Source organism: Lacerta agilis, chromosome 13 (genome assembly GCF_009819535.1).
Source record: "Lacerta agilis isolate rLacAgi1 chromosome 13, rLacAgi1.pri, whole genome shotgun sequence".
Taxonomy (NCBI): Eukaryota; Metazoa; Chordata; class Lepidosauria; order Squamata; family Lacertidae; genus Lacerta; species Lacerta agilis.
This window is the reverse complement of record NC_046324.1, coordinates 20,662,608-20,734,696: the sequence shown is the minus strand read 5'-3', so window position 1 is coordinate 20,734,696 and position 72,089 is coordinate 20,662,608. Positions and strand designations below refer to the sequence as shown.

Below are 72,089 nucleotides of genomic sequence, written 5' to 3'. Positions count from 1 at the left end.
AGGGAAAAGAAGGGGGTGGAATGAAGAAAAAAATAAGGAAAAAAGGAAACAATATAATAAAGGAACAGATACAAAGAAGAAAGAAAGAAAAAGGATTGCTGATCTTCTGTCTGTCAGTTACAAAAAAAAGAAATCATTCAAAACATTCACTCTAGTATGGCATCCAACTGTTCTACTTTCTCATAAGCAATTTCCCCCCAGTCTTCAGACCTAAATGTCTAAAATTCGTTCATTTGGGGAAAATAAAACGTTATGAGAGGTGGTGTATAATAACCAAAACAAACCACACTTGCTTTTTACAGTGAAAAGGTCTCTAGGCAACTTACAACATATTTAAGAGCATACATGCAGGTAAAGCTACGTCATCATAAAAATAAATGGAATCCATTAAAATCCAAAACGGACACCCCCACCCACCCACAATAGCAGCAGCAAAAAGCTTCCCCCTTTATAGCCCATGCCGGATATAAACTCAAATAACAGAAGTGAAATGCATCGCTTCCATTTCTCCAGGCAAATATTGAGTGTGCTCCAGATTTGTTTTCAATTACTGTGCATATCCAGTTCAGGTAAAATTGGGTGCCAAATTATTTGCGCTAATGCAACCCTGGAGGAAAGAGGCACTGCTTTTTGTGATAGATCCAAGTAGCCACTGGATGGCATCGTGTTGCACTTTTGTACCTGAGAGAAAGTTTTAGATGAGAGGAAACACCATCCGCTTCACTCGCCAGATTAATTCAACCTCGCTGAGATTTGGGTCAGTGTGAACTCACCCTTCCTTTAAATAATGTACAGACCTTTCTTAACTTCCTACTTATAACTGCAGCTTGCCACGCACACAATTTTGGCAAGATGGGTTTTTTTATGGATTTACTGAAGCAAACCTATTACTAATCTGAGTGGATTCCTGCTCCTTAACACACACACACACACACACACACACACACTACCCGCCCATGCACATCTGATTTTATTTTATTTTTTAACACTAGACTGAATTGTCATCATACTATTCTGATAAAATTCACTTTCTCCACCCCGTCTGTCTTGGCACTTTCAGATGATGTATTTGTTGAGTATTCTTCCTGATTTGTTTGCACAGAGATTAGATGATGTTGTCTGTTTACAGAGCACTGCTGCTTAAAAATAACAACAGTCTGGAAGTGCCCCTTCTTCCTCGCTCAAAAGTTTGGGCTAGGAAGACTTTCTGGTGCTCAAAATGTTATCTTCTGAAAGTGCTAAAATCCCCTTCATGCCTGCTTTGATCCTGCTAATTCTCAATCTCTCCCCCCCCACCCCCTTTTGCTCTCACACACACTCTTAAATGAAGAAAGACGGGGACTAGTAAAGCAAGTAGGAAAAAAACCCATCATCTGATGGATAAACTGGGTGATTTTAAAACTACTAAATATGGAGAAAAGGAGCCCTGGTGCTTTTCATAAATAGCCCTTTGTAGTTCTGGCACCTTTGGGAAAGCAAAAGTATTGTTACTGTTGTTGTTATTATTATTCTTTGCCACTTGTTAACTCGCTTGATGCCCGCTCGGGGGGCTCCTGCATCAGAGTTATTGTTTGAAATAGGTTGCTGGGAGTCATTTCAGTCCTGTCTGCTGATGGTGCAGCCTTAAAGAATGCCATGGAAACAGAATCCTGAGAGGCTCACAGGGACCTATAGAGATGCTGTCTTTGAGTGCCTGGTGAAGAATTCACAGACCAAACAGAACAAGAAAAACAACATTGGCTGGGTTTTCGTTTTCTCCCCCTGCCCCACAATCAATTAGAATGCAAATATCTTTGTTCTTCCTCAGCCTTTCATTCTCCTTGCAGAGGAATCCACAAGATCATCTAGGAGGTCTTCACCAGACTTCCTCCAGACTTCCTTTCCATCATTCCAGATGTCACTGCAGGAAAGCACCGATGAGAAGAAGGTAATCCTTTTCATCGGCACATGGGAAACTGCAAACTTGCTACTCTCATTTCAACTTGCACCTAAAAAATATCAGTCTTACAGCACAGATGGAGCTTATTTATTTATATGGAATTTTATAAGCTGCTTATTCATAAAAGTTTGCAAGCAGTGAAGAAAACATGCAAACACATACCAAGTCCATTAAAATCTTCATAAAAGCAATATTAGGCAGCATGCTAAATACCCTCATATCAGAGGCATAGCAGGGGCGGGGGGGGCTGTGGCCCCGTGTGTACATTGTGCCCCCACGACAGCCCTGGCATCTAAGATGTGGTGGCAGGAAGCTTGGTCTAGTGGACAGGTGGAGAGAGGCAGCGGGCAAGGAGCCTGTTGGAGGCTGCCCACAGCTCGGCTCTCTTCATCTACTCTCCAGGCTACCAGAGATTGTGCTTGATGAGTCTCCTGGGGGGTCCAAAGGATGGCAAATAGGGCACCCTTCCACTCAGAGTTCTTCCTCTGGCCTCTGCTCACTTCTTCCCTTCCAGCTTTTTTACATGGCAGGGCCTGTTTCTAATAGGCTTGGTGAAGAGCAATCGAATTGTGAAAAACCCATCCTTTTGCTCCCCCCCCCTCAAAAAAAATCACATCATTATCATGCCACCTGGTCAGGTGGGATCCTGGCACATCGAACCTATTTGCCCACCCATTTAGCAGCAGGTTGCAGCCACGCATCCAAGCAGGCGGCGCTCACATCCTGGTTGCATGCCGAGAGTTGCCCAACTGTTGCAGTGCTGAGAACGTGGCAGTAAACAGAGCCTGCGTCAAGTTCTCCTAGGACACGCTGTACCAGCTGGGCATATGCTGCTTCTTGCTGAAGCTCCTCTTGGCAGGCCATGGAGCGTGAGAGCAATGAAAAGTGTGATAAGAACAGATGAGGCCTGCCTTACAGGGACAGGGGTGCAGGCTAGGGAAGGGGGAGAGGAATTCGATCCAGTTCATGTCCATAGGCAAAGCTGCCTAATCTGTCCTCTCGGAAACAATATGTGGACCAAAACACAGTCTTCTTTCGAAATTTGCACATCTCTGAATTTTGCAAGGCAGTTCTCCTGGCATGTCATGTATACAAAATTGCATATACTGTGGCATGGTTTGCATTAAAATGCATTTATTGATGAATCTGGCACACAAAATGCATAATGTATGGGAAAATCTCTATGCAAAAATGTGCGTATTAGGCGAAATTGCATACGGACATGTGTATAGTACAAGGGTTGGGGACCTCCGGCCTATGGGCTAAATCTGGCCCAGCACATGTCCCAATTTGGCCCAGAAGACTGTTTTCATGTTTGATGTCAAGTGCTGGGCAAGTAGAGATGTGGATCAGGTGGACTCAACTGTACAGCTGATGGCTGCAGAACGCAATTTTGCCAGTGTGGTACTCTGCCAAGGATCAGGCTAGCAATGCCCCTTGCACTGTGATTCCCAAGTGCCTAACGACCAGCTATTTGCTTCTTTCTGCTCCTGGCACTATATCCTCTTCAGTCTGCAGAACATGCAGCTTTAGAAGTGGCCAGATAAACATTTGTTCCACATCTATTAGAATTCAGTGATGCAACACTTTGGAACTCCCTGCTTATTGACATTGGGCAGTCACCCTTGCTAATGTGTCTGCCCATTTCCAATAGGCAGAGAGTGTCGGTATGTTGTAGTGGTTAGAGTGTCAGACTAGGACCTGGGAGACCAGGGTTCAAATCCCCACCTTGCCATAGAGCTCACTGGGTGACCTTGAGCTGGTCACTGCCTCTCAGCCTAACCTACTTCACAGGGTTGTGGTGGGTGTTAAATGGGGATGTGGAGAACCATGTATTCCACTTTGAGCTCCTTGGAGGAAAAAAGGTGGGATATCCATGCAATGAATATGTATATTCTGTTTTAGACAAGTGCTTTTAAAAAAATGCATGAAAAGCATGTGAGTTCAGCTCCTATATTTGTAGACAAGTGACTCCAACCTCAGCAGCAAAGTCCTGACAACAGCCCCACACAGAACCCTCTGGGTCAGAGGGTCCTCACCCCCGACTTCCAGAGCAGGTGCATATAAGCGGTTGGTGAAGCTTCTGCAAATATGTCCCACTGAATCCATTTGACATTTTCTGTTCTCCAAGACTCGCAACATGATCAAACCAGCAAGATTTCTTCAGGAAAGAGACTAAAAGCTTAGGCAGGTAGGGAAGGGGAGGAGGGGGTAGAAGATGCCGGCAAGATCTGGCATTTCTTTGGGGTTTTGTTTTCACGATGAAAAATTGGCTAGATCTCCTTGGAATAGGGCGATGGCTCCATAAGAACACTAGATGGCGCTTCCTTGCCAGGAAGGTTGGTCCAGTTTACATAAGACGATTCAGCCATCACTTTTCCAGGATTGTTCAGAAGACAAGTGTGGATCTTGTTGCCCTGAGCACATGCAACCCCTCTCTCTCTCTCTCTCTCTCTCTCTCTCTCTGTGTGTGTGTGTGTGTGTGTGTGAGAGAGAGAGAGAGAGAGAGAGAGAGAGAGAGAGAGAGAGAGAGAGAGAGAGAGAAACACATGCCACCTTCGGTTATGCCACAAACAACCACAAAATAACCATACTTGGGTATTCCACACTTGTTTCCAGTACATTCCAATAGAATACCTGAATTATTGCTTTAAGGCTGGCTGTTCAAAAAAGCTTCTTTGAAAAAAAAAAAATGACTTCCCTTTTTCTGAACTGCTGCATCAGAAGAAAGAAAAATATTGCGCTTCAAGCATATATATATGTGTGTGTGTGTGTGGTGTGTGTGGTATTCCCCTCTCCCTCCTGCCTCTCAAAGAGGCCTGGTAACTTGGATAATTTCAAAAATGCCATCTGTGCCCTCAATCCATGCACAGATTTTCCTCAGCAATGTTGTGGGACTGTACGTACAGATCAAAGCCAAGCTACTGTTCTGAGTGCCTCAGCAGTTTAAGAAGTGAAAGGCATTAAAGCCAGGGAATCTGGAGTCTTTTTTTTAATCCTGCTGTGTGTGTTTTTTAACTATATGTGGATATTTAAACGTATAATAATAACAATGACTCTCTACAACCCTTAGAAATGTGTGGAGCTGTGTCAACTTCTTGCTCACAGAAAATCAATGAGACAAATTGAGAAAATGAGATTAAGGCCCTCCGATGAATTAAAATGTGTGCGGGCACACACACACACACCATACTGTATGCTGTGGAGCATAGGAACACCCCATAAAACATCACATGCCTCATGGCAGCTGGTGCCCAATGTGACCAGTAGGGTGAAAAGCAGGGAGACTAACAGTAGGTGGCGCCAGAGCCAATGATAAAGCTAATTCTGATTCTGTCCCCATCCTCCTCCCTGCTGAATTCTACAAGGGCAACACTGAGACTAAAAAGTGGGAAGCTGACAAGAAGTGCTCACCCCTAGACTGGTATAGCTGGTGGGGGCTAGCTAAGGGCAAACAGGTTCATGGGGCAGCACCCTATTCTCTCTGATGTAGTTGCCTCCATTGCATGTACCTTCCAACTGTCTTGATTCAGCTGGGACAGCCACTGTTTTCAGACCCCCAACTCTCTGTATTCTGTAGCTGTAAAATGGAGTCAATGTCATCCAAACGGAATAAATGCAATATGGTGAAGATACGTTTAATATACAATTGGCTTGTCATTTTGTGTATGGCTTGCCTCGCTGATTTAGTCATCCATAACCAGGGGTGTTCTTAGGAATTGAGTCCAGTGGTAGTCCTACTCAGTGTACACCTATTGAAAATAATGGACCTGGGGAACTTAGGTCCATTAATTTTAATGGGTTTTGTCTACTCTGAGTATAACTTCGCTGGCTACAATTCTTTCATGTATATATATTCTATACCACTCTTACCCAAAGATCACAGGGTGGTTTACAATATAAAAATACAAACATACATAATATAGTAACAAACAAAACCAACAGCAACCCCACCTCCCCAGCCCAGAGGATCTCAATTATATGTCTTTTAGATGCCTTCAGATCTCCTTCCCCTTTCATTTTTCAGCCTGTGACACATTTTCGCCTGAATTGCAATAGCCCACATGGCATAGACCCAGACCATAACTCCTTGGAGGCAGAGCCCTCCATCATCTGCAGCTTCCAGGAGATGGTTCCATTCCCTTGTCCATCCTATGTGGGTCTATGGACACAAGAGCCTGTTTTCCTAAGCATCAAGGAGAGACCTATACCACCAGACTCTGTTGGCTACTCCACAGACTCCTCAGGCAAGAGCTCAGAGGTGAGATTTCTACAGCTAGAAGCCCCATTATTGCAAAGAAGCCAACAGCACCAGCTCAGTAACTGGCAAGGATTCAGGACTCAGGCAGTGGGGCTGTTGGACCTCCAGTTAAAAACTACCTAGCATTCCTATAAAACAGCCAGTTGCTCCAGGAACTTGCTGAGACAACTTGGATGCCTGGACTCAGCTGCAAGTGTGCTATCCATGGTGCTGAACTCACACCTCTAACTCTTGCCTTGCCTCGCTGTCTACCCTGCCACCCAACCAGGAATTTCTGACCTCCTCTTGCTGGGTCTGTCGCCACACCTTGGCGGTGGACATACCTGCAGATCCTATTGCCAGCATCAACTGCCAACCTGCCAGACTCTGCTCCTAGTCACACATCGGTGCCTTCCTCTCTGAAGTCCATAAACAGGACCCAAGCACAACAGCACTCTTCTCACCTGTACCCTGTTTCTCCTAAAATAAGACATAGCCATAAAATAAGCCATAGCAGGATTTCTATGCATTTGTGAAATATAAGCCGTTCCCCAAAAATAAGCCATACCCCGAAAATAAGCCATAGTGACGTGGTACCTCCCATTAAAACAGCCTGGGGAGGCGTGGCTATGCAGCGTACCGATGCGACACCGTTAAATAAGACATCCCCTGAAGATAAGCCATACTGTGTTTTTTTGAGCGAAAAAAAATATAAGACGGTGTCTATTTTAGGAGAAACACGGTAGTTCCTGGCAACTGGCATTCTGCCTCCAACAGTGGGTGTAAAATGTAACCATTGCGGCTAGTAGTCATTGACAGACTTACCCTCCATCAGTTTGCCTGCTGTGACAAGGATATACTGGATTGCAATCCTAAATACTGGATGCAGAAACTGCCAACTTACTGCCCCTGCTCCTGTGCTTTTTAACCACAGACTTGTACAAAGAAAATTTGCAAACCAAGAATTCCTGGCATGGAGCTGAATTGATGGGGGAGGAAAGGTCTACCTTCTTTGTCACTGTGCACTAGACTGTTGTTAAGAGCACTAGAGCACAGCTAGGAAGGAAAGGTGGCAACCTCTCTTCAGCACATCCAATATGTGGTCATGAGGCACACTGAGCTTTGGAGAGTTGCCGATCCCAGCTGGGGAAGAGGGATGATTTGTTCCCCTTTTGCTCCCCTCCTGAGTTCAATCTTTTTAGAGTACCCTACTGATCTAGTGTCATTTAGGAGTGAAGAGGAACCATCGTCGCGGAGCACATAGAAAAGACGGATGGTGTGTAATGTGCCATCAGACGCTAAGAATGCCGGCATGCCGAAATTGCTTTCAGCAAGATTGTGTGTGTGTCAGCGGGGCCGCCACATGCAATGGAAATGCAGGGTCATACCCTATTAAAAATAAAAGCAGAGAAGTTATTATTTTATTTAATGGAATGGCAACGCTCGCCTCGTCTTCCTAACGGGCTGGGGGAGTTGATTAAAATGCGGGAGAGGAAAGAGAGTGGAACAATTGGGCCATTAAAATGGAGGAAGAGCAAAAAGCCTCCAATTTTCATTAATCCCTTTGGTGACAAATTGTCGAAATTTATTCCTTTGCGAGGGCAAGAACAAAAAGTGTTGTGCAATTTCTGGTTTCACACACACATGCACACACAGAGAGACACAGAGAGAGAAACAACAGTGAGTAACCAGTATCTAATAGTAACAGGTATTAAAACATAAGAGAAGCCGTGTTGGTTTGAAAACACCAAGGTTGCAGGTTCAATCCCCGTGTGAGACGGTTGCCTATTCCCGCATTGCAGGGAGTTGGACTAGATGACACTTGGGGTCCCTTCCAACTCTACAATTCTGTGGTTCTATGAAATGTGGCTTGGTACTCTTGCCTGATCCACCTTCCAGAATATCTCATTTAAGTGGGAGCAGAACTGAGCCCTGGGGGCGTTCCGCCTCATCTAGAAGATGTAAATTCCCAAAGACAGAAGAAGTGCACCCCCTCGCTCAATTCCTCCTGGAGGAGCATCTTTATCATACGAAATGACTCCAGGATTGAGGCTTCTCTGAGAAGCTGCTCTTAGACTGCAGATGGAAAACTGGGATTTGCACAGAGTCGCAGATGGCACGCTCTCCCCCCCCCCCCGCCTCCACTATAATTCACAAATCGGTGCCATTTCTGCCATTTCCCTGTGCCTTCTATTCATAGATTGTACTTAGGATAACAGCAGAGATGTGCGTATTGAGAGGGGAGGATCGCAAACTAAAACCGTCCCCTAATGCAGAGTTCCCACCTGAGGAAACTTCTGGGATACCTGCCAAGGGCCACATGGCAGTGCTGGGTGGGGCCAGAAGCAAAGGTGGACAGACCATTGAATGCAAATGTTGCCTTTGAACACCAGGCTAGTTTCTACATGCACTTGCCCAGGCCTCTCTGTCCTCTGTCCAGGCGAGCATGAGGTCAAGGACACCTTCCTGCCTGGCGAATGCACACAAGGAGAGGGTGAAGTGGGGCAGTTGAGGGGTGTGGCCTGCAGGGAAGGGGTGTGGCTGGAAAGAGGTGTGGGCAGTGACCCAAAAGTCAGACAGACAGAACTGGAGGGTGGCATTCAGCCGCTGGGTCTCAGGTTCCCCACTCCTCTCCTAATGGGAGCCTGGTTTTCCCTGAGTTCCTTGGGAAGAGGGACTGAGAACTGAAGCTCTGTGAGGGGATCAGGCAACTCCTAACCACTCTCATCGGCCTTAACAAACTACTGTTTCCAGGATTCTTGGGCAGAAGCCACGACTCTGTTAAAGTGGGATGCTGATGCTTTGGTTACTGTGTTTTATACTTGATCAGAAACTACCTTTGGGAAGCTTCCGACAGCTTGTGGGCTGTATTCAACCATTTTTCATTTATATCCTGCCTTCGCCCAACTCCCAAGGAGTTCAAGGCGGCAAACAGAGTTCTCCTTTTCATTTTACCCCCACAACAACCCTGCGAGATAGGTTAGGCTGAGAGGCAGTGACTGTCCAAAGGTTACTCAGTGTAGTTTTTGGCTAAGTGGGGATTCGAATCCTGGATTCCCAGGTCCTAGTCCTATAGTCTAACCCAGAGGTCGACAAAGTTTTTGTGGCTTGGGCTGATTCGCGGTCCCACAGACACCGTGGTGGGCCGGAGTACGTGTGCGCACACACATGCGCAAACACTATTTCCAGCGCTCCTTCCGGCGCAGAGGAGGAGCTTCCTGCAGCCAATGGGAAGCCAGCCAGCATCGCAGAAGGCGGTCCCCGCTCTGCTGTTCTCCGGTTTAGCACGGCGCATGGGAGCCGACCGAGTAGGCAGCGGGGGTCCATGGGCCAATTAAACAACCCCCCATGGGCTGCTTGTGGCCCATGGGCCTTAGGTTGCCGACCCCTGCTCTAACCACTATGCCATGCTGACTCTCACGAAACTAATTGATTGTTTTAGCTCATTGAAATTAATGAACCCAAGTCAGCCAAGAGCCTCTACTCTTAAACGTTCATTGAATGCAACCATATAAACAGATGGAGCGGGAATGTAATGGCATGTGTATGATAAATAGACAGTATTGTTACAGAATCTGGGCTAGGTCAGCTCTGGCCTTGTCTGAAGCCACAGGAACACTCCTTACATGAAACAGAACGTCTTTCTCCTACCATTGGCTGTGCAGCCATAACTTGGTGCTTGATGGATGCAAGGCAGAAGTGTGCTCTCAGACTCCAACAGCTGCATGAGCCGAGTTAGTAAGTTTAAAATTCACACAGCTATATCTTCGGGGAGAGGGGGGGCGGGGTGGAACGAAACCATTTTATTTTTGTTTTTAAATCTGCCATAACGCAGCTGGTGGCATCAAATTGTCATTAAAACATGGTATTTAAGATGATTTAATGGGTTGATTGCCAAGCAAGAACCACAGCAGTTTACGCAAACTACTGAGCATGAAAAAAGATGTAAGTATTTAAGTGGCATTGGGGGGGGGGGTGGGGAGAAGGAAGAAAAAAGGATCGTTCTTAGAGAAGAAATGCACAAACAAAACTTGTAATATGTGTGGATTTCTGGGAGGTTATTCCTCTTCTCCACCCCACTAGCAACATTTATACATTATAGCTGTTCAAATGCAGGGTAACTATTCTCCCCAAAGGATTCTAAAACACAAATATTTAACCAAGTTTCAACTCTGCAGTGAAGATGTCAAACCATACTTTTAAAAGAAAAAAATGCACGGGAATAATCTGGTCATGGCAATTTGAATGTAATTTACACGATGAAGGTGTTATGAGACTTCCCGGGGGGGGGCAAGTTGTTAGACTGACCCCCAGGCAGGAACAAAGCCTCTGTGCACTCCTGGCTACTCGAGTCCAGGGGCACATTAGTAATATGTGATTGTTCCCAGCTTGAAAACAACACACACAAGCCTTTAAGGCTAAAACCTACTTTATTGTAGATAAAATGCAGAGTATGCCTCTGCGTGCCAGCTCAGATACTCAGAGCTGTGCATAATACGTCCAGCATCTCTGATGCAGAACTGAAAGTAAAATACATCAGTACATTACAATAACATCACATGTGTGGGAAGATTGGTAGGACCAGTGGTTTTCCCACAGGGTGAATACATGACTCATAGTCATGCTGACCTCGCTGCTGCAGCGTTCGCAGCTCGGCATGTTATAATATCACAACAGAAGGTACATGATGCTATGCAGGGGGCAGAGAAGGTTTTAGGGTACCGTGACTGGCCATACTGGGTGCTGCACTGCAGGGGGCGCCACAACAACGCTGTAGAATGGAACATGAGAGGCAGGGGGTGCCAAATTTTTGCATTGTATGGGGTGCCCCTGAAATTTGAAAGCCTGGTGTCTGCCACTTGGTGATATCCAACAAAGGGCTTCAGCTAGCACAAAGATTTCCGCTTGTGCAGCAAAACTTCTCCATCTTTGCCTCCTCTGCTCCCCCCCCCCTCAAATCTGCTCTGGAGGGGTGCGGGTACACCCAGGGTATGAGGAGAGGAGAGGGAGGGGAGATTGTATAGTACTGCCAAATGTCCTTGTGCTAGCTGAAACACTTTGCTGGATACCACCCACAGTAACATCAGGCCAAAGGGCAGGCTCATGCCCCAGGGAGCCTACAGTATCAATTTTGATAGTGGGGAAGAAAAGATATGGAGGAGAATTGAGAGAGGTGCAAGAGTGCCGCAATATAGAATCACAGAGCTGGAGGAGAACCTGAGAATATCTAGTCCAACCCCCTGCAATGCAGGAATATGCAGCTGTCGCATACAGGGATCAAACCTATATCCTTGGCCTTATCAGCACCATGCTCTAACCAACTGAGGAACAAAAACAGTAACTCACATCAGCTTCAGCCAGAATGGCAAAATGACAGGCACTGTAGTGCAACAGCAGTTGGAGGGTTGCAGGTTCACTATCTCTCCCCAATGCCATGAAATTTGTAAAAGGTCTTCTTCTGGGTGTATATTACCCTCACAGAGTTGATCCAAGACATATATGTTATTTGTTCCATTATACATTGGATACAACTACATACAAAAATATCAGAAATGACAAGGGGGGCATGTGTCAGGGACTGGACAGAGGAGGAATGGTGGAGACCGCCTCCCCCTCCTGAACCTTCCAGAGAAGAGGAAGACAGTATAGATTTACAACTGTGGTTTGAGGAAGATCACGGTTCAGAGGTAGATGAGGGGCAAAGTTGGGAAATAACGGAAGATGAGGAGGGGGAAGCAGAGCCGGAACAGCTGGCTGACACGTTATCACTAGAAAGCGTTCCAGACCCCTCTTCTCCCAGAACCCGGCGAGCATTGAAAGTAGGAGAGCAAAGGACTTGGAGACAAATGACCCTAAGTGGCCACCGTAAGCTGGGTGGTGCTGTTGACAATTGAGGAGAGAAGGGGGGTGGAGATTGCTCAGAGCAATGCCATTACTCCAAAAGGCAGCATTTCTAAGGCTGTGAATATTGAATAAAAGACTTTGGTAAGAGCTTTCCCTGTCTATCTATTCCTGGCAGCCTACCGTGGAGGGATCAGATTCCCATCGTCTAACCACCGTGTAAGCTTTGTGCAAGCAAATCAGGATGAATGCTGTATATGAAACCATCTTTCAGAATTTGCACTTCTTCAAATATTGCAGTGAGGTTCTTTGGAAGGTGTACATAAATGCATATAACGAGGTGAAGTGTCCATAAAAATGCACATATTGTTTTTTTAAAAAGCATATATAAATGCATTATATATGGGGAAATTGCTCTGAAAAAGTGGAGACGTTAGGGTAAATCTCATACAAAAAGATGTTTGTTGGGATAAATTTGTAATAAAAAGGTTGATGAATTTTCTAAGGCATTTAAATAAAAGTGCAAACTGATGTGGAAACGTGAAGAACTGAACTTAAGATTGGAAAAACGAGAAACTGAGAAACGCCCAAATGGACAGATTCACCCATACCTAGTCACAGCCTATCCTTACAATCAGTATTTCCATTTTGGTCTGAAAAGCATTACTTCAGCATGCGCTCAACTTTCCATGCTGGCTTCTCCTTGGTTATGAGGACCGGGGTGCAGATGGGAATAGGATTTGATTACACCGGAAAATGCATTTGAACCTAGGATGACCCTCTGCATTCATGCTATGAATTAGTCCATCTATATTCATTAACTTGTGTTGTTTGGGGGTGGGGGGGGGAGTTTAAGCCAGAAACAAATTATGCACATGAGGTGTTAACATACATAATCCACCTGGTGGAAGCTGAGATGCAGTTTGGATGGAGAGGGCTGTGTGGCGTGTTCTGCATCTTGTTCTATTCATGGTCTCCTTTTAAAAAATGAATAAACTGACCACTCCTGAGTTATATGGGGCGGGGGCTAAATTTTATTTTAAGACAGAGGTGGGGAAGCTTTTTCATCCCAAAACCCACACTCCCTTCTGGGCAACTTCCTGAGGCTCACATGCCAATGGTGTGCAGGACCAGATGGGAAAGTGGATGGAACCATTGATGTAAATGTTACCTCCACACAAGTAAGCTAGTTTCTAAACACACACACACACACACACACACACACACACACACACACCACTCTGTCCACCAGCCAGCCAGCCAAGAGACATTACTGGAGTTCAAGGACCTCTTCCAGCCAGGCAAAAACATTCTACATGTGGGGGGGGGGAGTAAGAAGAGCCTGCTGGATCAGGCCAATTGCCCATCTTGTCCAGCAACTTTTTCTCGCAGTGACCACCCAGATCTCTGTGGGGAAACCTAAAAGTAGGAGCTCAGCACAAGAGCACTCTTCCCTTCTGAGTTCTACCAGGAACTGGTATTCAGAACCATTCTTGCCTCTGAGCATAACCACCATGGCTTGTAGCCACTCATCATCTTCTCCATTAATTTATCCAATCCTCTTTTAAAGCCATCTAGGTTGGTGGCAATTGTTGCCTCCTGTGGGATTGAGTTCCATAGGTCAACCATGCGCTGTGCGAAGAAGCGCTTTCTTTTGTCCGTGCAGAATCTTCCAACATTCAGCTTCGTTGGGTGCCCACGAGGTCTAGTGTCATTAGAGAAGGAGAATAACTTTTCTCCATCCTCTTTCTTCGTGCCATGCATAATTGTATAAAAGTCACTCGCCTCACCTCTTGCTTGCCTTTTCTCTAAACTAAAGATTCCCAGACCCTGCAACCTTTCCTCGTGGGGGAGTTATGCTATCTGCTGGATCATCTGAGTTGCCCTTTTCTGAACATTTCTCAGCTCTGCAGTATCATTTTTGAGGTGAGGCAACCAGAACTGTACACAGAATTCCAAATGCAGCCACCTCACGGATTTGCATAATGGCATCTCTGTGCAAAGCAGGACCAGTGTTGGGCATGACATGGTGAGAATTCTAAAGGCCAGCAAGAGATGCCTTGAGGGCCATATTTGGCCCCCGGGCCTAAAATTCCCCACTCCTCTTTTAGAGAAGCCTCTCTTTCACATGGTTTCAGTGACAAAAGGTTTACCTCTTATGCAAAACCCTAAATGTGTCAAAACACACTCAACAGCCTTCTTGATCAACCATCAAAAGAGAGGTGGTTCAAAAGAGAGCCATTGTGGTGTAGTGGTTAAGAGCAGTAGACTCGTAATCTGGGGAACTGGGTTCGTGTCTCCACTCCTCCACATGCAGCTGCTGGGTGACCTTGGGCTAGTCACACTTCTTTGAAGTCTCTCAGCCCCACTCACCTCACAGATTGTTTGTTGTGGGGGAGGAAGGGAAAGGAGAATGTTAGCCGCTTTGAGACTCCTTCGGGTAGTGAAAAGCGGGATATCAAATCCAAACTCCTCCTCTTCTTCTTCTTCTCCTTCTTCTTCTTCTTCTTCTCCTCCTCTCAAAAGAAGAGAAAATGGAAAGAGTTCTGACATGATAGCAAGGGGTCGTCTATTAATAAGTGGTCAGCAGTGCCAATATTTCTTCTTCTCAGAAAATAAAAAAAGAAACCTTACAAGGGGGTGGGGAGCATTGGAATATTGGCTCATACTTCTCCATTGGCGTTCCCTGAAAAGCTTTGATTAGTTTTCTTAAAAGACTACACACTCAATAATTTGAAGCAAGAGGTTAATGGTGTTATTACAACTATTATCCCTTTTAAAATTGTTATCCTCTTGTTTTTCCCGTCTGTATTACCTTCACCTTTCGGTGAACCCATTTTCCCAGCTGTTTCTTTCTGCCGTAAAGTTTGCCAAACACCATCCCAGGAAAGAATAAATGGAGTGTTTTATCAGTTAAGCCTAAGGGAATTTGCAGATTCCCGTAACCCAAGCCATACAGAGAGATTAGAACAAAAAATGTATTTAAAAAGAAAAGATGACCACAATTGAAATATAGTCTCCTCCAAGTGAATAGGTGAAATGAATTAGAAAAAGCTCTTCTCGTTCAGGAAATTTAAAAGATTGGATATCACAATGAATAAATGGCAAGTTCACATGATGGATGTTTACAAGGAAATCTAATTCATCCATCTAATTTGCCCGTCGTTATTAGAAATTTGTAAAATGTCCATCATTATGGGGGGCTGGAAGTGATGTGCGGGGAGAGGGGAGAGTGTCATTGACAGCATTGCCTCCCCTCCAAATGCCGAACTTTATTTCTCCCATAGGAATGAATAGCAGCCATTCACAAATGGGGAAAGATAGGAAAAAGCTTGAAGTCACCAGCACCATTAAGGTGGGGCTTAAACCTGCTCCTGGTGATCCCTGTGTCTGGCATGAGAAGCAAGTTTTGTTCTCTCTCTCTGAAGCTTGTATCATTTTTGTGCCGCTGAATTCCCTGGGAGCCATTGAAATCTCGCCCACCCCTCTATTGTGGGAGGCGGCGGCTATTGTTTTGTTATTTTTGTTTTAGCTACTTATTTGCATTTTTATCTCGTGAACCGCCCTGAGGTCTTTTGTTGAAGGGCAGTATATTAATAATAAAAATTAAAATTAAAAAATTTGCATTGCCCCATTCCCTCTCTTCCCCGCACACACATGATTTTAGAGTTTAAATGGATATTGGAGTTGTAGGAGAGTGGCAAACAGAGAGTGCAGGCAATTGTATCAGATGCTCTGAGGGTTAGACTGGATGACCTGCAAAGTCCCCTTCCAACTCAGTGACTTAATGATTTTAAGACTGGGTTCTCGGGGAAGGGTCTGCTAAAGTGGTCAAACCTATTGGACAGGATATTATTTTAAATGCCCTGGGGCAGGACTCCTGAGAAATGATTGTTGCTTCTGGTGCTTCAAGGATGAGGTGGGGCTTGTGGGACTCCACCTAGGGCACACATCCTCCCCATGCCACAGCTCTCCCAAGCTTTGCTCTGCAGCCTCCTTGAGTGTTTCTGCCTGGCTGGAACTCTGATCATGTGGTTTGCTTGCCTGGATTGAGGACAGAAAGAGATGTGTAAATGGGTCTGTAGAGACTAGACTACTGTACTGAGGTAAAATCTACCTCTGTAGCTCTAACTTCTTTTGCCTCTGGCCCTGCTCACCATGGACATGTGGTCGCCAGCAGGTTGCCCAGGAAGAAATGTTGTGAATAAGCCAAATATGACAACACACCAATAAACCAACCTCCGGTGACCTCCTTCCAAAGGGGAACAAACACAGGCAAGCCCTGCACCCCTGAAAAGATGGCAAACTTAGAACCACTTCTCACCAGAGGTCCTCTTCTCCCACTTACAATATTGTGAGCTTTTGTTGTGTGCTGCCGTCCGTTCCCATAACCTTGCATCGACATTGGGGTGAAGGTACCAGAGGGAAACAGGGTGGGAGCTCTTGTTCTCTATGTTCTATATTTGGCTCAGCTTTTGTCCCAGGAGCCCAAAGAACAAACACCTGGCAAGATTAAAACGGGCACAATTAAGTTCCCCAGTCGCTCACTCAATATTTGTCTTTCAAGAAACAAATCAAAAACACCGGGTACTGCATGCCACTCAACAACAGCATGATCTTTTGATATTAGCCCAATGCTGATGAGCAGATACCCGGTTCTCTGGGCATGCTGTGTTTGCCCTGGCTTTTGAAAATGGTACCTCTTGCCTGCTGTAATCAAAGGTCACCTTACTTCTCTGAGAAAAGCATGGCCAGGCTTTTAGAGATCACTCAAGGAAACATAAGGAGCAGCATTCTTAATGTCTTGGAGACAAATGTCTGTGGGATGGATGGTGTGGCATGAGCACCTTCTCCTGCCCTAGATGTTGTCACCAGCTCTCCTCCTGGATCTGATCTGGGTGTGTAAGATGAGATCTGCACAATTCATAACACTCTTCATGAATTCTAAAAAGTTAATGAGACCAGCCTTCTCTTTGCAGAAGCACTCTTAATTATTCTTTTGCAATTATTCTTTTGTCCTTCCATACGCGCAATAATGCTATATTTAATAAGGCTTTCCACCAATTTCCCTGGCCTGTAATTTCTTGAATCCCTTTTAAAAAACAAGTTATATCACCACTAAGTTCCTCAGACTACCATCCTGAAAAGTCAGTTCAGGCAGAAAGATCTTCCACACATCTTCCACAATTAAGAGAGACACAAATTATTCGTTCACTTTATTTCTGTAGCCTCCTTTTTCACCTTTAAAAGGTAAAGGTAAAGGACCCCTGACAGTTAAGTGCAGTTGCGGACGACTCTGGGGTTGTGGCGCTCATCTTGCTTTACAGGCCAAGGTAGCCGGCATTTGTCCGCAGACAGTTTTTCCGGGTCATGTGGCTAGCGTGACTAAGCTGCTTCTGGCACAACAGAACACACAACTCAGAGCAGCACATGGAAATGCCGTTTTCCTTCCCGCCGGAGCGGTACCTATTTATCTACCGTATTTTTCGCTCCATAGGACGCACTGGACCATAGGGCGCACCTCATTTTTAGAGGAGGAAACAAGAAAAAAAATATTTTTCTGGTTTTCCTCCTCTAAAAGCCCTGTTTTGTTTTGTTTTGCTTTTTTTTGAGGATCAGCTAAAAGTTTTGCAGCTTTTTTGCAAAGGGAAAAGCCCTGGGAGTTTTTTTTTGGGGGTTGAGGATCAGCTAAAGGTTTTGCAGCTTTTTTTGCAAAGGGGGAAAAGCAAAGCTCCTTTTGCAAAGGGGGAAAAGCAAAGAGGAAAAGCCCCATTTTTATGGGGTTTAACTCACATTTCTGAAAAATCTTAAGGAAAGGGAGCCTTTCTACTGTTGCCAGACAGATAATCTAATCAGCCAGTCACATGTCCTGGGGGGAAAAACAACCTCCCTCTGCAGCACATTCAACAAAGGAGGGCGGGGCTGAAAGGGAGCCGGGACTTATCTCTCTCCCATCAGCTGCTGAGCGGGGTCCTTTCAACACTCCCTTTTCTCTTTGTAAATTAAATAGCACAATCTGCTTTTGGCCCCTGGGCAATTCAGCTCCAGGGACCACCATTCGCTCCATAAGACGCACAGGTATTTCCCCTTACTTTTTAGGAGGAAAAAAGTGAGTCTTATGGAGCGAAAAATACGGTACTTGCACTTTTGGGCGTGCTTTCGAACTGCTAGGTTGGCAGGACACTTGTCACCTTGCTAACCAGTTTCTCGCTTCTGATGTATAGCGTATTTTTCGCTCCATAATACACACTTTTTTTCCTCCTAAAAGTAAGGGGAAATGTCTGTGCATCTTATGGAGCGAAGGCTGGGTGCAGCGGTGGTCCCATCTCCTCTGCCGTCGCCGCTGCCCACCTCTGCCCGCTGCTGCCCCCTGCATCTCACTGAACACGGCGAGAGGTGGGGGTCAGCGGAGGGACCAGCGGCCCAAAACGAGCCCTTTCGGGCAGCTGGTCCTGCTGCCGATGCTGCCCGCCGTCGCCCCCGCCTCTCGCTGAATGTACCGCGTGCAGCGTCAGGGCAGTTCTCCCCCGCTTGCTTTAAAGGGAGCTGGGGAGGAGGGGAGAATGCTCTGGTTCGTCCCTTCTCCCTGGCTCCCTTTAAAGCAAGCGGGGGAGAGCTGTTAGTGCCGCGTGCAGCGTCAGGGCGGCTCCCCCCTCCTGCTTTAAGGCCAGCTGGGGAGGAGGGGAGGACGCTACGGTCTGTCCCTTCTCCCCAGTTGGCTTTAAAGCCAGTGGCAAAGGGGCAGGGGAGGAAGGAGCAGCCCAAAAGCTGCTTTTGGGCTGCACGTTCTTCCTCCGCAGCCACTGCCCCAGGTTTGAGTCAGAATTTTTTTTTCTTGTTTTCCTCCTTTAAAAACTAGGTGCATCTTATGGTCAGGTGCGTCTTATGGAGCAAAAAAGTACTGTGTGTGTGTGTAATTCTCCTTTTTGATCTCATTTGGACAACACTTTCTTTTCTGATGGCTTGCCTGAATTAGCTTCCTTGACTCTACTCATTAACCACATTGGCATCCTCTTTGACTTGGTATCATCTTTCGTGATCTGTGGCATACATTCTGGTTGAGCTTCAATTATTGTGGTTTTGAATAATCTCACAATGTTCCGGAGAAATTTAACCCTCTTCAATTTCTCTTTCAACTTCCTTTTTGCCAGTCTCCTAATTTTTTTTTTTTAAGAAGATTCTTCTTTGGAAATCAATTTCCTCATCTGTGTGAGGGTAATTGAAGTCACCCATTACTATAGCACTTTCTCCTTTGAATGCCTCCCTGATTTCATCCTGCATCTCAAGACCTCTTGAAGCATTTTTGTTGGGGGGAGGGATGATAACACACTCACAGTATTAAATTATTTTGGGAAATGGTATTGCTATTGTCACCCACAGAGATTCTGTAAGGGAGCCTCTTTTGAGATTTCCAGTTTGTTGACTCTCTGTTGGAGGAGGGAACTTTCCTTTGCAGAGGACTCACAATTAACCATCTGCGGAGAAAAAAACAAAGCAGGAAATAATAAGGCAAAATGGAGCTGCCTGGTGCAGCAGGGAAGGTATTGCTTGTGACTTTCAATGCTGAGACAAGAACAGCCACAGCTCAGTGGTAGAGCATCTGCTTTGCATGCCAAAGGTCCCAGGTTCAATTCCCAGCATCTCCATTTAGGGCTGGAGATGCCCCCTGGGGAGATGCTGCTAGTCAGTGTAGGCGAAATTGATCTAGAACAGGCATAGGCAAACTCGGCCCTCCAGATGTTTTGGGACTACAACTCCCATGATCCCTAGCTAACAGGACCAGTGGTCAGGGATGATGGGAATTGTAGTCCCAAAATATCTGGAGGGCCGAGTTTGCCTATGCCTGATCTAGAAGGACAAAAGGTCTGGTTCCGTATAAGACAGCTTCCTTTTCCCCCATAATGCCTTTCTATGAATCCATAGTGCAGCCACATATTAAATACCGTATACAGTCCTGATAATCCCTAGCATGGGATTTGTGTATTTCACAGCTGCTACACAGTGAGTTGATGTTTCTATTGAGCTGCCCAGTGTGGCTGCGAGATCTCTTTCCTGGTGAGTTAGCATCAGTACAGACCCCACCCATGTATACGTGAAGTTAGGGTTGTTTGCCCCAATATCTATCACTTTACACTTTCTTATGTATTGATCAACATTTCCCATTTTCTTGCCTGTTTGCCCAGTTTGGAGGAATCAGTTTTCATAGTTTGCTAACAGCCCACCCCACTTTTACATAATATTGGAAAGTGCCTGTTGATGAAATTTATTAGCAAGAATAGTGTCACAATGTCAGAGGAGGAAGGCTTCCTTTGCAGAAGACTTCCAGTTAATTGTCTGTGGCACAGCATCTACTCTGCATGCAGAAGGTCACAGGTTCAGTTTTCCTTGGCATCTTCAGGAAGGGCCGGGAATGTCCAGTGCCTTAAACCCAGGGAAGCACTGCCATAAAACTGGAAACAGAACATGAAGCAGAGTTGCCTGATCTGGAAGGGAAGGTGTTGCTTGTGTCTTAAAGTGTGGGGGGAGAGAACACACCCCACCTCACAAAAGCGTGAGTCTTTGCACACTGTCAGGGTGAACGAGACCTACAGTTCTGTGCTGAGAAAGAGCTGCTCAGGCAATTAAGGGAAGAACATGAAGTACTTGGAGGTTTGGAAACCAATTTGGGGCTGAAAAGTAAAATTTAAAACACAATGATCTGACATGAGTTGCTTGCGCTTCCCCTTGTGTCTTGTCCGTCTTTTCCTGTGGATTGATTTGAAGCTGAACTACATGATCAGATAAAGTACAGCACACAGCCTTTAACTGGACTAGATGTCTCTTAAGGCAGATCAATTTTACAACTGAATAACCTCCTCTGTATGTAGAATCACAGAATTGTAGCGTTGGAAAGGGCCCTGAGGATCATCTAATCCAGGGGCTGGCAAATTTACCGAGCCTCAGGCTGCTGCCTCCAGCGCTGATCGCGTGGCAGGCCAGAGGGCGGGGGAGCGCATGCGTACATGCTATTTCGGGCACACTTCCGGGTCGGAGGAGCACCAGAAATAGTTTGTGTGCATGTGCATGGGCCTCCTCAGACCCGGATGTACACTGGAAATGATGCTTGCGCATGCGCACAAGCTATTTCCGGTGCTCCTCTGACCCGGAAGTGGGCAGCCGTGCCGTGCCACGCCGCGCCGCGCTGGTAAGAATGGGCGGTGGCAGCGGGCAGCGGGGGTTGCCGCAGGCCAGATAATTGAGTCCCTTGGGCCATATCCAGCCCGTGGACCGTCGTTTGGAGACCTCTGATCTAATCATAGCTGCCAAGTTTCGGATTTGAAAATAAGGGATCAGCAGCCTCACCTATCCCGGGGACAGTCACATGGCAGTGGTGGGCAGAGCCAGAAGCAAAAGTGGGCGGCACTGGTGTGAACGCGCGCAGTAGGCTTACTGTATTTTGGAAACGCTGCCCGTGGGCTACGACGCCTGTAAGCGCGGGAAATGGCTCCCGCTTGCTTTGAGGCTGCAAGGAGGCGAGGTCTTCCCAGTCCCTAGCCAGCAGGAGGAGGGAGAGGAGCTGCTTCCTTTTAAAAAAATGGGAAATTAAAGGGATATAAAAAATAAGGGATAGCAGCGGGAAACTGCTTGAAATAAGGGAGATTCCCGGGGAAAACGGGATACTTGACAGCACTGGCTCTAATCTAAACCCCTGCAGTACAGGAATATGTGGCTGTCCCATGCAGGGGCTGAACCTGCACCCATGGCATTATCAGCCTCATGCTCCAACTGAGCTATTCAAAAGACTTGGAGTAAGGCTCAGATGCAACATTTATCTGTGATATGCTCAGTTTCCACATGCAGTGTGTGTGTGTGTGTGTGTGTGTGTGAGAGAGAGAGAGAGAGAGAGAGAGAGAGAGAGAGAGAGAGAGAGAGAGAGAGAGAGCATTAAAATTTTCTCCCCTAAGCATTCTATTTTCTGGCATTGCACTGCTGAACAGCACTGCATTGCGAACAAGCCAATCCCTTAGTAAAGGGTCTTGTGGCAGCCTGCTGGAGCTTACCTGCATAAGCTATATTTTTGCTGACTTCTGGTTGCAGAACATCGAAGTCAGTTGGTGGTAGCTAAATATGAAAGGCCACCATCTACGTAGAATGGGTTTTTAATTTGCTCTTGCTGAACAACCGTTCCCCCTTAACCGCAGTCCTACTTTTGTTCAGTCTGAGTAACTTTTGCTTAAATGTGCTTTGCATAATGCAGTTGACTCCACTTTGGTAGTTCTGTTTTTTCATTTTTCTCAGTGTTATACGTCTGCAGAACTTTGATGGTCTGGACAAGGACTTCATGAAAAGACAAACTTTGTCACAAACTTCAAGCAAGAGGAAGCTGCGGCAGGAAACAGAGGCCCAATGTCTTCATTTTATCTTCTCGGTTAAATGGCTTACCATCCATCACTCCAGCTAGTGTTGGCCCTGGGGTCAAACCTTCAGCTCATAGGTGCAGCAACTCTAGCCGTAGAATCACATGGTACTTCTACCAAGCCCTTGATTCCTGTATTGCAGGGGGTTGGACTAAATGACCCTTGGTGTCCCTTCCAACTCTGTGATTCTATGATGAGGACTCAGGAGGAAATTGTTTCCCTTATTCAGAGTTTCCAGCTCAAACATCTTTTTGGATCTAGAGAAATTTCAGGAAGAATTCTGTTGCATTAAACTCTATTATTTAGCCTTTTTCTTTCTTCTTATGAAATGGGGGTGAGAATTGAGCCTCACACTGTTTCCATAGTCCATGCACTAATTGATTTGGGTCTATGTGATTTAATGAATGTCTAGTGCACCTTTAAGGACATATGCCCTCCCGAGAAGCTTTAAATCAGGAACTTGCCATAGAAAAGCCTTGACGAACAAAACTGCTAAGGAACATTAAAAGCTACCTTATAGTCCATCTAGGTCAGAATCTGAGCTCATCAAATTGCCTCTGCTATGTGTTGTGCGGTTTTACTTCTGTTCCCATTTTACTCTCTATTGTCTGATTAATAACAATAGCAGCAATAATAATTCATATTAGATATAGTTTCAGCTCATGTTATGAACCTCCTTGAGTGCACTTGGACCAAAAGGAAATACATACACTTTTCCTTGGCTCGTCTCATTTCGAGAAAGGGGCAGCCAGCCAGCCAGCCAGTACAACTGCAGAAGGGGTGTTAAATTGCTTTCTTTAAAGAGAGAGAGAGAGAGAGAGATTTGAGAGCTCTTGTAACTGTACGTGCAGAAAAGCATATAAGCACAGATAAGTACAAGTTAATAATAACCTATAGCAGTGCACAGTAATATATTTTACCAGCCCTGTAAAAGATCTCACTTTTCCAACACTGTGCAACTACATGGTTTTATTGAGTCAGTAAGCACTATCCCCTTCTCTGGTTTATTTTTCCATATCCCCTGGGCCCAAGAAGAACAACAACCAATTTTGAAATGAAACATAAAAGCTGCTCAGACAAGATTCCCACCTTCTTCTATGACAAATCATACATTCCGGGACCAACCCTATCATTATTAAAACTATCTAAATTGTTTTCTAAATTAATTCATCTCAATTTACCTGCCCCTGTTTGCCGATGGATATACAGCTTTTTAACGGACAGGAGGCAGCAGGTGAGGTTGGGGAAAATTATATCGAGCAACAATACCATCAATACCGGTGCTCCCCAGGGGTGTGTCCTTTCCCCACTTCTTTTCTCTCTATACACAAATGAATGTACCTCAACTGATCCATCGGTTAAGATCTTGAAATTTGCTGATGACACAACAGTTATTGGGCTTATCCAGGAGGACGATGAATCTGTGTATAGGCGGGAAGTAGACCATCTTGTTTCGTGGTGCACCAAAAATAATTTGGTACTAAATATCCAAAAGACAGTAGAAATGGTAATTGATTTCAGAAGGCACTCTTCTGTTCTGCCACCACTTTCCATTCTTGGTAACATGGTTGTAATAGTAGAGTCCTTTAAGTTCCTGGGCTCCATAATTTCTTATAACTTAAATTGGTCAAGCAACATCAATAGTATTATTAAAAAGGTCCACCAGAGGCTGTATTTCCTGCGTCAACTAAGGAAATTTAAATTGTCCCAGGAAGTGTTGATTCAATTCTACAGAGGCATCATTGAAACTGTTCTCTGTAATTCTATAACAGCTTGGTACGGTACAGCCTCTAAGAGAGACAAGAAAAAGCTCCAACGAGCTGTAAGAATTGCAGAAAGGGTAATTGGTGTTAGCTTGCCTTCAATAGAGGCAATTTATGCTACCCGAGTAAGGAAGAGAGCAGAGAGAATTGTAGCAGATCCTTTACATCCCGGTCATCATCTGCTTGATTTACTTCCATCTGGACGTCGCTACAGGACTTCATATACAAAATCGGCCAGGCACAAGAATAGTTTTTTCCCTTGTGCCATTAAATTGTTAAATTCGTAGTTGTATAGCTTAAGGGGAGGTAAAATATGGGTGGGGTTTCTTTACTTCTTTGTATTGTGAGAGGAACAGTGTCTGTATGTTTACATTGCAATGTAGCCGAAACAAATTCCAAGTATGTTGGAAAATGTACTTGGCCAATAATAAATTATTCCTATTCCTATTCCTATTATGCATGGCAGGAGGGTCCGCTGCAGGCAACAGATTCTCATTCAGAGTCAATTATTTAGGTCCGACCTCCCCAACTTGGTGCCTTCCAGATATTTTGAACTACAATTCCAATCAGCCCCAACTAGCATGGTGATGGGAGTTGTAGTCAAAAAATTGAGGAACAGACATTTTGTTCCATTTTTCCCATGGTGGTGGGCATCATTTTTATTTTGCCTCATGTTCCAAATTCTCCTAAGTTCCCTCTGCTTTATCCTTCTTCACTACTCCACAATAAGCTTTCCAAAAAGAAATCATTTCAAGAGGCAGAAGTATGTCACAGAATGGTCTGCCTCAGGCCAGGGCTGTTGTCAGAGGTTAGCAGTCAAGCACATTATTGCTATTATTATCATTATAAATTGTTTTAGAATGATGGGCAGCCCTTAGAAAGTGCTTGAATGCCACAGCGCTCTCGCCACTTCCAGTTCTCATCAACTGCTCCACAGAGGCAATCCTGAACCAGGTGGACCAATGGTTTGATTTAGCATAAGGCAATTTCTTGTGTCCCAAATGGCCGTTCACTATGGAAGGAGCTGTAGTGCATAAAAACAGCCTGCTAGATCAGGCCAGCGGCCCATCTAGTCCAGCATCAGAGAAAAGGCATGAAGATATGATTAGCCATAACTCTTTAATACCAGAGGCATACCTAGGCTACCTTTTGCTCTTGCTAAGGGGCTGTATCAGAGCTCTCCTCCTGTCCCTTAAACCCTTGGCAAGTAGCTCCGCCAAGGCACCCAGAGGAGCCAGTGCCCAGAGTAGCAGAAGAGCAGCCCAGGGAGTATGGGTGGTGGGGAGGGGCAGGCAAGCCAAAGTGGAAGCAGCAGTTTTTGTACACACACACCCCCGGCATGGGCGTAGCCAGAATATTTGTTGTGGGGGCATGTCTTTTGTTAGAGGTGGCAGGCCTTTTCATAGGGGGGGCAGAACTTCAGTTTGCTATGTATTTTTATTGATTTTTATTTATTGGGGGGGCAGCTGCCACTCCCCCCCCCCCAGTTACACCCATGCCCCAGGGCCTGCGCCAACCCTTACGTACACCCCTGCATCTCACTTTAACAGCTACAGCTGCCTCAGAGTCTTGCCAGCTTCCTCAGTGAGGAAGTGTGAAGAAGGGCACCCACCATCAGTCAAGTACAGCCGAGCAATGGCCTCTCCCAGGCCATGGCTAGGAGGAGTTCACAAGTGATAATAACGGCAATAATAAATTTAGAAGTTATGTGACTCTGTTGCTCAACTAAATCTTTTTACTTTTATTAAATCTTTTTACTTTTATCTATTGCTGTATTTTGTGCGTTGTGACTTGCTGTTATTTTTAATTATTATAGTTTAGTAATGATTACATTGTAAATCGTTGAGAATACCGGTAAATTCCTGTTTATCGGCTAGTATGTTGAGAGTTTATTTTATTGTTCAGTCGTTCAGTCATGTCTGACTCTTCGTGACCCCATGGACCAGAGCATGCCAGGGATGCCTATCTTTCACTGCCTCCCGCAGTTTGGCCACTCATGCTAGTCACTTCGAGAACACCGTCCAACCATCTCATCCTCTGTCATCCCCTTCTCCTTCTCCATCTTTCCCAACATCAGGGTCTTTTCTAGGAGTCTTCTCTTCTCATGAGGTGGCCAAAGTACTGGAGCCTCAACTTCAGGATCTGTCCTTCCAGTGAGCACTCAGGGCTGACTTCTTTAAGGATGGATAAGTTTGATCTTTTTGCAGTCCATGGGACTCCAGCAGCACCATAATTCAGAAGCATCAATTCTTCGACGATCAGTCTTCTTTATGGTCCAGCTCTCACTTCCATACATAACTACTGGGAAAATCATAGCTTTAACTACACGGACCTTTGTCGGCAAGGTGATGTCTCTGCTTTTTAAGATGCTGTCTAGGTTTGTCATTGCTTTCCTCCCAAGAAGCAGGCGTCTTTTAATTTTGTGACTGCTGTCACCATCTGCAGTGATCATGGAGCCCAAGAAAGTAAAATCTCTCACTGCCTCCATTTCTTCCCCTTCTATTTGCCAGGAGGTGATGGGACCAGTTTATTGTGTACTATCATATGCTAATAGAATATTGAACATTATTTGATATAATTTGTTCATTTTAAAGTCTTTTTTGTTGTTGTTATGACTTGTTTTCATTGTATGGGATTGTTAGATGATTCATTTCTGCGGCATATTCCCGTGTTTCTCGTGCTTGCGTACAGCAACGCAGAAAGGCGGTATACAAACTAAACGTGAAAACGAAATGAAAACCCTGCGCTCCCCGCGGCCACCCAGGTGCTTCTGGGAATCCCGCTGTATACACCGGAACCCTGAGAGGAAATCCTAGGGAGTTTCCACCAGAGAAAGAATCACGTCACTCTCAGGCCCTTCCCCTTTCCCCTGCCTGCCTGTGTTTACCCACGCAGCCCGTGCACATGGCACCGTCCCTTCTCTGATTGGCCGGGGCTCCCGGGTCTGCTGCGGCGTCTCCAATGGCGGCGCTGTTCACGCGCCGAGGCCCGCCCGGCGGTTGGTCGCGGCGGACCGATCACGCCGCCTGACGCCAGGGGCTGTCACGGGTGCGGCCAATCAGGCCGGAGGGCCTGTGGAGGGAGGCTGAGGCGAAACTCCCCGTTCCTTCCTCGTCTGGCTTCCCCCTCAGAGGGCTGAGGCGCCGGCGCCGGCGGTGTCCGTTGTCGTCGTCGTCCGGGCAGGGGGGGCCTGAGGCGCGTCATGGCGGCCGAGGAGTCGTCGTCGTCTGTGGTGAAGGCGCAGCTGGCCTTGTCTCTGTCGGAAGCGGCAGCGGGCGGCTACAGCGGCGGCGAGACCGTATCCGGGCGGGTGGTGGTGGAGGCGGCGGCGCCGCTGCCCCTCCGCGCCCTCCGCCTTGAGGCCACCGGGCGCGCCAGGGCCGCTTGGGGCGAAGGAGCCGCCGCTGTGGCAGCCGCCGCCGCTTCTCCCTCAGGGGCAGCAGGAGGGGGCCCGGGGGTCCGGCTGGAGGCGGAGGTGCCCTACTTGGACGTCCGGCAGCACCTGCTCGGGCAGGACTCGCGCCCGGCAGGTGAGAAGGAGGCAGGAAGCGGCCCATGGCGTGGGGAGGGGAGGCTTGGCTTGGTCAAGGTCTTGGGCTGCGAGGGGTCGCTTGGAGGGGGTCAGAAGGGAGAGAACAACCTATCAGGGGTGCCAACCTGAATAATATGTTGGGGTGGGCAGGTAAGCCCCGCCCCACATAATCGATCAGACCAACATTTGAATGGTAATGCCCATCAACCTGGGGGGGGGCAGCCCCCTCAAATAGATTGTTGGGGGGGAGTGACGTCGGCCCCTAGGGGGTTGCCTCCTATGGAACAGATTTATTGTCTCATTTTGTTCAGAATATTAATAATGTTGGCATTGTTAATAGTGGTTCACTGCAAGTTGGTGTTTGTTTGTTGTTTTTGTTTTAAGGCATTTGTGCCCTGCTTAATTTCTCACATCCCTAAGCGTGAAGTTTGCGTGAAGTTTACATAAGGGAGCCAGTGTGGTGTGAGGGGAGGTTCAGGTTCAAATCCCCTCTTGGTCATGAAGTTCAGTGGGTGAACTTGGGCAAGTCACTCTCGCAGCCTAACTAACCTACCTCACAGGGTTGGGAGGAAAAGATGGGGTGCAAGGGGGAGAGGAGAACTGTGTGTGCCACCTTGAGCTGCTTGGAGGAAATGTTTGGTATAAATGTATGCAAATGAAACCAAGTGGGAACACAGTGTAGGAGGGGCTGGGATGAGGTTGGGCACTGCAAGTGGTAGCTTTTTAAAAAACCATTACTCATTAGTTTCACTGAGTGCATTTACGTAAAACTTAGCTGTAGCAGCCCCTAAGTTGTGGGAGATCCCTCACCACGAAGTGTGCGATGCACCTTGATTATACAACTGTTGTGCTCACACCCTCCTTGTTGGTTTCGTAGAAGCATCTGATTGGCCATTGTATAAAACAGGATGCATGGACTAGATGGACCTTTGATCAGATGCAAGAGGGCTCTTGTGTTATTATTCCATGCTAACTGGCAAAGGTGTTTCCCAACCCTAACTAGAGATGACAGGGATTTAATTTGGAATGTTCTGCATGCAAAGCAGTTGCAGTATTGTTGAAGTATAGATCCTCTCCTTTATAAAAACACAGGAAGCTGCACTATGCCAAGTCAAACCATTTGGCCAGGAAGGAGGATTGTGTAATAGTTTATAAGTTTAAAACTTGAGAGTGGTTTATCAATTTTTTAAAAATTAAAAAATACAAGCAAGAAAAATCATAACCAAATTATCAGCTCATGCACACACAAGCCAGCATAAATGCAGCAGCATAAAATCAATTTAATAATGACATAAAGCAGAAATATCCAGCAAAACAATGCCACTCAAATTTTCAGAATGACTTACAACCAGAACTAAAACATTTAAAAATAAATAAATGATAAAGCAGATCAACAGTAACGCATACATACAAGACAGCAAAATCTAAAAGTGGCAAAGTTAAAAAGAAATCTAGAGCTGAAACAGATGTAAAAGGCCTGGCAAAATAAACTGAATGAGGAAAGACCAGTGGCTGAGGTTTGTGTAGTTGGGGATGAATTTTAGGGGCACCCTGTATGAAGGTTGCAAATGGGAGGAGGGTGTGGAGTTAAGAGGGACGGGGACTTAGGTGCAGATTATGGGGTAGGCTGAGAGAGTTGTATGTTTATTTAAATAATTTACATGCCTTTCCTTTCAGTCAAAAGGTCCCCTAATATCACTAACAATGATAAAACAAGATTTAAAATAATGACGGCATTATAAAACATAATCATGCAGCAGTGGCAATAAAACAAATTGGCCAGTATTTACTTCAAAGTCCCTTTTGAAATAAAGTTTTCACTTCCCTCAAGAAGGTGACAGTGACTGAGCCATTTGGAACACAAACAAACATGTGCACACAAAATTTCATATGCCATGATCTAAAACACTTAATGGCTAGACATCTTTCATCTGATCCTAATGTTAAAGTACGGTAGTGTTCAAAATACCAAGTGTTGCTATAAAACCAAAAAGTAAAACCAGCCCTAGCGCTTGTTATACAGTTTTCCATTTGAGGGTGCCCTTCAATGTGTAGGAAATCTGTTCTGCTCATGGAAAGCTATTGCTCAGTGTCATTCTTTTTATATCTCTATATATATAGCCAATAACAGAACAGGATTCCAGCAGACAAAATGCCTCAATATGAATATTTGTGTATGAGAAACTTCGCCTGTTGCATCTCAGCCTATTACTCAGCTCTTAAAAGCACATGAACCATGCCAGAAAGAAGTTGGCAATTTTAGTTCTGGGCCATCATGTGAAATAACACTTGAGAAGGTGTTTCTAATACGGTAAATGCTTTCCTCCTCCACACTGAAAAACTGTAGTTGTTTGGAATACGGAGATAGACAGGCCAAGGGCAAAAGTATGACTTGCTGACACAGGTGTTAAGGAAGTTAGCAAGGGACTACTGTACTCACAAGGGTTTGGTTATGGATGATTTCTCCTTTTAGGTTGTGTTCCTAATGGCAATTCTTTCTGTTAGAACTAGGCTGCAGCTGTGAAGTTTACAGTAGCTTGGTATTAAATTACTGCAGAAGATCGAAGAAAGAATTTTCTTCCTCCCACCTCGGACACTTAAGAAAAAATATTGTGGTCATTGGTGTTCTGCTTCTAGATAAAAACAGTTCAGTACAGTATCTCAGTGAATTTCCTTTCTCATTTCAAAGCAATATGAAAAATAGGCCTGTACTGCTTGTGATCCACCCAGATGCATATAGTGCAGCTTTTTTTACCCTTCCCACCCCACCCCCCGGTGTTGTGTAGCCAGCAAAAAACAAAGGGAGATTAGGTTTATTAAGTCTTGGTGGGTTGCTGTACTTGGCTGGTAGGCCACATTCACTTTGTGAATGTATCATGCTGATGATGTAAGAAAGAGTCACAATAAAATCAAGAAGGAAAATTATCCATAGATTAAAAATCTGTTTAATATCATTCACTAGTAGCAGAAACCACCACAAATGACATTAACTTTCCCCATTATATTAATAGCACTTCTAATTATGCAAAGTACTTTAAAGTTTTTGCTGTGTGTGGTGATAACTGCTAATACAATCTGAGAGGGGGATTCCTGAAACCAGACTGCTTCACCTTGAAACAAACTGCTTGAACTCAGTGGGCAGTCACTAAAGTGGTAGAGCATTTGCTTTACATGTAGAAGATCCCAGGTTCAGTCTCCAGGTAGAGCTGGGACTGAATAAGGAGTCAGACAAAGTTGGTTTGGCTGAATAATAATAATAAAATTATTATTATTACTACTATAATTTATTATTATTTATACCCTTCCCATCTGGCTGGGTTTCCCCAGCCACTCTGGGCAGCTTCCAACAAAAGATTAAAATACAATAATTCATCAAATATTAAAAACTTCCCTAAACAGGGCTGCTTTCAGATGTCTTCTAAAAGCCAGATAGTTGTTTATTTCTTTGACATCTGATGGGAGGGCATTCCACAGGGTGGACCTTTTGAGGCATGAGTACTGAGGGCTAGCCCCACTTAAGTACTTGAGCCTGAGGCCTTTAGAGAATATTCTGGTGGCGGTTATGATGTTCCTTGAAGTATCATCCTGCTCAGTCGCTTGAATTTCTTGCCAGTTCACTCTACAGCACTGCTTCCAGGCAAATTCATCTCTGTTTAAGTACAATAGTGTTGATTCTACTACAGTAGCTGTAATCAAAGGACAGAAGTAATTGTGCCTAAATGTCTAGATCAGTCACAAGAGTTGATCAACTTGCTTTCAGCACAAAGCTACTTTCGGCAACACCTTATCATACTAGTCAAAGGACAGATTCTTAAAGTAAGTGGGAGGAGGAAGTGCTTGGCTGGGCACATGTGATGTACATCCTTTAGTTTCGTTGTTCACCATTGATTCAGAGGAATGTTCAGACGAATCTTCCGGTTGTTTTTGAAGCAATTTGTAATCAATTTCCTCTGTGTGGAACAGTTAATTACATGTCTTGTTGGTTTTTGGTCATTAAGATTCTTCAACAGACAGGTATGCTGCTCTGCTGTGCACAACCTACCTTGGGCTTACACTGATTGCTTTAGTAGTCCAAAAAGACTAGAAAGGACCTTTCTTGTTTAGGTACTTCCTGTGATGGCACTGCTGTTGGTGAGGCAACTGAAGAAGTGCAGCATGCTAAAATTCCCTTTGTGAAATCCACTGGGTTTCTTTCACAATTAAAAGACTGGCCTTCCCCACCAGTGAGGAAGTGGGAATCTGACAAGAATTTGAGACAAAACTGAAGCAAACTGTTACACTTTTCTGTAACCCTGGCTCTTCCACGTCTGTTACACAACATTTGCAAGTTTCTGCTGTAGCAACAGGCCTAGCCAGTGAACATGGTTTCAGATCCTGTCTTGTAATACTGAGTTAGATAGACTAATGGTCTGACTCAGTAAAGGCAGCTTCCTTTGTTCCTAAAGAATGAAATGCATAGGATTGTAATGTAGGAGTATTGCACCCAGACAGTATCACAAACCATGATATTGTATTGGTGCAATACAATAGGCTGGACAGTGTGGTGTGGTAGGAATTCATTCATGCTGTTCAGCTTTGTGCAGTCAGTGGTGTGAGTATGACAACACTTAATACTGAACATGATTCTTAAGTTTAAATGCTACATTAAAATGGCTCTTACTTACACTTTGTAAATATGTGTACCTCATAAACACTCATTTTTTATTTTTAATGACAGCAGTAAACACCATCTTCTCTGTCCTTCTTACTTTGTTCTATGACAAAGTTGTTTGGCTCTTCACTCATTAACAAAAGCATCATTCCCATATATTTCTTAGGTTGGAGACAGGCAATAGTTTCAAATGTGATTCGCAAGAGAGAGCACTGCTTGTAGCATGCACCCACATATCACATTTGCTTCTGGTAATCAAGTGTTTGTATTGCTTGTATAGGGGAGACAGTGGGATGCAAGAAAGTGAATCCTAACCCAAGCCACTTTGCGTCCTTTAGCAAGTTCCACAGTAGCTCTTGGTCATAGATGAAGCACAATAGGAGTCCTCTTCAAAGTGGCACCTAAGTAACAGATTGCCTTAATTCTGCAGTTTGTGTGTTCAAAATCATTATGATCTATATATTTTTTTCTAAAAGTGGGAGGAAAAAGCCAACCACATGTTTTCTTTTCCCTGTAGGTGATGAGGGCTTAATCCTGTTAGAAGCTGGAAAACATGAATTCCCTTTCAGCTTTCAACTCCCCCAGCAGTAAGTGATGTAGCATAATTTGACTTATTGGTTTTTATTGTTTTCTTGCAAACTATCTAGGGACACTTCAGAAATAACCTATATATATATATAAACTTTGTGATCCAAATTCTGTCCGTATATTGATTTTGTTTGGTTTGTATCTTATTAAAGTTTAAAGAAAGTACCTTATTCACCAGTAGTTGGGAACTGTAGAGCATTAGGAGTGAGAATTTAGGCTTTAGTACTGTACTCTCCTGCCTTTTTTCCTATTAAATGAATCAAGCAGGATGACCTGATGCAAGCAGTTGGGATGGGGCAGAGGTAAAATGCAACATAAGATACAAATGTGCCTCTTGCAGTACTGTTTTATCTTGCGCTCCACAAGCTGAAACAAATGGTGATGGAGGAGAATATGAGAAGGCAGCAGGTCAATGTAAGCAGCTTAATTTTTGCAGTTGGTAAAGCTGAAGCAGTTGAATAGCATTGATACAGAGTTTTGTGAAACTGTAAATACTGTTTGTATGGGAATTGGGTAGCCTTTGGCCCTCCAAATGCTGTTGGATTCCAGTTTCAGTCACCCCTGATCTTTGGCCATGTTGGCTGGGGCTGATAGGAGTCCAACAACATCAGGAGGGCTCAGATTTCCATCCCTGGGCTAGGAGATAAAGAGAAATGTGTTCTCTTTATAAGGAGAGGGGACAGAAAAATGTAGATAGTAAGATGGTGGATAACCTAGGGAGAGAGAGGGTTATTCCTGTAGATCTTTTTCTCCCTGATAGCAGAAGCTTCTTTATCCCATGCTTTCAGCAGGCAACACCTGTGCCTTTCATCACAATCATGAAGGCTAAAAAGTATGGTTGACCAGTCAAAAAACAGTTGATCAACAGACCAATCAAATAATGGTCAAGTGTGTTTTAAAGAGTTAACTTCTTAGAAGAAAGGTAACGACTCTACAGAGTAAACCTAACCCCTAGATCTGGCTGGAAGAATTAAGATGTGTCAAAGATCCCTCTCTGGCATCCTGGGAAGGTGGGAGTGCATGTCTGCCTCAGAGGCCAGTGGGAAAACTCCACAAGTGTAAATTATCACTGGTAGTGTGTTATCAGGTGAGGTCCTGAAACAGGACATTCTGGAGTGTGGCAGAGGCTGGATCAACCACCCTTTTAATTCTCCAAGAGAATTATACTCACCCACTTAATTCCTCTCCGCCTTGGTTTAGAAGGAATGTTTCATAAAATGGGCAAAACAGAAGAAAAGTGTGTATATGCATGCATGTATAGACAGACAGACATCTACTACACTGACTGGCACAAGCATGCAAGGCTTTGGAGTTGGGTGATCCATCCCTTCGCTTCCCACCCACCACCCCACTTAGAATTGATCTGCCCATTGTCAAATGGTTTAATGTATATTCTAATTACAAAAACAAATTACCTATTATAGTGGTGCAATGAAATGAACTTTTACCAGTATTTACAACTTTTAATAAATTGACTTCTGGCAATGTTAGATTAGTTCTGTAGAAATGTGAATGATTCACTGAGCAGCTAAGCCATATTCAGATATTTACTTGTTCACATGATGAGAACAGGGACACACTTGCTGGCCCTGAACCATCCTTTATGTCCTTGGCTGTGTTATTGAGACTCTAGGCCTTGTGCAATTCAGTACCCTGAATGAAAGGTGATTTAAATAACACTGGGAGACTACACTTATAAAGCAGTTTCCCTGCTTTTTCCTTTAGCACATGGAAAGTGGTAGTGCTAGGAAAGGGGATGGGATGCAACAGCTGGACTAAACAGGATTTATTTTGTTGGCTTTTATCCTGTACACCAGACTTGACATACAAAGTTACCCAAAATAATGCAATTAAAACAATGATGTTTCCACCAATGGCTGTCTGTGTTACTGCTTCAAGAAACTTTCAGTTACAGCAGGTTGTCAAAGGAAGTTTTCTGCAATTCTTGTCTCTGCCCCCTGACTACTGCACAGCTAGGAGGCAAACAGTCCTCTCCTGTGTTTGCGAACAAATGAACCTATAGGAAAATGATACAAGTAAACTGCCACCCAAACAATAGCAATCTTGTACAGTGGTACCTCGGGTTACGTACCCAATCCGTTCCGGGGTGCTGTTCGCACCCCAAAAGTACATAACCCGAGTGTCCATTTTGCGCATGCGCAAAGTGCAATATCGTGCTTCTGTGCATGCGCGAACTGCACAGAACGCTTCTGTGCATGCGCACACCATGCGGACATGCGCAGAAGTGTCCACACACTGAAAAACACTTCTGGGTTACCGGAGTACATAACCCAAAAATACATAAGCCGAAGCGGACGTAACCCGAGGTATGACTATTCATTGATTTTTTTAACCACCTGTTGGTCAAATAGTTGGTAAATACACTAGCATGCCAACCCTGTTACAAAGTATTTTGATGACGCCTAAGATGTGCAGGAAGCTCAAATGCTGCTTGGCATAGTTTTGCTCATTCACAGGCCCATATAATGCATACATTCAATCTTAAAACTGTTTTGTCATGCCCTAGCTTCTCTTAAACATACCTGCTTGATTTATGTTGCTCATCCCATGGGCATTCTAGCAAGAAGGTGGTTGACCGTGCATTTGTTAAGTCTACCTCTGAGAAAGGTGCCAAACTTGTAAATGGGTATTTTGTTTTGTTTTGTGTCCAGACCTTTAGCAACCTCTTTCACGGGCAAGTATGGCAACATCCAGTACTGTGTGAAAGCAACCCTGGAAAGGCCAATTGTCCCTGATCAAACTGTGAAGAGAGAGTTCCAGGTTATCAGCCACATAGATGTCAATTCACCCGTTCTACTGGTAAGAGCAGATCTAGCTGTGCTATACGTGTGTTCATTAACCCTCAGCTATAACCAGGTCTGTGATATTTTGGTCTGTAACTTTGCTGACTTTTCAAATGCATGTAAGCTCCCTTCTAAGCTTCCTCTATAAATAGATAGCCTTTAGGCTGCATGGATTGCCAACAGTTTTTTGTTGCTGTTTAATACCATTGATTACATCCCTGCTGGCACAGCTGTTTCTGCCAAAAGTTGGGGCAGGATTGACATGCATTAATGAGGCTTAATAACAATAACACAAAGCCTAAAGTACTTTATATCAGAGTAGCTACATTTACATGGTTGCAAAGACTGACACTCTCTCAGTAATACTAGGCTATAAGTGGTACCAGAATAAAAATATTGTAGTGTGGAGTACAGTACGGCTGTTCCGGATTCCAGCCACTCTGTTCCATCCCGCCACCCAACCCCCTGGTTTTCTGTTTCCTCAACAGCCAGCCAGCCAGTCACTCATATGTATTTGTTGAAACCATTGGTCATCACAAAAATAACGTGTAGAAGTATATTTTGGCACAGGTGGTCCCCAGCTGGTCAACATTCCACTGAGCACACTCACTCCTCATAGGGCTGTTTTGGGTTTTTCCCATACCCTCCTGGGGTTTTTTCCCCCTAAAGTTGTTTCGTACTTCTGCAAATTTTCCAGCTGCTTATGGGGTGGTGGTGCTGTTGTGGCTATGCAAGCAATAGTATTTGCAGCCTGAATATCAGAGATAGAGGGAATGATAGAACAGGCATTATAGTGAACTATTTATCATTTCTAGCCATTTTGCATTTCTTTTTTCAGCATTACGTGTATAAATGCAGCTGCCTCAGACCTTCTGTTATTAATATTATGGATTTACTCACATTTAAAGCATTGGACTTCTCATGATCAGTGGAATTATTACAGAAAATAAGATCATTCTAAAGTAACAGAATGGAAGTGGGCTGAATTCCCATTCCATCTAAACATAAAACGATATCTTCCCTTCTTCTTATGGGACCTAAGATCTAATAACTGCTTGCTTAAATCTGATTCTGTGATTTCTGCTGCTCAGGAAATGCTGGAACCATATTATCTTTTCATCATAATGCTAATGTAGCAAGTATTCTGTGCTCTTGGTATTCAGCATTGTTTTTCCCCTGCAGCTTTTGCTTCTTGTTAGATTGATAGTTAGGACTGGATGTATTATTTGCCCATTGTGTAAAGGAGAGGTGGAGAACCTGTGACCCTTGAGGCATTGTTGGATTCCAACTACCATCACCCTCAGCCAGAATGGACCAATAACCAGAAATGATGGGAGTTGTATTTGGAGGGTCAGGTGTTCCCCACCCCTTATAATAAAGTATAACTTTCTTGCTGAATACAAACCAGGTTCAATGATTAGAAACTATGCAAGATTTAAAGGTGAATAGCCTTGTCTCCTCTTCTCTGTATTTGTTGATACACCATATCTGCCACTGTACCATCAGTGTAGATCAGGGGTCGGCAAGGTTTACCAGCCATGGGCCAGATCACTCCCACGGAGATCGTCCGTTGGCCAGACTGGCGCAGCGCGATGCCGGAAATTGCGTCTGCACATGTCCGTGGTGCCGAAAATCATGCCTGCGCAGAAGCGATTTTCGGCGTCTGGACATGCACAGACGTGATTTCTGGTATCTGTGCGTGCGCAGATGCGATTTCCAGCGCCGCTCAGCAAGTCCCTGCGCCACGTTGTGCTGGTTTAACGCAGCGCAATGGGGACTCACCAAGCGGGCGACTCAGTTCGGGGGCGGCTCGTGGGCCGGTAAAACAGTCTTCGTGGGCCGCACATTGCCGACCCCTGGTGTAGATATACCTGCCTGTCTAGCTGTCTTCTCTTTTCCCCCTGCACCCTTTATTTGAACAAAGCTTTGCTAATGCTTACATGAGAACTTGCTCAGCCAGAATATGTGAAGCATTCAAGCGTTACTAAAGTGCCTTACTCACCAAATAACCATTTCATTTTGCATAGCTTTCAAACTCCATACAAAAGCAGTTTTCAGTCTGTTTTCCCTTATAACAACTTCAGCTTCTGCAGCAAAGAGTTCACCTTACACCCTTACCTATGATTCGGTCTGAGAGCAAGGAAAATGTGTTTGTGTGTGTGTGTGTGTGTGTAGCACCTGAAAATTTGAAAAACAGTCCACACAGAGCACAGAGGATCCACTGATTCTCAGTCCAGTAGCCTTCAACTGACACAAAATAAATAACATCTACGGGGCTCTTTGTAATACAAAGCAGAAAGCTTCTGAAGAAAAGGTATTGACTTGGTGGTTGACGAGCATTTGATCAGCACTGAACTAAGAGATCCACTCTCTGTGCACGCACACCCACACATACACACATCCACAGAGAGCGAAAGAGAGAGATTTTAAAGAGTTGCAATCACACTTGGAAATTACTCTGAGTCATTCTGGAAAAAAATTCCTAGTTGTCAGTACAGTGGTACCTCGGGTTACATACGCTTCAGGTTACATACTCTGCTAACCCAGAAATAACGCTTCAGGTTAAGAACTTTGCTTCAGGATAAGAACAGAAATCGTGCTCTGGTGGCGCAGCAGCAGCAGGAGGTCCCATTAGCTAAAGTGGTGCTTCGGTTAAGAACAGTTTCAGGTTAAGAACGGACCTCCGGAACAAATTAAGTACGTAACCAGAGGTAGCACTGTAGTGACCAGGTAAATGAAAAGCCTGCAATTGTTCATGGCATTTAGTATCACTTAAATGATATATGGATCCAATTTTGAATTTTGTTCTTCGCACTTCAGTGGATGGCTGAACCAAAATCCAGTGGGTTATTTTTATGTATAAAGTAGGTTAAGTATAACCTTGTTTCCAGAAGTGTATATATTTTTGCATGAATGTCTGGTCCAAGGGACCCAAAGGTAAATTTTCAACATCCTCAAGGCTTGGTTGTTCCAGTGAGTTTGGCTAGGAGTCTGATGTTCCTAATCAATGTGTCATACCACAAACTACTCCTGTAATGCTTTCAAAATTGGCTTACCTTCCAGCAGGGAGCTGCTATTGAGAAACACAGGTCCAAAAACCTCCTTGGACATGTGGAACTAACTGTCATATATTTGGATCCTGACCCCCCCTCTGCATAATATTGACTGGAAAGTCTACCTGTTCTCCCCACCCCCCCCCCCATGACTTAATGGAGTATGAGCCAGTTCTGTACCCTTTAACTTTATTCAGTGTGATAACTTATTTTAGTGAAATGAGTTTTTACAACTTATGAAATGTCAGACCTGCAGGAAAGACAGACTTGGGTTAGCATTAAGGAAGATGTGATAACAGAAGTGATGCAAAGGAATAGATTGCTAAGGGAATCTTTTGTGGAAGGTCACTCACAAGTTTAAGTGGTGGGGGAGGGGCTTGAACTAAAATATGAGGTTCTTTCTGAATCTGTGACATTTGCATGGCTTTGTGCTTCTTAAAATTCACTCCTGTTACACAATAATTATGCGCTCGTTTTGTCTGTAAATATGTACTGCTGTTCTGGTACAGTAGTCGAAATGGCCCAGAGAGAGGTAGATGAAAGCCAGTGGAGCTGTAGCTCAACCTCCTGCTGTTGCTGTTAAGTCTAGAGCAAATACAGTTCACTGTAGCAAATGCAGTTCACTGTACTGTGTCTCTGGTCATTCTCTCTCTTGTGTGGGATTGCCTTCAGTTTGCTTGAACTTTCATGTTAGTTTTTTTTAAATTAGCCGAGTGGGGCTTAGCACAGGCGATGTTAATATTACCTCAAGTAACTCTCCTAACCTAGTTGGCTGCATATTTTCATTACTTCGAAGTTAATTAAAAATGTTAGTCACACTTGTTTTCTGATGTGTAGTTAATTCAGCCCTGTAACATAACTTGCCAAATACTGTTAACTGCTTTACCCAGCTGAATAGGTTGTGCAGTTTGTTTAGTTTTGTTTCTCAAGTCTAAACGAACATTTGAACTTCCGTCTATAATTATTATGAAATGGTAATATAAACCAGTTGAGACTGCCTCACTAAAACAATATCCTCTTTGGCCAAAGCACCAGTGTGCCTCCTCTTGTTGGCAGCAGCCTTTCGGCGTTGAGAAAAGAGTTTTGTGGGCAGGATTTTTTCCCCAGAGCAGCTTCCCATTAGGTGTACCTTAGGAAATCAGCACATACACAAACCCACTTACGGTAACACAAAACACAAAATCCACTCACATATAAGGATGCTAGATATTTGAAATTAATGCATTCATCTCTGTGTTGTGTGTTTACCATATCTATGATTGCTTCCATATTTGTTCCTGCTTGATAAGTCTGGTAACACTTAAACAATAAAAGTCGAATGACTTTGGTTAACTTTCAAGTGGGGTCATTTTTCTATCTATAAATTATTAATTGACTGCTGTCACTTTTGACCACCCCATTCTAATATTTGTAAGAATGTGAACAAAATGAACTTGCATTTTTCAGCATAGCATAAGGTAGTAGTCATAAAATTGTGTAAACTGGACTGGTTGTGTGCCATATGATTCTTAGTAGGCTTGAGTTCTAAATCAATTCCTGAGGGATTCAGTAACCTTCCGTTTCAAAAATAGCCACTGTCTACAGAGACTCCTTTATGCATTTTCTCATTTGGGTCCATTTAGATGGAGGAAAGCATGTCATCCATTAAAATAAAATAATATGCTGTTGAGGGTTGGCAGAAGCTTTATCCCTTCCCACCATAGAGAATGGAGGGAGATGCATTTTCTGCCTATGGAATTGCTTGCCTCTGCTTCCACCTCTGTCTGTGCCTGCTGAGTGAAGAAATCTTACATATGCCTGGTCTCAGTGGATCACTCTCACATTGTGTTGCTCCAAACAAATAAATATTTAGGATCAATTATAACAACAAGAGAGTAGTATTACACAGTGACTTGGTACTTTGCACATGTGGCCATTAATGTCATTTAAATAATAGTAATTGATATGAACATCTGGATAGTAAATTTGAATTGCTACCTGGGATGCCTAGTTACTGCAGCAGAGAGCAATGAGACTGCAGTGATTGCCAAAGTGTGTATATGCAGAGATGCCATGTGGAATAAAATGGGAAGGGGACATGTCTTCTCCAAAAGAATTACACTCACTTTGGAGCTTTCTGAGAGAATGCAAATCCTGTTTGCCTCATGTGGAGCAGTAACCTGTTAAATGGATTGCGGAGTGCCACGTGGGTAGAGCTACCTGCTTTGCCTCCCTTGCCATGCGATGGCTGCTGCCAAAGCTAATGCCATTGTGGGTCTCGCCTTAACTTACCTCAATTATCTCAAGGTGCACTTTTCTGCACAGACCTTTGTGGGTTGAATATGTTATATTGGTTTAAATATATTGAGCTGTATGTAGCTTGCTCAGAGACCACATGGGTAAAGGACAAGCTATAAATGCCTGTAAATAAACAAACTCTTAATTGGTAAGTCAAGCACAGGTGAATTGCTGTTACCTGTGGGTTTGAAACCACTATTCTTTTAATGATTTTTTATTCTTTTTTACAGAGCCCTGTAAGACGAAGCCAGGAAAAGATGATCGGATGCTGGTTTTTCACTTCTGGCCCAGTTTCTCTCAGTGCCAAAATAGAGAGGAAAGGCTATTGTAATGGCAAGTGTATCTTCTTCAATAAGACTGAAACTGGATATTAGGTTGATAAATACAAAGTCCCACCCCTCTGTCAAAATCCTATTATTCCAAATTCCTATTGGGGGTGGAATTTGTTTGGGAGGGTTGACAAGTGGGATGGAAGGGCTCAAGCATTTCCACATTAACTGGTTTTCTTCAAAAAATATCTCCACTCTGCAGCTCTCACCCTGTTCTGCTGTTTTGAGAGCCAGAGTTAGGAAAAAGTGATTTTGATGGTCTGGGATGAGGGCACTCGCAGAGTAGAATTGGTGGGCAGAGGAACAGTTGAGGACCTCCCCTCCCCAATCCTCCTGTTCTCCTCTGCAAGTGTCCTCCTGCTTATATATTAGTGTTGGAATGCCATGTTTTCCCCATAACATCAATGCCCTATATAAAAAGCCTCAGGTTTTGTCGCTTTAAGAGGGAAAAGGTTAAGCAGGAAGCCAAATAAATGATTATTAAAATCATTGCAGATGTGTATACAAATGTAGGACTTTTCATGGTACTTGTTGCCACAATAAACATAGGAAGTACCCACTAAACTGTTTTTTTCTAAACATTATAAACTCTAATTGTACAAAACAGAAGGCAGAAAAATAATTTGCATCATGTAATGAATGAAGTTCTTTGTCACTCAAGTACATCATAATGTTTGGTAATTAATTTGTGCTTTGTGGATTTTTTTTTTTTTTAGGTGAAGCAATACCAATTTATGCAGAAATTGAGAATTGTTCCTCTCGTTTAATTGTTCCAAAAGCTGCTATTTTCCAAACACAGACTTATCTGGCTAGTGGGAAAACAAAAACTTTTCGACAGATGGTCGCCAATGTGCGAGGAAACCATGTTGCTTCTGGTAGCACGGATACCTGGAATGGGAAAACTTTGAAAATTCCACCTGTCACCCCTTCTATCCTTGACTGCTGTATTATCAGAGTTGAATATTCCTTAGCTGTAAGTGTGGCTTTTCACCATTTAATTTAAGGTTTAGAGACTGTGTTAATGTAACTAAACAGACTTAAATTCAGGCATAATTATCTTTTACATTATCCTAAGCATTGCTTTCTCCTTCAGAGAGTTTGAATTGTTCTGTATGTCCAAAAGTAGTAGACTAACATTTAGCTGCTGGAATTTTAAGGGGTTAGGAGTCCACAACTGAAGTGGTTGAGATGCTGTTAAAATGGCTGGAAGGAAATGTTGAAAGTATAAAACAAAGCCAAATTCCTGAAACAGAGTAGATGTATATGAATGACAGCACAGTTATCCCAAATAGGGATAAAGGAAGAATCCTGCGAGCGTAGTTTCCAAAGTGAACACATATGATCTCATCCACCCAAACCAATGTGCAGATCAGATCAGGAGTCTGTTTCAGAAGCTGCGCATGGCTGGATTTGTAGATGTGTTGTAGCTCTCCATAGGTATGAGGTGGCCTGAGGGCTGCCTCCCTCTTTTCTATATATTTTATTATTGTCATCATGATTTGTTAAATTCGCGTACCACCCTACATGCATAGATCTCAGGGTGGTTCACAGTAAAATTACTACTGGCAACAGCTGTTTTGCATGGGGGTTGCGTTCCTGACTTCGTGTGTATCAGCAGAGCACATGTAAGCCTGTTCCACCCCTGCTCCCATTCTGGCAACTTCCAGGTTGGGGAGATGCATGCATGCACAGTGGGGCGTGCTTTGAACGTGTGCAAAATAGTGATTGCCTGTATGAAAACACAAAATACATAATAAAAATAAGAACAAAAACAACCCCAACCCCCCCAACAATACATTTAAAAGGGCATCAGTTGTAAATCAGCAAAGGCCTGGTTTAAGAGGAAAGTTTTCATCTGGCACCTGAAGGTGTATAATGAAGGTCCCAGGTGAACCTCCATGGGAAGAGCTTTCTGCAAATGGGGAGCCACTGCAGAAAAGGCCTGTTCTCGTGTTGCCACCCTCCAGACCTCTCATGGAAGAGGCACCCAAAGAAGGGCCTCACATGATGATCTCAGGGTCCAGGTAGGTCCATATGGAGAGTGGTGGTCCTTGAGGTGTTGCTGTCCTGAGTCATTTAAGGCTTTGTTGGTCAAAACCAGCACTTTGAATTGGATCCAGAAACTAACTGGCAGCCAGTGTAGTCAGGCCAGGATCAGTGTAATATGCAATATGCTCAAACTGTCTTGCCCCTGTGAGCAACCTGGCCACTGACTTCTGCACTAGCTGAAGTTTCCAAACCATCTTCAGAGGCAGCCCTATGTATCATGCAGTGCAAAAATCTTACCTAGGCGTTACCAGAGCATAGACAATAATAGTTAGGCTATTCCAGATAGGGGCACAGCTGAGCCACCAGCCACCTGAGCCTCAAGTGTCAGCAAAGGATGCAGAAGTACCCCCAAGCTGCATAGCCGCTCCTTCAGAGGGTGTGTAACCCCTTCAAGAAGCCCTGTGCACTGCCTAGCTGCTAGTCTAGGTGCTTGGAAGAAGCTTTTAAAACAACCTGGTGTGAAGACAGGCAATCCTCAGGCCACCTCATACATATGAAGATCTGTAACCACCTTGTGTTTTTTAACTTGTAAACATTTACCCCTCACCTTTAAAAAAAAATTCCTGTGAATTTCTTCTAAAACTATGTGGGACTAGGATGGGGCAGATTGTAGTTTCATCCTTTGCAGGATTGGTGCAACCCTAATCCAAAATTGTTGGGTTTATGGAAAATTTCTGATCTTGCCTTTGGATATGTTTGTAGTGCTAGGTTTGGCTCCTCTCTGACAGAGTCTGTGAAATTGTGTCTCTCTCATCACAGGTGTACATTCATATTCCTGGTGCTAAAAAGTTGATGCTTGAGCTGCCTCTCGTGATTGGCACAATTCCATGTACTGCATTTTCCAGCAGAAACTCCAGCCTTGCCAGCCAGTTCAGCATGGATATGAGCTGGTTGGCACTGTCAATGCCAGAACATCCAGAAGGTACAATTTTGGGTTATGAGTTTGGTGTCTATTATTTTGGCTGGGTTGTGTTGTTGTTTTTCTCTTGCAGTAGCAGGAGCTGCTATATACGTTGCAAAAATACATTGTGAAGCTCACATGAAGTTAACTAGAGCCAATGTAAAAAGTCATATAGTTCCAGAGGCAGGGCAGGGGGACATGCAAGTGCTTATTTATTCTTTTAACCCACCTAGAAACATACTTTACCCTTTTGGGGGGGGGCTCCTTTTTTTCCTGGTGCCTCTACTGTAGTAAATTGACTATTGGGCTTGAACTGGGGAGGTTTTTTCAGCTTAAACCAGAGATGGTAAAACATGTGGCCCTCCAGATGTTGCTGGACTCCCAACTCCCATCAGCCCCAGCCAGGAAGGCCAGTTATCAGGGATGATGGGAGCTTCAGTCCAGTAGCAACTGGAAGGACATAGGTTCCCCATCCCTGCTTTGGGCCAGCTGATGTTTTGTCAGGTGACTATGAGAAGAAAATGCCATGCTGGGAAAGGAAGAAATACAAGTACATTAAGTAATAATAAATTATGAAATCCTTCTGGTTTGTCACAAGTATATCAGTGAAACAGAAAGTAATACCTGTATTCAGATTCCAGTGCTTCTTAAGTGATTCATCATTTACACTAAAATCTCATTTGTGTTGTTGGTCATCAGCCATCATAGAGTAGGGCTTAGGAGAAGATTCATCTGCAGAAGAGAACCATGGAAGTAGTAACTAATGTATGTTTTTTAAAAAAATTCTTTTGCTAGCACCGCCCAATTATGCCGATATAGTGTCAGAGGAAGAGTTCTCAAGACATGTTACGGCTTATCCACAACTAATTGACTGCAATGAAGAACTATGCTGCCCTATGTTGGCCTACATTCAGGAGTTCCGGTTTCAGCCCCCACCTCTCTATTCAGAGGTAAATCAAGATCCCTAAGTGCAACTTCTGTCTAAAACTAACAAAAAATGTTTATATTAACTTCAGAATCCCAAGCAGTAAAGTGTATTTATTTTCTCTGCAGATTGACCCACATCCTACTGAGGTAGAAGATAGCCAGCCAGTTTCAATAATGGCTTAAGGATGATTGAGAAAGCTGCATCTTGATCAGATGGAATATCTTGATTTTGTTTTCTACAGCCTAAACATTTTTTAAAGCAATTTATTGCTTAAAGGTATCAAGGCAACCGAAACATTAAGATGGCCTACACCTTGCCTCTTTGAGGAGAGGCAAGAGATGGAAGAAAGCCTTGTAGTTTAGCTGGCAATGAAGAAACCATGAGATCAGATTACCAGGAAAGTGGCCCCTATCTTACCTGGAACAACTGAAAAATATCTAAGAAGAGAGAAAATTTAGGAACTGGTGCATATAGTGCAAAAATCATGCTGAGGATATTTTCAAGAGCAGCCAAACCACATAACAAAAAGGCTGCACCAAGGAGATACAGTTGTTTTATCTGCATGACTAAATTATCCTGAGAAGGGACAAAAATAAGAGTAAGATTCCAAAAAACACTCCTTTAGTTTACAAGGGCTTCTGCTTGACAATCTCAGTACCCAAGCAGGAAAATCTGAGATCCTGACTGTACTCAGCATCAAAAATAAGATTGTATTAATTTAAAGAAAGAAAGAAATGTCAGATGGACACCTATCATGTAGTGGTCTTAAAATGCATATTGCTTTATAGGGATATTAATATATAGCAAGAGTCATGAAGGTGCCAGCTCTTTTTAATTACGAATGGCAGACATTTATTTCAATGGTGGAGCTGGAGTTTTGTTGCTGCACTTCAAGTTTTTGTTTTATTTTGTTAAGGGAAATGCAGTTAAGTTTTCTACAACTCTGCAGAACTATTTTCCCCCCCTGCATCTTTACCAATGGGACAAAATCTGGCAAGGGCAGCCAAATACTACACCAGTCCTTAACTTCAGCAACTTGAGCCACTGCCACTAGAGCAATTATAGGCAGTGTCTCTATAAAGAATGAAGAAAGGAGTAGCTATGATTTCCAATAATGAATTACTGTGTTTAAAAGCCTTTTTAAAAAACAAAAAAACAAAAAACCTACCTCTGTTTTGGATATGAGAGCCGAGACCAAAAAGTGTAATTCTGCAGTTGGATCTGCCCCCGTTAAATTCCCAGTTTGATAGTAATTTCTCTATGAATTTTGGGGGTCAGGAGAGAGGTTCTTGGAGAATCATTATTTAGTAGGGCAATTCTCCTTAAAAGCAACATGAGAACCTTGTCAGTGCACGTGTTTATGTACAGCAATCTGGCTCACTTATCAGGGAATTGTTCTTTGCTTTCTTCAGAATTGGGCTGTGTCTTTACTATGGTGCAATATAATTTGAGTTGTTCCTCAGGTCATTTAGAATAGTGAATATTGCTGCTTAGGATAAAGTCTCATATTAGGGGTGCCTCATAGATTGAAGGAAATCTTGTATAGTATGTACATTATATTTTTAAGCAGATATACTGCAGCTTGCAAGAAACCTAAATTGTCCATCAAATTGTGGATTTATTATGTTTGCAATGAGTAAAAAGGAAGTAGTTCTAAAGGGGGGGATTTCTTAGCTTTTATATGATAGTGCGTGCACCTGCATTATGCCGCCCCTCCTTCTCCCTTCAGATCACCATTTCTATCAAGCCTTTGGCATAGCCCCCTTGGGCCTATGTCCAACAGTGCATATACATTTCCCTGTTTCCCGCTACCTTCACTTCTCTTCTTCTCTTCCTGTCTCCTTTACTGTACACTGCAAAGCACCATGCACCTTAATGACCCTATATGAACAACCAATAACTTTGCAGCAGGCACCATCTTAAGGGAAAAAAACAGTGCTTCTAAGATGACTTCTGCATCTTTAAAAAAATAGTTTTTAACAGGTATAAGAAAATTAAGCTGCTGCCTGATTTAATTGGGGTCACCACTTCTAAACAATTTACAGTAACAGAATAATAAGCATTGAAGCTTTAAAACACACACACACATACACACACGTTAAGGGCCCTGAAATCTGCATTACTGACTTCCTCTAAGATTCGTGTTTTCTTGCTGAGTGGATATTTCTGCTAGTGATGGGGTCCTGGAGGCTGATAGAATTCATTTTGATGGAGGCTTGTCAGGCATAGCTATTGGGGAGGGGAGAATTAGGAGAAAGGGGGCAAAAATGATTGATTATGGAGAGAAATGGCAGTGAAACCCTATATTCTTAATTTGAGCACACTGAGAAGAAGAGGGAGTGGATCCCTCCTATTATTGTAGAGTAGATAAAAGTCTTACTTGCTCAAAGAGCTTCACCAGCCATTAGTAAGCAATGAAATAGCCATGCCTAGTGGAGGCTGGATTGCAGCCAAAATCTTAAGTGGCAGAGATTTCTCCTGACTTGTGTGCAATGCCTCTTGAGAGTTTACAGGTATATGTATGAGCTTATTACTGCCTGTTGCACTGTTGCTTACAAGTTGCCAAACAAGGTGAAATTTGAACAACATGAAGGGAGGAAGAGTCCATGGTGCAATATAGGGACTATTTGCTACAAGTCAGCAAATGACTAGGTAGTCAAAAAAGTGAGGTGAGACTTCTAAAGCCAAACTATATTTCACGTGGAGCAGCCAGTTAGTTGTTTAGAGTCTATCTTTCCCCCCCCCCTCAGCCAGGTGAATTTCTTCCTCTTTTCAAGCCTATCTGATACTAGCAAAATGCCAGTGTTTGCAGTGCATGGAGTGTTTCTGGAAAGGCAACTTTGAAAATGAAAAGAAAGATCATTTGTAGGGGTCTGGTGTGTCCCCAGGCGCTTACATCCTTCTTGTGAGAGCTGGGTTGTCCAGTGCTGGAGATAGAGATTGTTGCAACATTGTTTCCAGGCACAGCAGCTGGCATCCTACCCAACCCAAAAATATCAACAAGTGGTTTGCATTGTGAGAGGAAGTAAGGGGAATGCACTTTAGGGTGGCTTACCTGTGCCATGATGTTCCCAACCACTTGGTGTCAAACCTGTTGGGTTCTATGGCTTGGGCACATTGGAGTAACAGTTTGGCAAAACTGACTTCTAGACATATTTATTCATTAATTATCTGAAGTGAGGAGCTAGAAATGCTAATGTTTTATGCTTGTTCAGGTGAGATGAGAATGTGACACTTTGCCCATTTGCTGTGTTTATGTATCAGAAAGAAAAAGAAGCTTGAACCAAAATTGCATTGCAACTTATTCTTTTTAAAAAATTACATTTGTCTTAAAATCCAATCCTGAGTGGTATCCCAGATGCCTTTTTTATGGGATGCCCATTTTAAAAAATATGCAGGATTTCATCTGACGAGAACTAAATTAAGTCTCTTAACTCCTATTTATTACTTGAATAGCAATACCATGGCTGTATAGCATGCATGTCTTGGGAGTACTAAAACAATGGTTATTAGGTGCTTGCAACGACTTGACTGTAATACCAATAAGAGCTGGCTGTTGATATCATTCTGGTCATGCAACAGAAGAGCATGCATCAGTACAAAGAATGACAATGCTGCTCTTTTGTTTCAATCTTGGGATCACTCCTGGGTTACTTGCAAATAAACTGTAACTGTGGCCTTAAGTAGTATGTGAGTGGGGGTGGGGGGAGTCTTCAGAAGCATGCTGTATCTTTATAAGGCTCTGGTTTGAAACTGAAAAAGTAAAGCTCTGCCTCCTGTACTTAAGGCAGAATTTGCTCCTTAATAATGTATGTTGCATAATGATGAATTCAATAATGCAGGGGTTTGTGTTTTTGTGTTTTCTCAGCTACTGTAAAACCAGGTTAAAAGCCAAGCAAAAAAAAAAATCACCCTGAAAAATGATTGTACTTTATATTAAAGTTTGAACCCTATGGGTTCTGTTTCTTAATAAAAGCACAAAAAGCACCTATTTGTCTTGATTTTTTTTTTGAGGTGGGGAGGAATTGTACATGTAGATCATAGTGCAGTGGTAAGCTGCTCTTGACCTTTAAGGTAAGGTAAAAGGTAAAGGACTCCTGGACAGTTAAGTCCTGTCAAAGGCGACTATGGGGTGCGGCGCTCATCTTGCTTCAAGCTGAAGGAGCTGGCATTTGTCTGCAGACAGCTTTCTGGGTCATGTGGGCAGCATGACTAAACTGCTTCTGGCGCAACGGAACACCATGACGCATGGAACCAGAGCGCATGGAAATGCCGTTTACCTTCCCGCCGCAGTGGTACCTATTTATCTACTAGCACTGGTATGCTTTCGAATTGCTAGGTTGGCAGAAGCTGGAACAGCGTCGGGAGCTCACCCTATCGTGTGAATTCAAACCGCCAACCTTCCAATCGGCAAGCCCAAAAGACTTAGTGGTTTAGACTACAGCACCACCCATGTCTTCACCTTTGAAGCCTTTCAGCACAAGGGTACATGAAGTCTTTCTCCACGTGCCAATCTGAACATCATCATTACAGTCTGTTCTCTAGGTTCCTCCATGTGCATTACAATGGGAAAGTGCCTTTTTAGGGGTGGTTTTGAAATGTTTTCCCCAAAGAAGAAACTAAAAGACCTGCAGCACCCTAAAGACTAACAAATTTATTGTGGCATAAGCATTTGAGGACTTCAGTCTACTTCAGCAGATGCATTAAATGTTGTAATTGTTTTAATGGCATTCTGGTGGTTAATAGTTTCTTTTTTACAGCTAAGGTCATTTTTATGCTTGACACATTTTTATTGTTTTTAATGATGGTTGAAATATGACTTAAACACAATGTGAAATGTTGGTTTTATTTTTATAGAAGCTGCCTTGTAAGGACGTTTTCCCTAAAAGGCTATCCTAAGTCAGCAGGTATACACACACACCAGTGGGAATGGGTTGTGTGCAAACAGTGAAATGCAAAAGAAATACAGGATTAGGTCCAGATGACATTAGTTGTGTTTTAGCACCACAGAAATAAATGGGACTTCAGCAACAGTTCCAACATGCTATCCCACTGGAAATCTTAGAACGGCTCATCTGACATTCACTTTGCTTCTTTCTTTCACCAGATAGAGACCTTAATTTCCCCAAACTTTTAAACTTTTTGTTCTGTTTTATTTTCACTTGCCTATTACTTTGTTGTGGCTTTTCTAAATTTATTTGATTTCAGCTTGTGTATTTTACTATGGTTTTTAAAATTACTGCCCTTTTATAACTTGATTGAAGAGCGCAGATATAATAGCCCTTAATAACTAAACACAGGATAGTGTTCTAAAGAAAGTGGGCCTCTGTTTCATCACACATTACAGAAATAGTATCACGGTGGAGCTAAACTCCATGTATTTCAGTGTGGCTTACATGACAACCCCGAATAGATTGATGCTCAACAATCTGCATTGCACCACAGTGAGTACTTTTCCGGACTTGGATTGTAATCAAAATGCATTAAAATTGTTGACTTGTAAGAAATGGAGCATCTTTCCCACAGAACCTGCTGCATTTCTTCATTTAAAGCCTTCTGTCAACTTTACCTTGCCTGTCATTGATACTCATAATGTCCCTTCGACTGGATCCCATCATTTCTTTCAGCTCCCAAATGACACTACAATGCTATCCACATCTACCCAGAAGTAAATCCTATTGAATTTAGCCTTAATTGAACTTAGTTCTGAGTTCCATGCCAGCAGTGGTTGAAACTATAGTCTTGCCCTTCCTGATTGCTTCGGGGATGTTCTGTGGGTAATCAAAGATGTTTTGTTTTTCAGCAGATTTTCCATATTTGAAGAGCACTTAGCTTAGAGGCTGTGCCAAGTTACATGGCAAAAATAAAACATCTCAGCAAAGCAGGTTCCTGAAATGGGGAGAGTTAATAGGAGAAATTTCCTATTTGCACCTCAATGATGTCAGTCGCTTTCCGACATATGGGTAGGCACACTAAATAAATGCTCCTTTGGTATTAAGATTACAGGAACAGTGGATTTTTTTGAAACAGCTTACACATGTTCAACAGAACCAGCTAGCAGAATATTCTTTTCCTGACTTAGTATAGCAGACTGGGGCACGTAACTAGTTCTTGTGTATGGCAGAATCTTTGTGGCAGGGCGGTTGGAAATGTAATAACATGAAATATCTAGACAACAGCAGCTGTGTATTGTTGGCCAAATGCAACTGTATATACAGGCAACCACCAATTTGCATGGGGGTTACATTTCAAGGCACCGTGTGTTTAAGTGAAATCACGTATCTTTGACACACCATTGAAAAAGCCTGCAAACACCCTGCCCCGCCCCCTCCCCGTTCTGCCCCCTTTTGTGATGCTTTTGTGATGTTTTCGGTCACTTCCAAGTTTGGCACGATGCCTACAGAGGTGATATAAAGCAGCCATTTATTTACCCTGGCTGTTTAAACTCTTGATTAATTGTACATTTGGCAAAGCACAATAATATCACCATGTTGCCCTAGAATGGCCTCATAAAAAAATGAAAGGTGGCCCTAAGAGCACAGCAATCAAAACGCTCAGTTGGGAAAACCCTATTATATAATTCATTGAACACAAGAGGCAAGGAAAGCCCTTTTATATTCTTGATAAGGGTATGTGATATACTGATATGATTTGAGCAGCAAGGTATGAAACTCTTGTAAATGAGACTGCGGGGAGGAGAGAACCCGGACTGCAATTGTGTAAAGGTATTAAAGCCACAACTTTGTAAGTCAATACAATTGCTACTGTAAGATGAATGTCTGTGGGCCCTGTGACCCTGTTTTTGCACTATAGTGGGTAGTTGGCAGTGTGGGATAGAAAAATAAATCTGCCAGGGTAGGTAGAATAGCTTCCCCGTGCCATTCTGAAATTCATTGCTCCACTCACTGTGGCTCCCAGTCTCCACGGGCATATGGCCCTTCAAAAGTTGTCCAGGAGAGAATGCGGCCTCTGGCTGAAAAAAGTCTCAGTACTAAAGGCTGTTCTAAGCAGAGCTTTCCAATGTCGTTTTCTTCTCTGTCCCTTTGACCTTCCTGTGACCTGTGTATTGTGCTCAAGGCTACCCATCTCATGCCAGGGAAGGAGTGCAGGACTGTCTTCACTACAAAGCAATTGAAGATGGCTGGGGAAAACGAAATGAATGGGATTTCCACTTTGGCACCAATGGGAAGTTTCTTCCCCTAACGCTTAGGGAAATCAAACTTCCCCTGCTCCGGCCATGCCAATCAATCTTGATAAGAACCCTCCCCTGGCACCTGATATTTAACAATCATGCCATTAAAAAATAAATGTGCCCACTCAACTGCTTTGATCTGAGGAACTGGCATGTAACTGGCTTGTTATGGAGTTGCAAGAAATCAATTTTTAGTGTGGCACCAACTACACTTTGGAACTCCATGCCTGTTGACATCAGACAGGCACCTTTGCTGTGCTCCTTTCAGTGCCTGCGTAAGACATTTTTGTTTTAAGACACGTAGATGCTGGCGCATTTTCATCCCTTTTGCTCTTACTTTTAATTCTTTTTTACATGTCTTAAACTGTTTCTTATTAAAAATTTTGATATTTCTTGTAAAGCGCTTGGATTTGCCACAATCAAGTGGTTTGTTTGAGCATACAGCTGCTGTGCAAAACAGGGTGTGGAGCTCAACAGAGAAAGACTGTCCTGCATGCAACGGATCAGTTGTGGGAGGATTATTTCGTTGTGCCCATGGTGGCTTCTCCCTGCCTCCGGGAAACGGTCATCTAAATTCATTTGCTTGCTCCCATCTTACAGGACTCGGTTCAACCCCCACTGAAAAAAGGTTTGTAGTGGCATGGCAGGTTTTGTTCCTGATGAATGCAATGGAGATTCCTTTTTCCTCACCCACCCACTCACCCCCGAAGCAGTTGCCACGAGGGGGCAAGGGGCAGTGCAGCCCCCACAACCAGGGCACATGTCCCCTGGCCTCAACAAGCTGACTTGCTCCCAACAGCCTCTGGCTGCTTCAGACAGGTCAGGCCATTGTGGGGCAATCAATTAATCTTCCCTTCATCCTTCTGCCCTTTGACCTTGTCTGGCTCAATTCGGAAGCCACAAAACCCTACAGTGAAACACCCCCAGCTGCCCCTTCTTGGCTGAGGCTTGGTGGATAAGATGGAAATAGAAAATTAATGCCAGTCAGAGGAGGCTACTGGAGAACAGGAACAAGATTAGAGGCAGGTCGGCTCTCTTGTTCCGTCCCAGCTATAAAAGGGCTCAAACTATTTAAGTGATAACTATACTTAGTGGGTGGTGGAAGAGAAGCGTTAGCAAAGGAAGGATATGTTGGCTGAAGTGTCTTAGGCTTCTTGACTGTTTCTCCCTAGCGGCATGCAGCTCCAGCCCCATAACCACATCTGTGCCCACCTTTTGCATAAAGAGGCATCAGCATGGCAATGGGCACCAGGGATTTCTGGGTAAATTATAAACATGCCGTTGTGGGCAATGGAGGGGTCAGAGCTAAAACTGAAACAGCAGGCCACATTCACACCATACATTAAAAACACCACAATAACACTTTAAACAGCTATGGCTTCCCCCAGAGAATTCTGGGAGGTGTCGTTTGTCAAGGTTGCTGAGAGTTGTTAGGAGGGCCCTCTTTCCCCCACAATTCCCAGAGGGATCACTCAGGCTTCGTGGCTCTGTGAGGGGAGCATATATGTGTACTAAAACAGTATATCCTAAAGACCTCAGTCTCCATTAACCTTCGGTCGAAGGAACCCAAACTCTAGGTGAAGTGCTTGTAATGTCTGGAGCAGGGGTAGGCAACCTAAGGCCCATGGGCCACAAGCGGCCCACGGGGGTCGTTTAACCAGCCCACAAGCTGCCCCTGAACCGAGCCGCCAGCTCCGCGAGCCCCCGCGCGCTGCTCTATACCAGTGCAGCACCGGGCAGGGACTTGTTTCCGCAGCGCGGCAAATCACGTCTGCGCAGATACCAACGCCGGAAATTGTGGGTGTGCACGCAATCCAGCCCACGGAGGGATCTCCGCTGGAGTGAACCAGCCCAGGCAAGGTGAACCTTGCCAACCCCTGGTCTGGAGTCTCCCATTGCTCGGAGAATGGGGTTCTGCGCAACAATCCATACGTCAGCATTCTCTGTCCACTAGTGCAAGGGCTTAGGGAGCCATAGTGCAAGTAACATTAGTAGCCTAAGAAGTTCAACAGGAAATGAAGCAATATGCCCACTCCGAAACTTCTTCAGGAAACAGCAACATAAAAAAGGGTTGCACATAACCACCCTGATACCATCAAGAGCACAAATGATTATAAATGCACAATTTAAAAAGTGTTTCTGGAGGGGTCTAGGCATGTGGTTGTTTTCAATTAACCTTTATTCGGAGTAGACTCATTGGAATGAATAGAGCTAAGATTTGGACCATGAATTTCAATGGGTCTAACTCTGAGTAAAAGTTCATTGAATACACCCCATGTCAAATTTTGCCATCTCACATCTCAACCATTTTTCAACACTGGTGGTGCCATTTTCTTAGACTCCTGACAGAGATCTTACTTAAATGTGTTGGGTTCCTGTTGATACTCATTTGCAAAAGCAGATAATGCTTTCATATCTGCCTGAGATTTATCTCATTTGTCTTGTGATTTCCCTTTGCCCTGTCTTTGTTAGTTTCTCCCACACAATGGTTCCAGTCAAGGATGTGGCTTATCACTGCCTAGAAGCTTCCAGAAAACCACAACTGCCTTTAGATGCCATGTGTCTCTTTAAGATAGCCATGAGATGCTGACTAGTGATGGCAATGATCTCATGACACACCACTGGTTTGTGCTTGGAATTCTCGTTAGCATGCATGATTAGCACGCACAAACAGTGAACTTGCCCAGAAAAAGCTTGACACATTAGAGACCAACTAAGTTTGTTCTTGGTATGAGCTTTCATATGCATGCACACTTCTTCAGATACACTGAAATAGAAGTCCTATTTCTGTTTCAGTGTATCTGAAGAAGTGTGCATGCACATGAAAGCTCCTACCAAGAACAAACTTAGTTGGTCTCTAAGGTGCTACTGGAAGGATTTTTTTATTTTTTTATTTTTTATTTGTTTTGACTATGGCAGACCAACACGGCTACCTACCTGTAGCTTGATACATTAGTTTGTCCTATGAGACTACAAATGTCATTTGGAAAGCCCCAAGGAAACATTTTTGGGGTGTAATGGACTGCGAGCTTGAAGAAGGAATGGTCAGCAATGCTTGCAAGGGGAGATTTTAAGTTCTGAGAATTCGGCGAATTTGAAACTACATATCCCATCATCCCTGACCATTGGCTGTGCTGGCTGGGGCTGATGGGAGCTGGAGTCCACCTGGAGGGCCACCGGTTTCCCACCTCTGGTGTAGGCAATCCATCAGATAGTCTGGTCCCCATGGCTGGCTGGGGTTGTTAGAGGTTATACTCCAGAAATATCCAGGGGATGGATAGATGGATGGGCCTGATGGGAGTTATAGTCAAACAATATCTGGAGGGCATCAGGTTGGGGAGGGTTACCACTTCTTTTCAGACTCCCCTCCAAATCTGCAATATGGGGCTCATGTTGTCATACCTTCTAGGGTTATTGTAAAGTTTGCAAAAATAATTTATGTTTATGCTAAGCTTTTATGCTAAGTTTGCAAAAAAAATAGTTTATTCAAAGCAAGGATGGGGAAGCTTTGATCAGCCAATGGGCAGGGATAATGGGTGCCGGCATTCAGCAACATCTGGAAGGTCAGATCTTCCCCATCTCTGGGCTAAGAAATATCAGTCCTCCTTTCAATGAATATCCAGCATATTGCTCAGACAGCAAAGCCCTTTTCCCCCTGTGATGGATATGAGGTCAGTGCATCAAGCTGCAGCATTTCACTTTGGTAGGAAATTGGCTTATGGATGAGCCTGCGCGGTCACTAAATGCCGACGTCTCATGGCTGGGTGCCCAAACTGCAATGTTAATTGAAATGCTTCCATCCCTATCAACACAAAGGAGCTCAGCTATTCCTCTGGTTTGCAAGGAAAGGGCATGACTCACTCTCTCTCTCTCTCTCTACCCAGAGAGATGCCCTGAATTGCTTACTATGGATGTAGCGGCAGCAGGTGGCCAAGTTGGGCACTGTCAGGGGGACCCAGCAACTCACACCCTTGTGGCCTGGCTTGACCATGCTGCCACTGGCCACTGCTCATGGCCCTCCCTGCTGGGTCCCCAGACAATCAATGGGACAATGCTGCTGGGCACAGGAAATGACATTGGAGATGCCATGTCAAAGGCCCTTGAAGCCTGGTTTTGGCCCTGACTTGGGACTAGGAATTAGGGAGGTAGGAATTGAATTCCGTTAAGGAAGAAGCAGCATCGCAGTTCAAGGAAACATTCCAACCAGGGAAAAGCTCTTGAGTGTGTGGAGCAAGGATGGTAAGACTCATGGTCCTGGGAGCATCCTGGAGACCAGATAGAGGTGCCTGGACAACTGCATTTCGCTACCTGCTAAGGTTCAGCTGTCACCTAGCTGCAGCCATTCCAGCAGACTGTCTCAGTGGAAGAGAGATGAGAAACAGGTCTTATTTCAGGTCTGCAGAAAGACCAGCTCCATCAAGAATCCCCTACCCCTGTATTGTTTCCAGCTGTTCACAGTAGTGGCTGGTGCCCATTCAGATCATTAGGGTGGAAGGCAGAAGGCCCAGGCAGTAGTTGTAGCCAGATCCAATGACAGGCTGAGCCAGGTATATTTAATTCTACCTAAAAGATCATCTCACCCCTTATATACACAACCATTCACTGGATTCTGCAGTTGAGAGTCTCCTGCAGATAGCATCTTATCAGGAGGTCTGCTCTGCACAATATTAGTGATGTGGCACCCACAATTTGGGATTCCTTCCCACTGAATATTTACGGAGCCTTTAAAAAAAATCTCCAGAAAGCAATCCCCAAAGATTCATCTGAATACCCACAAACTGGAAAGCTTGCAGTGGGCAATTTGGTTCGATACCCCAATATGTTTTTGACATCTTCCACCGTCTGCGCATTTGAATCTGAGCCATCAGTCATCATTTGAGATGAGGGAGGAGAAATCTATGGACACAGGATGTAGGGAAGACCCTTTGCTCAAATGCAAACCTCCACATGGTCTGAAAGAGATGCATTTCGTGATAAGAGTCCACCTGGATTTCAGGCACCTGTTATTGACAACATCTTGTTTAAATTGACTTGTGTCCTGCCTCTCAATCCTGCAGGAGGACTGAATTAATTTTACAGTAATCACATTCATCTGCAACTCAGACTCACCTTAGCAACTCCAGGCAATGCAGAGATGTGGGTGTTGTTGTTAGCATATTCCCATTTGGGGTCTGTTTGGAGGGGAAAGTACGCCCCCCCCCCCAACCTCGATCGTAACTTCTGTATTTTTCAAGAATGTGAATTATCAGCTGTCAATTTATTTTTAATTATGATGTTTGTTTTTAGATAGCACTGCTGAATTAATCACAAGTTGGTAGTATTCTTGGGAGGGGGAGATTCCTCAGGGAGTCAATTAGGTTTTCGTTGCAGATGGTAAGAGGTGTCTGCTGTTTAATTTAAAACTCTGGTCTCCACGAGAAAAACTCTGGCCACTCCAAACCAATCTACAACCAACCAAATAGTTCATTTAAAAAAAAAAAAGTTGCAGCATGCATCTTGAGAAGCTGTCAGTGCCTACTTTCCATATAAATACAGGGCTTTTTGGCAAGGGAGTATATTTAGACCCTACATTACACCATGAACAAGTCTTGGCTAACCATATCAGGAGATTAAGCAGTTGTTTGGGGTCAGCACTGTTAAATAGATACTTGTTAGGCTAGCTCCACCCAGGAACTAAATCAAGGCTATGGAGCTAGTTGGACTCCAACTCCCCCCATCTCTCTGACCATTGGCCATTCTAGCTGGCACTGATGAGCGCTGGGAGTTCAGCAGTATCTAAATGACTACAGATAAACACAAGAACAGCTCCTCAAGCAGAGACACAGCAGGGGCCGTCCTCCTTTCTGGATGGTGCTCCCAGCAACCAGAAGGTTTTAGTCCAGAGTTGGGGAAGCTGTGGCCCTAGAGATGCTGTTGAACTGCATCACCCATCCTCCCTGACAGCTTGTAGCTGGAGCTGATGGGAGTTTGAATCAAACAGAATCGAGAGGGCCACAGGCTCACCACCACCCCAGACTAAAGGAACCCCACTATTCTCAGCTGACATAGGAACGAGCACTCGATGTACGAGAGAAGTGAGGGGGTACCCTCTCCCCTTAACAATGATGGCACCAGAAAAAAAGGTCAATGGCATTTGAAGGTCAGTGACAGATCGTAAGAAGTCCAAGATCGAATCCCCAGCGTCCCCAGGTAAGAATGGTCAGATCTGTCAATTTAGGTTATTCCTCCCCACCCCCAGTCTTAAATTCTGTTCTCCACATCAGTTTGAATGAATGAATGAATGAATGAATGAATGAATGAATACCTGAGGGCTAGGGCACAGGGAGTTGTAGTTCAAAAAGCTAGAGGGCACCAAGTTGATGAAAGATGAGTACCTCTGTGTTGCCTGAACGTGCTTAGATAGGGCTGCCATACATCCGGGATTTCAAAAGTGGAATGCGGTGGTTTGTCTTGGCATTTACATTAAAAAAAGAAAAGCTCAACAATTTACCAGTAGGTGGTTTCCAAAGAACAACTTTCAAGATGTCCTGGTTTAATAGAGCTTGCAGCAGGTATTCAGTAAACAGTCAACTTCCAAGCTGTGTGCTAACTCTGCAAGGTTCATCAGTGTGAGGAAGTATTCCCATCTCACCTGGTCACAGATAGAAGAATCCCTAGTTACTTATTCCATGTTGTTTACTGCATTTATCTCTCAACTGTTTCTTTAAAGAGCTCGTGGTGGCATTACATGGTTCTCTGCCTCCTCATTTAATCACCACAACAACCCTGAGAGGTAAGTTAGTCCGAGAGGCAGTGACTGGCCCAAGTTCACCCAGAGAGCTTCACGGCTGACTAAGGATTTGAACCCTGGTCTCCAAGAGCCCAGTACCCTAACCATTACACCACACTGGCTCTGAAATATAAGCAATGGGGAATATCGGCAAAGGGAACCAGAACAAATAGCTTTTGTGACGCCGCTGCAGAAATCTCTTGCTTGCTCTCCTGCCCCCCACCCACTTGCCTGTCTCCTAGCTTCATCTCTTTTAAGCGGCGTTGAACAGCTCTGCCCCTTTAAACAACATGCACGGCAGCTCAACTAATGCAGACTCGCCAGCCAGATTTACATGTGAAAATTACCCATCTTCATCCCTGGGAATTATATTTATAGGCACAAAGAGAATGGCCTCCCTCTACTTTGAAGTCGGCATGTGGCTTGGAGCGAAGGCACAAATGAGCTCCCTGCCGCTCATCAGCTCTCGTTCACTAACACACCTGACACTTGTGTCCAGAATAGAAGTGCCTTGAATGCGGCGTGATCTGTTAAGGCCCCAAAGGCATCAGTAAGAAACAGGCATAGAGAAACTTGCCTGGCCTACTTCTGTCCTCTGCAGGAGAGTGTCATGAAGCAGGGGTCAGATTCCCCTTCTTCAGGTGATGTGGTCAAGGACTCACAGTGAGAAGGGGAAATGCAGGCAGATGCACCTCCACAACTTGGGCCCATGTTGCCTCTCAAAGAATGCTAGAGTTGGAAGGGACCCTGAGGATCATCTAGTCCAACCCCCTGCAACGTTGGAATACGCAGCCGTCCCATACGGGGATTGAACTCACGACCGTGGCATTATCAGCACCATGCTCTAACCAACTGAGCCATCCTGATGTCAACATGTTCCATAGGCAGGCATTGTAGAAGTAAAAGTTTGTTTTTGTTATAAAAAACAAAAAACCCAGAAAATTATAGACTGTAATAAAGTCGCTCAGTTCAACATAATAGAAAATAAAGCATAATTGGCCATTGGAAGAGCTACTGGCTGCAGTAAGCACTAAGAATCCTTCATGCTCTTCAAATGAGCGCAGAAATAAAATGAAGCTACGAAGCCTCCATTTCCAGCATTTCGCCATGTCTAGGGACTCAGAAAACCATAAGGAAGATACTAAATATTGAAGAGGCTGGCTCCAGGCAAGAGATGGAGAAAGAAAAGGTACACAGATACCCTTTGGTGGAATTAAAGACCTGCACTCTGCATCTCAAAGGCTGAAGGCTGATTTCAGAGGCACAATTAAGCTTGACAAATAATGGCTGGCGAGTCCCCTTCTGCCCATAATGTTGGCTTCCAGAACGCAAGAAAATGATAAGCATTAAACTCAAGGAGAGAGCAAAAAGCTTCCCAATGCGGTGTTAAGCTTGTCTAGGATGCGTGATGAAATGGCATTGTCTAATGTACCATTCCGGTCGCCGCTGAGAGAAAATGGGTAGTTGTTGCATTGGGATGGGCCCGCTGTTGTAAAGAAATCAAAGGCCATAAATCCAGAGAACCAGCTAGGCTTCACTTAAGCAATGAGGGAGCTTCCTTCTCAGCTGGCTCCTTGCTTGCTGTGTGTGCAGAGGACCAGTGCTGGCATAGGGCATCACTTGGCAAATACTAGGAGCCCAGGCTGCCCCTGATGCCAAGCCTGGACTGAAGCCCCTCCTTTATTTTTGTTTAATTTTTTTTTATCTCAAGTGCTGACAGAAATACTAGGTCTATGCAGTTGGATCAGGGCTGGCTCTGCCACTGGGCAGTCTGAGGCAGCTGCCACAGGCAGCCGGTCCTGCGGTGGCGGCAGAAGGAACCTCACACTCCCAGGCCGCTCCCCCAGAAGCCTTCGCCTGCTTCCATTCCTTTGGGTCAGCGTTTCATGGGCAGCAAAGCTTGGCTGTTAATGGTGTTGGTGCCTGTTTCACATCCCCAAAGGTCAAATTCACACCATATATTTAAAGCACTGTGATACTGCATTATTATTATTATTATTATTATTATTATTATTATTATTATTAATCACAACATAAAACCACAAGATTAAAAAAAAAATAGTCGGGGCTTCCCCCAAAGAATCCTCCTGGTATAGGGCAGTATATAAATTCAACACTGTAAATTAAAAAGGGAAAGAATCCTGGACACTCTAAGGGTGCTGGGAGTTGTTAGAAGACCCCTATTCCCCTCTCACAGCTACAGTTCCCAGAGTGGTTTAACAATCTATCCATCTTCCTAGGGAATTCTGGGAACTATAGCTCTGTGAGGGGAATTTACACATAAGCACATACACACACAAACACAACCCGAGCTTAGGATGGACTCACAGCATTAACACTCCATTCTAAACCACTGAGCTTCTTGGGCTTGCTGATCAGAAGGTCGGGGGTCTGAATCCCTGCGACGGGGTGAGCTCCCGTTGCTTGGTCCCAGCTCCTGCCAACCTAGCAGTTTGAAAGTACGTCAAGTGCAAGTAGATAAATAGGTACCACTCCGGTGGGAAGGTAAACGGCGTTTCCGTGCACTGCTCTGGTTTCTCCAGAAGCGGCTTAGTCATGCTGGCCACATGATCCGGAAAAACTGCAGACAAACGCAGGCTCCCTCGGCCAGTAAAGCGAGAGGAGCGCCGCAACCCCAGAGTCGTCTGCGACTGGAATTAACTGTCAGGGGTCCTTTACCTTTTTTTTTAGGTTCCCAGGGAGACCCCCAAGTCATAACTTGGGGTCCAACACAGAGCAAGACATGCCTCGGTGTCTCCAGCTTCCAGCATCAGCCAAAGTTCGTTCTCTCTCTCTCTCTCTCTCTCTCTCACACACACACACACACACACACACAGCCCCACCCGCTTAGCCAATTGTTCTCCATTCTAGGATGATGTGGCATCCAGCCAGGTGTTATGAGAAAAGGTCCACCCATTTGTCTCTGTGGCAACCTCTTAGGGAATGTAAATGGTGGTACTTCACTGGCCAGCCAAGGCTATTGCCTTAACAAAGCAAGTGGCTTGACCGGTTGAGCAAGCTTCCCCACATGCTTCTAATGCCGCATACGCAAGATTGCAGGTTTGGAAAGAGACCCACAAGTATCATCCAGACTGACCCCCTCAACCCATACAAGTAGCAATGGAAGGCCGCTGAGAAGGAGGGTGAGATATGAAATTATTGGTACCCCGGGTTCCCACAATCCCATCACCTCATCAAAAACCTCTCCCTCTCCTCCACCACCACCGCCACCCTCCAGCTTCGAACATAAATCTCCTTGCCTAGTCACCGGCCTCCAATCATGCTTTTTCCTTTCTCATTCCCTGGCAGGCTGCACATCTCTGCCATGCTATTGTTCCTGTAGCTGAAGGGTTGGAGGTGTTATGCATTCGATTGCCTAAATTAATTCACACTTTTCTCCCCCTTTCTATCCGTCCTGTTCAGCCTGCGCTCTTCAATCAACGCTCCCCGGTACCTTCTGAAAAAGAAACACGTACAATTGAGAAAGTTATGCTTGACTGAGTGCTGATGTGACAGGCCGGGATGCTGGCAGGGGTGGAGGAGGGAGCTGGGCGCATGGTTCCCACCCATCCAACCCCCAATAGTTGTCATGCAGGCAAGTTTAAAGGTACTGGCACATGTAGCTGTTTCAGCTGCCCTCTGCATATCACACTGGTGGCGAGAGGAGGAAGTCAAGAGATTTAGACCTGAAATTAAAGCACTTTGTGTGTGTGTGGGGGGGGGGTTATAAGGAATAGTGATGGTTTGCTACCTATCTTTTATAGCTGTGCCAGAGCTCTGCCATTGGCTGTGCAGCCTCAGAATCACAGAACTGTAGAGCTAGACAGCCAAAAGGGACACTTAGCATACCCTCCAATATTTCTCCGATGAAAATAGAGAGGTCCAATTCCATGATAACAATTTTATTATTTGTGCTCCACCCATCTGATTGGGTTGACCCGGCCACTCTGGACAGCTTCCAACATATATAAAAACATAATAAAACATTTTTTAAAAACTTCCCTATACTTCAGATGTCTTCTAAAGGTTTCATAGTTACTTATCTCCTTGGCTCGGAGGTCGCATAACTCCATACCCTCCAACATTTCTCCGATGAAAACAGGGAGGGTCCTAAGGAAAATAGGGACATTCTGTGATCAAATCAGAAATCTGTAAGTCCGGGACTGTCCCTGGAAAATAGGGAGGGCCTGCTCTAGGCCAACCCCCTGCAATGCAGGAATATGCCTTCATGTCCTTCACAACACACTCTTCGGAATATTGCCACAGGCAGGAGGCACCCCCTCACAGAGCTACCATTCCCAAAATGGTTTAACAAGCAACCCTTCTGAACAGGGAGCTCTGGGAACTGTAGTTCTGTGGGAGAGAATAGGGACAACCTAACGCCTCTCAGCGTCCGTAACAAACTACAGCTCCCAGAATTCTTTAAAGTGGTATCGCAGCACTTTAAACGTATGGTGTAAATGTGGGCTTAGTTGGATGCAACCCACAATGCTGACTTCATTGGTGGATTTGCAAATAAGCGCACCCTTACAACCTGTTCTGTCACCACTGGGCCGGCCCAAGCCATTTTGGCACCTGAGGCAAAGCACAAATGGCGCTTTCCTCGCCGCCAGGGAAGAAGCAAGGAGTGAAGATCTACACCAGGAACAAGCTCCTGTGGATCCTGCCACCAGAGGCGGCCGCCTCACCTTGCCTCATGGTTGGGCCGGCCCTGCATCACCCCAGAGAAGAAGAGGGCAAAATGTGTCACAATTTTCAAGAGACAAAACGCATCATAAGCAAATGGGATCTAAAGGCAACTCAGGCTTTGAATGTAAATGCAGAGATTTCTTTCCTTCTTTCTTAAATGGTTTCAGTTAGTGCAATCAAGTCACACGTATTAGGCAGAAGTTGAAATCCCAGCAATAGCCCACGCTTGCTAGCTGTTGCTTGGAAGAGCTAATGGAATTGTTTAAAAGGCCACACTGTAAGTAAGAGCCGTTCAGTAAGAGCACCAGAACCTATAAAGTGTTTCTTCCTAGCGCCACCTAGTGGGTAATGTAAGTGCTTTCTCCAGAACAGCTGGAGCAGCTTCTGCAGGATGACTGTTACATAACCGACACATTCACTCTCCTAATCTCCCTTTCTCCTGATTTTAGCTTGCTTTCAGCTAGCCATTTGAGGCATGATTCCCTCCCGCCTACATTCCCTTGATCCTTGTAGTTCCTCCCAGTCATGAAGAGGGGGAAGGGGTGGGGAGGGAAATAACACCCATTCTTGATTTTATAATTTATTTTGCCTTGAGATTTTTACAGCAGTGCCACATACAGGGGGGAGATCTGCAAATAAAATAAGCATGGACAAGATTATAAAATGGCAATAAAATCAGCCGTAATGCACAGCTGGGTATTTATGCCTACCACCTGTTCACGGTGCGAGTGTGACTTTCTTTTCCTTCTAAAAAAGGTCCTACAGTATACGAAATAGGAAATTAGAGGCCTCCTAGCCACCTTCCCTGCCACCTATCCAACAGAATCGGGCTTCTATGCAAACATAAGATATATAAGAAAAAGTATTTGTTGCACACAGGAATGTGTGAGAAAAACAAATTTCTTGCAAACGTTGTCAATTTGATTGAGGAGAGGTATGGATTCCTCCACCACCACCACCCCATACTCATGGACATTTGATGAAGCTGAATTTTGGAAGATCCGGGACAGAGAAGCAAAAGTCCTTCTTCATGCAGTGCAATATTAAACTATGGAACTCGCTTCTGCAGGAAGCTGTGATGGTCACCAACCTGGGTGGCTTTAGGAGGATTGGACAAATTAACGGAGGAAAAGGCTATTGATGGCTACTAGCAAGGGGGTCCCAACTTGAATAAAATATTGGGAGAGCCCAGGTAAGTTCCGCCCCCACATAATTGATCACACGATGCGGTGCACACACATCATTTGAATGGCAATGCCCATTAACTTGGGAGGAGGGGTAGCCCCCTCAAATATTTTATTGGGGCCCCCAAAGACCCCTTGGCCCCCTAGGAGTTGGCTCCTATGGCTCCTAACGCTGAGAGCTATGTTCTTCCTCCCCTGTAGGAGGCAGTAATGCTTCTGAATACCAGTTGCTGGAAACCTGAGCAGGGAAGAGTGCTCTCGTGCTCAGGTCCTTCTTGCAGGTTTCCCACAGGCATCTGGGAGGACACTGGGAGAACAGGATGCTGGACTAGACAGGCCATTGGCCTGATCCTGCAGGCTCTTCTTATGTTCATATTTCTTTTGGGAAAATCTCCTTTCCCTCAACATGCTGCATGGCAGCAATGGGTGTGACGGTAACAAAAGTGGCTGTGTCTACCCGTTACACAAACCCCAGATGTACACACACACAATTAGGCATAGAAGGATCTGTCAATTCCGGCCCTCTCAGTCCTTTACTCCTCTCGGTTCTTAAATTCAGTTTCCTACATTTCTACAGCAATTTGCATTCCCGCCTCCTAATCAACACATTTTTGTATGAAGTGTTGAATAAAGTCCACATTTTTGCAAGTAACTTCCCCTCTAACACACACACACACACACACACACACACACACACACACACTGGAATATACACACATATAAAGCGTGGTGTGTGGTTTTTTTAAAAATACATTTAATTTTCCATAAGGCTCACCATCGCCATCAAGTGTCACATTGTATACTGCACTTAAAACACACTTAAAACGTTTTATTTCCAGCTGCATAGCTGAGTCCAGTTAGGCTCTGAATAAGACTGGTTTCAGGTATTTGGAGTGCATATCATCCCTCCATGTAAATGAATATGAGTTCCTTGTACTTAACCTGAACATATTTACTTATATTTGTATTTAGGAATATTTATACTATCCTAGTACCCTTCCCAGGGTAATTTCCCACTGTTTATACACTCTTGGTTCTACACCAGCCATTTTCTCCTGCACTTTTCACCCAGCACATTTCACGGCTGAGCAGGGATTCGAACTCTGGATTCCCAGGCTCTAGCTCAACACTCTGACCACAATGGCTTTCTGTTTCGCATATGTTTAATCCAATAACAAGACCCCTCTTTGCTATATAAATCCATCCTGGACCAGCCATTGCAGAGTGTACAAATGCTGCATATGTACCGGAGAAGGGCCTTCAGCAATGTATAATGAGAAAGTGGTGGAGTATATTTCATGGCAGCGATATTTCATGTGAGAATAGGAGCTATGTGACAAGTACCCAAGAGAATCCCTATTATTTTCAGCTGTGAAATGTTGCAGGATATGTTATCACAGCCACAATTATAATCATGGGCATCTAGTCACGTTGCTTTAATTGTTTTAATTGCAGAGGGAAATTTCCTTCCCTTGCAGCCTTGCATGGAAAGTGACGTGAGGGCAAGATTTCACATTTAGCACTAAATTGCACTGAATCAGGGAAGAGGAATGATTTCCATCCAGAGGGCCACATTCCCTGCTGGGCAAACTTCTGGGGGCCACATGCCATTTGCATGTGGGCAGGATCAGATGCAAAACTGTGCAAAAAAACACATTTGCATTTTTATCCCAGGCTATCTTCAACATCCACATCCTCACACTCCTCTTGGTCCACTGTTCAGGAAAGCAAGATGTGGTTAAAACTGAGCTATATGGTTTCACTCTGTATAAGGTGACTTCCAAAAGGTATTCTGCCCTTAGGTCCTTAAAGGGGACACACACACACACACAAATAAGTCTTGGAAAATTACTGTACTTCCCAGAGAGGCAAAGAAACTATGGACATGCTCAGAGGCACAGGATCCAGAGGGTTTGAAAAAGAAAACAGATGGGAACAACCCTTTCAGGAACCACCTGCCACATTGCTGGCAACATCAGGGCTGGATCAAGACCTTTAGAAACCCTAAGCACTGGAAAAATTATGGTGACCCTCCCATTTGTTATGCAAAATAAAATAAAATAAAACATAAAATAACATGTTATTAGTTACATTTCATCTTGCCTCATATAATTTTTTAAATAAAAAAACTACACAACATACACTATTTTTATGATGAAAGCAATACAGAAAGGAATCAAGTACCTGCAACTCAGAAGGATATATCAATAATAAAGCATGAATTTATTGCAACATTTCATAGGATCTGATTTCCTTGCATTATTTTGATCTGCATTAGCAGAATTCCCTCTACTTCTATGCTATGGGTGGATAGATGGTAGATAGATAGATAGATAGATAGATAGATAGATAGATAGATGATTTGTAGTTGTTGTTTAGTCGTTCAGTCGTGTCTGACTCTTCATGACCCCATGGACCAGAGCACGCCAGGCACTCCTGTCTTCCACTGCCTCCCGGAGTTTGGTCAGACTCATGTTGGTAGCCTCGAGAACACTGCCCAACCATCTCGTCCTCTGTCGTCCCCTTCTCCTTGTGCCCTCAATCTTTCCCAACATCAGGGTCTTTTCCATGGAGTCTATTCTTCTCATGAGGTGGCCAAAGTATTGGAGCCTCAGCTTCAGCTGAGATAGATATTATATATATATATATATATATATAGAGAGAGAGAGAGAGAGAGAGAGAGAGAGAGAGAGAGAGTCAGTCCCGGACTTACAGAAGCTGTCCCAGTTTCTGATTTGATCCCAGAATGTCCGCTTTTCCTTAGGACGCCCCTATTTTCATTGGGGAAATGTTGGAGGGTATGTATTTCAACATTGTTTCCAAAAAATATATATCTATTTGTGCGTGTGTGCCCCTGCTTTGCTGGTGCCCTAACCATGTGCTTAGTCTGCCTATTGGGCAATCCAGCCCCAGTTGGCAGGTGGGAGAGAAAGGGACAAAGGCTTCCGACGCAGAATTGGGCCTCTGCCTATTGACTGAGGTTACCGAGTCCAGGTGTGTGTCATCCTCACACCTGATGCCTCATGGCAACAGCCACTTTCAAAAAGGCCTTGAAACCTGACCAGCACAGCCACGGCCTCGCTTTAGGCTGAGGGCTGTTGTTGCCCGTGGCAGAAGAGACGTCTCCCTGGCATTAAAAGGAAACCAAGCGTCTGCGTCTTAGCAGGAAAGGAGCTGAGCAACGAAGTACGAGGGGCTGATGGGGCTGGATTAACCCATTAATAAATAGGAGGTGAAGAGAGCAATCTTGTTGAATGTAATGTATGCTAATGAGGTGACCTGGCTAATGGGGCCCTTTTCTATATTCTGTCATTGTGCACATCAATTATGCAGCCTCAATTATCGCCCTGTTTTTGTATCGCACGGCTGAGAAATGAGAGACTTAATAGAGATGTTTCACCCAGTAAAATGCCTGATTAGGTTATGAAAGCCGAAAGCCGGGCAGGAAAGTGGAGTGGAGATTGGGGGGGGGGAGCGAGGAGGAAAGTAGGTGAGCTAAGAGAGAAAGTGGGGAGAGGGAAGAAAACTTTATAGCCCAAAGAGATCGCTCTGAGTCTCGGTCTTTGTAGCCATGGGCATAACTGTTCCAGGTTCATCAACAAGAAAGGAGCCAATCAGTGTAGACCAGGCATAGGCAAACTCGGCTCTCCAGATGTTTTGAGACTACAATTCCCATCATCCCTGCCCACTGGTCCTGTTAGCTAGGGATGATGGGAGTTGTAGTCCCAAAACATCTGGAGGGCCGAGTTTGCCTATGCCTGGTGTAGACAATACTGAGCTTGCTGGACCATATGGTCTGTCTTGACATAAGGCAGTTTCTTAAGGCCCCTTCCTAAGGAACCCATTCCAGAAATCCTTTCTAAGTTGACCTCTGCTGTATCTGCTGAGGATTCTGGAGGTGAGGCAAACTCTGGGTTCACATGGAGTGTTGGTCACACATCTCTGAACTGAAAGAGCATCCAGAACACCCACTAACCCCTTTCAGCTGTATGTTGCAACGGGGTCATTGAATCATGGTTGGAGAGGGACTTTGAAGGCCCTTCTAGTCCAGCTCCCTGCTCAAACAAGGAAATCAAGAGATCTAAAGCATCCTCAACATTTGGTTGTCTAGCCTCTGCTGGAAGACTCTCAGGGTACGGAGCCTTCCAATGCTAAGTGACATTTAGGCATGTGTTTTTTCATTAAAGAACAGAACCAAGGGCAATGGAACAGGAAGTATTTTCCCAGGTTGGTTGGCAACCCGGTTCAAGAGGTACATTCTTAAGAAGCTGAAAGTTTTGACAGATGGGTAGATTGGCTGCCATAGTTTTTGTTGCAGCTGTGATTTTTATCCAAATCCTAAGTCAGTAACGATAACCTTTGCAATAATGACTAGTAATGGCATATAATGTACTGTACTTTCTATAGTTCCCATGAGATCTTGCAGGACCATCCCTGGGCTTCCAGAGCTGGTGTCCTGAGAAGGCCTTGCTCAGTATGCAAAGCAGAGAAAAGCTTTTCCCATGCTGGGAAAATCTGATGCGCATTTAGTTTGCGCAGTTACAACCGTCCGGGCTTCAACTGTGCAAGGTTGAAATCACACAAGTTAAATGTGCCTTAATATGCTACTGTACGCTACAGCTAAAGTTCAAAATAGGAAAGAAGTAAGGAGAAGAGGGAAAGGACCCTCTTAACTGCATTGATTACATTCTTTATTTCTCCCCCTTTCTGATGACTGCTGCATTTTATGAGCCAAGGAATTGTCTCACTGAATTTTAATCGGAGAGCCCCACAAGTGACTGAAATACAATTAGTCTCTCTGACACTGTGGTTACTGCTTAAGAGACATCTGCTGTTGCATAAAATCAAAGCTTCCCCCATCCACCCTCTTTTTTTTTTAAATGGCTTTAATTGTCATCAACCCATAATCTGGTGGCTGGAAAACAGCTCCTGAGCTCCCTGCAGCAGAATCCTGGTGCTTTCTGGAACCACAGCCTGCCATGTTGACTTGCTTCCCACCTTAGGCCACGGCTCTTTGAGAGATAGCCCACGCTGGGGGGGGGGGAGGGAGGTCAAGAGAGTTGAGTGTTTGCATGTTGATCTGCATGCAAAGTATTCTCTGCCTCTGATTGGGACAAGCTGCCACGCTGTACATTTCAAAGCTCAGGTTGTCCTCTTTCAGCCTTGCCTTTACGAAATAACCTGCCTTTGACAGCCTTGATGGTGCCCACTAGAGACCCCAGAATAGTTTTTCAGGTGGGGGAGGGGCTCAAGTCAAATTCAGTTTCTCTTAGTGACTCATTTTTCCATCCTTAACTTCAGAGCTCCACATTGCAACCTTTCTTCTTAAATAAAAAATAAAAAATTCTCGTGGAAATCCAGCATTTTAGTATGCATTTCGCCAAAGTAAATATATTTGTACGCAATTTTGCATAATATACATAGTATTTTGCAAAGCAATGCTCCCTAATATCATGCATTTCTAAGTCTATTTTCAAGAATGTATACATTTTTAGGAATACTTTACCCAGTGCTTTTTAAAAGAAAGAAAGAAAGAAAGAAAGAAAGAAAGAAAGAAAGAAAGAAAGAAAGAAAGAAAGAAAAGGTGCCAGTACTCACCATGAAGTTGTTACAGTAAGTGCCACACTTTTAACATTAGGGGGGGGATGGTGCCAGTACCTTGAGTGCCCCCAGAAAAAAGCACTGACTGTACCCTAGTATATGCATTTTTTAAACCCATTACTTGGCTGGAGAACTGTATTGCAACATTCAGAAACACTTGAATGTTGAGAGTGCTCTTGTGCTTGGGTCCTGCTTGTGGGTTTCTCATTGGAGCATCAGATTAGCCACTGTGAAAACAGGATGCTGGACTAGATGGGCCATTGGCCTGATCCTGCAGGCGCTTCTTATGTTCCTAAAGGGGAAACGGGCAAATTAACGGAGGACAGGAGTATTGACATTTATTAGCCAAAGGGGTAAGCTGCAGGAAGCTCCATGTTCTGAGGCATACACACACTCTCTCTCCATAGCTGTCTGCAAGAGCTGTGTGGCAGGAGCTGCCTTGTCCTCCTGGCTTGGAAACCATCATCTGCTGTGCTCCTGGCTCAGATCAGGATGGAGGGGAGGCTACTTCTGTGAGTGGGCAGCTGTTCATCAACGGCAAACACAGGTCCAACCACCTTTGACATCAGTGAGGAATTCTGGTCTTCTAGACAGCCAAAGTCTACATAGACTGATGCCTATAACTGCATCATAACAATGGTAATTTAGAAAACTGGTGCTTCGGCTTGCTTTTCCCTCTTCCCTCCTCTTCCTATTTTCCTCGTTTGTTTCAAATTGTGAGCCTGTGTACAAGGACTGTCTTAGCACTGAGTTTTGTCAGCCTTCCTGAGAGCCATTTTGGCCAAACGTGGGCTATAAATGCCTTATAATAACTATAGTGAGAGGATGAGAACAATGTAATGGCAGACGTTAGCCATGAGGCTTATCATCTTCCCTCTTTGCTTTGGACCAGTTCCCAAAGAATGTACTGTGCAAAGCAGGGGAAAGTGTTCCTTATTACGATTGGAAATAAGATGACCAGTCCATATGAATAATAAAATAAAAACATCCAATGCCAGCGGTGGACAATCATTTTTATACATGCACACATACCTGATTTCAACCCCCCAGCATCCCCAAATTAAGAGAGGCTTTTTGTACCCACCTAGGAAGACTAGCTTTTTTGAGGCAGAAAACATTTTAAAAAATAAAAAAAAATTCATCCCCCACTTGCCCTCATTTTGCCAATCATGGGCCTCTCTGTGTGGCATTCTCCCTTCACTCAGCCCCCAAAGACGAGACCAAAGGCTGCTCACCAAGCAAATTAATATGCATAAAGTATGGCATAATTAGTTGCTACAGGTAACCCTTCTCTAACTGTGCAAACGGAGCTAATGTGAAAAGATGGGCAGCCTGGTGGGTGAGCTGGTATGAGCTTTTTTA

The 72,089-nt window shown here is 44.3% G+C and overlaps 1 protein-coding gene across 2 annotated transcripts; it reads left to right on the top strand.

Annotated features, from left to right (window-relative positions):
- Nucleotides 1-27,289: 27,289 nt before the first annotated feature.
- Nucleotides 27,290-47,379, top strand: ARRDC4 (arrestin domain containing 4). 2 transcript variants are annotated; one of them, XM_033166827.1, is made up of 8 exons: nucleotides 27,290-27,710; nucleotides 32,881-32,950; nucleotides 35,624-35,771; nucleotides 41,316-41,418; nucleotides 42,131-42,387; nucleotides 44,223-44,385; nucleotides 45,160-45,314; nucleotides 45,418-47,379. In XM_033166827.1, exons 1-8 carry the CDS (start codon nucleotides 27,383-27,385, stop codon nucleotides 45,472-45,474), a joined length of 1,281 nt encoding a protein of 426 aa, XP_033022718.1. In that variant the 5' UTR covers nucleotides 27,290-27,382; the 3' UTR covers nucleotides 45,475-47,379. The 2 variants fall into 2 exon arrangements, with proteins under 2 accessions (XP_033022718.1, XP_033022719.1); XM_033166828.1 differs by lacking the exons at nucleotides 27,290-27,710; nucleotides 35,624-35,771.
- The last annotated feature ends 24,710 nt before the right edge of the window (nucleotides 47,380-72,089 follow it).

Excerpts from the sequence above, each read along its gene's own strand:
- ARRDC4 (XM_033166827.1), top strand. The coding sequence starts at position 27,383 with ATGGCGGCCGAGGAGTCGTCGTCGTCTGTGGTGAAGGCGCAGCTGGCC. Across the intron at positions 35,772-41,315 it reads TCAATTCACCCGTTCTACTG|AGCCCTGTAAGACGAAGCCA; the intron begins GTAAGAGCAGAT and ends TCTTTTTTACAG. Across the intron at positions 42,388-44,222 it reads GAGTTGAATATTCCTTAGCT|GTGTACATTCATATTCCTGG; the intron begins GTAAGTGTGGCT and ends CTCTCATCACAG.